At 38.8% G+C, this 72,089-nt stretch overlaps 1 protein-coding gene across 1 annotated transcript; it reads left to right on the top strand.

Moving 5' to 3' along the window:
• Positions 1-14,572: 14,572 nt before the first annotated feature.
• Positions 14,573-59,119, top strand: LOC128869860 (uncharacterized). The gene is made up of 3 exons (XM_054112464.1): positions 14,573-14,701; positions 14,824-15,022; positions 58,419-59,119. The coding sequence occupies exons 1-3, from the start codon at positions 14,573-14,575 to the stop codon at positions 59,117-59,119; spliced, it is 1,029 nt and encodes a 342-aa protein (XP_053968439.1).
• The last annotated feature ends 12,970 nt before the right edge of the window (positions 59,120-72,089 follow it).

The following is a 72,089-nucleotide window of genomic DNA, read 5'->3' as shown; positions in this document are numbered from 1 at the left end:
CCCTGTGAATCTGGTTTCTTATTCACAATCCAAATTGGGGAATAATACGGCGATCGTGATGGTCGTATTATTCCATCCTCACTTTTAAGCGAAGCTGGATATGGGTAAAATTTACTGTAAACAGGAGTGTCCGTAGTAGTTCGTATTTCTCCAGTGACTTTTGTCGTGTAAGTTAGTTTTTCGTCGGGTTCCGAAAAGAGATTCGGAAATTGCTTTACTAAAGTGTCTACAGTTTCCATTTGGTAATCAGTCAATTGCTCGTCTTGTAGTCCGATAGAGTTTATACTTTGGCTACTAAGTTGCTTAAGTTGAATTTTGATTCTGTCGCGGATAACCATGAGGTTTTTGTCGGTAAAAATGACTGCATTCAGGTCTCTCAAGCTGTCGTTTCCCAGTATTGCATGGAAAGATTTTAGGAAAGGCATGACGTAAAAGTTGAGCTTGTCGTCTAAATTGAATAAGTTAACATAAGTATGCGATTGAATTTTTATATCTCCTGCAACTGATTTTGGGGTGTCGTTAGGTATTTCTTTTCTTACCAACCTCGGTTGGACATAGTTTTTACTGGAGCCTGTGTCCACCAAAAATTTTAACACTTCTCCGCTCTTCGTTCTACATTCGAAGTATGGTAGCGAAGAGCTGGTTATCCTAAAAAATGTACGTCGCTTAATACCAATTCTTCGTCCCTGTTTTCCGATTCTATGGAATCGACGTATTCTGTCAATGTCTAGTCGTAATCGTCATTTCCTTCGTAAGTGTCTTCGCTGCCTGCGTCAATGTGAAATACGCGTTGGGTTTAGTTAGGCTGGATATTCCTTTGAGAGGATGGTTGGGGTGGTCTTTTTCCCAGGAATTGATTTGCCTGAGGTCTGTTCGCGTAATTTATTTGTTGGGAGCGGATGCTTCGGTCGATATCCATCGGCTCTGGCGGTGGTAGTGGTTTGGGTGCTATGGGTCTACGTGGGGGTTGTCTTGGCTGGTTGCTATTTGTTGGTACTTGCTCGTAATTAAAAAATCTTGGGTTATTTTGGAATCTAGGTACGTGAGCTAATTGGGGGTAAAAAGTCTGTCTTTGTCTTTGATTATTGGGGCCTCTCTGTGGCAAAGGTGGTGGTGAATAGTAAGACTGCTTCCTTAGTGGTAAGTCGTTTTGAATTTGAGCATAATGAGTTCGAAATTTCTGATTCTCTAGTTTGAGACACAAATGTAGAGCTTGCGGAAGGTTGAGGATGAGGGATAAATGAGAGTACACTGCCTGATAGAATTGTTGTACTGTAGAGTTGCCTTGAACGAGTCCTGTCATCTGATATTCCAATGTTGACACATCTCTCTTATCTGCGTAATGCAGTGTAAGGCATTTGGCGATGGCTGTCCAGTCCAACGGCGTATTGTAGGACTCTAACGCGATATCAGCGTTTCCTACGATTTTGTTCCTAATTATGTTTAGGATTCCATAGTACTTTGCTGTTCCGCGTAAGGACTCATAAATTCTGAGTATTCTTTCCACGCTCTTCCTCCAAGAGTTAAACTCCCCTGGTCTGCCTGAAAATTCCCTTAAGCATTTAACAACGTCGGGAATTTTTTCGAGGTCGCCTAAACTATCTAGATGTTGTGTTTCTATTGTTTCAAAATTCGCGTTGGGATTGAGTGCGGCCTGCACAATTGTTGGTGCTTGACTGCTAAGGACTTCTAAGGTTATCTGTGAAACTAGTTCTCTTAGATCTGAAAAATTTATTTGCCTTTGGGTTGGAGGATTGTTAGAGTCGAATGGGTCCTGAGGATTTGGATTGGCTGTGTTATTTGTGCTTAGCCTAGCTGGTCGTACCAGATTGCTTGGGTTTGATATTTTTCGAGTAATAAATTCCCGTGAAGCTTTATTTCAGTTTTAGTTTTGACAATAAATGTTTTTTCCTTTTTAATAATAAATTAAAGTCTGCGATTCTTACTTTCGCCCTTTCTTCGTTTTAAAATTTACAAAATTTGCTTTTCAATATTCACCAATTTATTTTTTGGTCAAATTTCTGTATTTATAATAAATTTCTTTGAAGCTTTGTTTCGGCTTTTTGTTTCTATTTCAATTATTTAAAAAAAAATTCTAAGCAATATCAATATGTCTAATCTCCTAATTTTATCCTTTCTTTCGTTTCAGGATTTATAAAATTTTTCTTTTAATATTCAATGATTTATTTTTCCACAATATTTCTTTATTTAATTCGTTATGACTTACGTTAGAATTTCGGCTATAAATTTCATCTTCTGTTGCTGGAGTTGGTTGCTTTTGATAATAATGCTGCCTTAGATGATGTACTCAGTTGGTTGTTTCTGGTAATGCCGCTACGTTGATTTTTATATTCCGTTGGTTGCTTTTGTTCAAAGTATAATTTGTTTAGCTTTTTCAATGGCGTCGCGCCTTGACTTTGATTCGCCTAAATCTTTTTTTTCGGTTGGTTGTTAGAGTAATTCTAGCTTTTCCCTCGCACGCACTGAACACACTAGTACCGTTTTCTTTATTAAAAATGTTTGTTCGCGGGCAAGGCGGCTTGCGTTCAAACGCGTCCTTCTTATCAAAAGAAAAGAAAAAAACTACTCGGGGACCTCTTTCCTCGCACTCGCGGTTCTTTTAACTTCAAGTTAGCAAAATACTTCGCTCGGGCGCCAGTTAGGTTTCCTTGCGCGGAAAACCTTAATGAAAATAAAAACACGTTAATTTACTAGGTGCGGTGCGTGCGCCTTTATTAACTGTCCGAATTAAACTCTAAAACTTTACAAAAATTACTTAACTCTACACCTACGAATAACTTAATTCTACAGGAAGGCGTTGCTCAAGCCAGACGCTACGTAAGCATTATTTACTTTCCCAAGTTTGAATTAGTAAGAATTTTATTGCAAAAGAATTGACAACGATATTGTGAAACAGTAAACGCTTCCGCTTTGAGGGTTTGCGCTACTGCTGAGTGAGTTTGCTACGTAAGCATTATTTATTTTCCCAAGTTTGAATTAGTAAGAATTTTATTGCAAAAAGAATTGACAACGATATTGTGAAACAGTAAACGCTTCCGCTTGAGGGTTTGCGCTACTTCTGAGTGAATTAATGGGGAAAAGGTGATTGTACGATTGTACGTTAGGCAAAATATATTGTGTGTTAACTTATATATTATATATTATACTAGCAAACCCGGCCCGCTTCGCTGGGCACACTAAAATAGAATAGATATGGTTTAGAACAGAAAAGATATGGTTTTCATATTATTTATTTCTTTATTCTTTATTCAAGCGCTTTGGCATAAACAATATTTTTTGTTTTTCTATTTGTTTTTGAGTAAATATAAAATATAAATTGAAAATCAGGAAAAAAGAAGATTGTTTTTAAATTTCAAATCAACGCAAATGAATAACTAAGAAACAATCGTCTTTTTTCCGGATCATCCATGAATTTTTCGTTTCAATTTATATGTTTTATTAAGCATTGGAGCTTTTTAAACCATTATCCATTTATATTTTTCAAAAAAAAAACGAAACAATTTTTTTTTTCCGCGAACACATAAATTCATTTGGATTTCACATTAAATTCTCAAATTTCGTAAGAAATTATTCACTCTTCCAAAATCCACTCCAAAAAAATTCACAAAAAATTTTTACACTTTGCCCTTACGTCTTCTCCTTATGGCATCCAAATCAGAAAGAAATATTGACCATTGTAACTCACACTGTCAATTTGACCGTTCAGCTCCGCTCCAAGCGTTAAAAAAGTAATCGACATTATGGCTGGTTCAAAAGAACGCTGTACGCATTGCCAGTGTTCCGAATTACAAGCAAACTTTACGAAACCCATTTTCAATACTTACTTAACAATGTATGTAAGTTTGGTTTAATTCGGTGCAAAGACACGGCGGGTCCACGTTTTGGCATATATTTCGAGGCCCTAGTCATCAATAGGTATGAAAATTACCCCGTATTAAAGCACTTATCAACAGCTTTCATTTGATACCCATATTGTACATACACAACCAAAGGTTACCCGGGTCCACGTTTTGACCTATATCTCCAGACCCCAGTCACGGAGCGGCATGAAAAATACTCTGTACTAAAGCATTCACCAACAGCTTCAATTTGATATCCATATTGTACAAACACATTCTATGGTCCACGTTTTGGTCTCTATCTCGAGACCCTAGTCACGGAGCGGCATGAAAAATACTCTGAACTAAAGCATTCACCAACAGCTTCCATTTGATACCCATATTGTACATACACATCCGAAGGTTACCCGGGTCCACGTTTTGACCTATATCTCGAACCCTATCCACCAATAGGTATCCAAACTATACGGAAACCATCTTCAATACCTGCTTAACAATGTGTGTGAGTTTGGTTTAATTCGGTGCAAAGACACGGCCGGTTAGCGAACACACACAAAAAGTTGACATTATTTTATATATAAGATTATTATTTATAATATTATATTTTTGAACACATCCCATCGTCGTCGCCAGTGTTACGTATTGAACTTATAGTCTTTATTAAGTGAAACTATATTACTTTTATATACATATGTATGTAATGTGTGTGTAAAATGTCGGAATCCGCGGGGCGCCCGAATTCGCCGAAAGGCCATGAGATTCGCACCAATACTCAATCTTATTAAGAGCTACCTGCATTTTATTGCATACAGCTTCAAGTGATCGTCCTGAGATTAATGCGCACATCGTATGCGTAGGCTTGGATGTGTCCAATTTAATGCAGATTATTAAGAAGAGAGTCCACAACAAAACACCACATATTCTCAAATAACCACAAACATAGCTCCCTTAACCAAAAATTCAATTATACAAACACTTAAAGAATCGATAGCAACACAAAATTCAATATCATCCCATTCTTCTACTTCTATAGTTTCTACTACCTCTTTCATTCCCTTAACACACCCTCTTCTAAAAACCAGATTCTCAGCTGACTCCATCGCAAAAACAAGTACAAAGAGCGATAATCCCCCTTTGTATTCATTTCCAAATTCTAACAATATAACAGTTTTCAGCATTGTTAATACTAAACCAATTTGTACTAACAACTATGATTCCGTTTCTCAGACACATACTTTTGTTTCCGGAGCGAAGAACAACGAAAAAAATAAAACACACGGTTTTAAAGTTTAATCAATAATAAGCAAACTTTCCTTATTTTAAACTTTCTTAAATACTACAATATTATTTTGCTTTCCGTGTTAAAGTTATTAAAATTATTTGGAATTAATGGTACATTTTGTTAATGGTTACATTCTCGTTAGCGGAAATGCACTTGGGCAATTGTATGATAATAAAAATAAAGTTATAAATATATATACACTATAACATTAGGGAGACACTATAACAACTCCACCGTTTGTTTGAGGCTCCGACGAAATTACATATATTATTTTTATTGGGTGGTTTACAGAGGTTTCATTTTTTAGCTGTAGATTTGGGATATATGTTGTTTGTCTGTTCTTAAAGAAGTATATAAAAGTAACTAAGATGCATATTGCTATGATAGTTAAGATATCTATACTATAACTAATCATTTTTTAATTTTTATCTGTATGTAGTACTTGTTGCAGTGTTTTTCGTATTCTATATTATTTGTTTTAGATATAAGGATTCAATTTTTATGCCTGCTAGTCTTGTATTACTAGTGTCTTTAGTTTTTGTTATAAGATTTATATATATAATTGGCGCGTACACCCTTTCTGGGTGTTTGGCCGATCTCCTCCTCCTATTTGTGGTGTGCGTCTTGATGTTGTTCCACAAATGGAGGGACCTACAGTTTTAAGCCGACTCCGAACGGCAGATATTTTTATGAGGAGCTTTTTCATGGCAGAAATATACTTACAGGTTTGCCATTGCCTGCCGAGGAGCGACCGCTATTAGAAAAATGATTTTCTTATTTTTGGTGTTTCACCGAGATTCGAACCGACGTTCTCTCTGTGAATTGCGAATGGTTGTCACGCACCAACCCATTCGGCTACGGCGGCCGAAGATTAGGTAAGATAATTTTATCGTACAATTTTATTTTAACATTGGTAAAAGTTTTATTCCATATGTTTATTTCACAATTTTCAAATTTGATTAAACAATTTCTTGTAATTTCCAATTTAGCTTTGTTGCAATTATGGGATATTGTATTGTTAAAGTGCTTAATAACTAATATTCCAGGAATTATTTCGATTATCTTTTGTGTATTTGATGTTTGCGTTTTACAATTAGCTTCTTCAAAGTTTAGTATATTATTTAAACAATTATCATTTTAGATTATCCTCAACATATGTACTATAAATAGTGTTTTCTAAATCTATGAGAACATCGGAATGGGTAAGCTTTATGGACTTATTGTTCTTGTCAGGAATGGGTACGAATGTCACCGTGGATAGTGGGTCTCGCGAATATTGTGGTATAGAGAGAATTATTATAATGTTACTTTCGTGAAGTGCTATGACTACTTTTATGTTGGTATAGCTGTCAAAGTTCGTGGTCAATTCTAGTTCGGTTTGGGTTAGAATATCTGTGGGGATGATTCCCAGTTTCCCGGAGAAAATAATCTGTCCGATGTCGTGTACATGGTGCTTTAAAAGTGAAATGTCGTTGTTAATCTGATATATGTGTTCTATAAATACTATCTCGTCTTCTATGGTTGAAATTTTGTTTCTTGATTTTAATTAAGTAATCTCCGATAGCTTTTTGCTGATAGTTTATATGATTAGTTATGTTCTGGATTTGGGAGTTCATGACATTGCTTATATAAGTTAGTTTGTTCATCTTTTTTGTTATGTTTTTATCACTTGCGGGTAATAATTTATGAGTTTTACATATTTGTTCCTCGTCGTCGCTGTCCATTGCACCTGCAATGATTTTAAGACCTTTACCTATAATGTTTAAGAGGGCCCGTTTCTTTCGGAAGTGAGGATTAAGATTTCCTATTTTTGCGCTTAATAGCATAAAGTTCTTGTTTACTGTAGTTATTAATTTTTTTGATTCACTACTGGATGTCTTTAGAGTGCCAACATGGGTTTGATTATTTCCATAGTTCGTTTGTATTCTGTGGTGTTTATTATATGCAGTACTTTTGTGTAGTGTTTGATAATTTTGGTTTCCCCTCTTTTTATTGGTATGTACCCGTTATTGTTCGATAGATCTTGAAAGTCGATAGTTTGAGCCTTGAATGTTGGAAAAATGTTAACCATTATTATGATCCATTTAATCATCTAAAACAAAAATATATTTATTTAGTTCTTGCCTTGATTTTGGGATTCGGTCTAACGGAGGTCTAACGTGAGTTTTATAGTATTTATGTCCAGCTTCTCTCGCCTGTATGTGGTCGTTGCCTATTTTTTCTGCATTCACTTTCCTATATTTTCTGTGGTTTTTTCCACCTATTATCTCTTTAATATAATTTGGTCCTCCTTCCAATTCAAAATCTTTCCGGTTTTCATTTAACTTCTGAGTATACTTTTCTTTTTTTGCGTTTATAAGATGAGGAATTTCTACATATCTACCCTCATGTACTTTGACATTTACAAAATCAATCGGCTTAATGCCGGTCGTGCTATGTATGGTATTGTTATAAAACCTATTATTCTCATCATTTTATCTTCAATACCTTCGTCCTTGTTTTCTCTATCGTGTCTTAGCTAGCGTATGTGTTCATTGATTGTGTTATGTAGTTTTTCAATATCGGCGTTGGACGTATGATTACTATTTGAGGTATAGTGAATATCTACGATATGTTCTCTTTTTTCAAAAATTCCTGCATCGGTATAGCCTTAAATCCTAATTCATTGTCCACGATAATTTTAGTTATTTTCCCGTATGATTATCAGCAATAGTTTTGTTTTGAATTCCGTCCAACTTTTACCGTTTATTTGAAATGCACAAGCGAATTTTGAGAATTTGTCAATTGCTGTCATAAAGGGTTTCTTATCTAAAGTATAAAATACGTCTATGTGAGAGGTTTATATGGGGTTTCCGTAATTTTGTAAGGGATTTTTGGAGGTTTCCTGTCATATTTTTCTAAGTTACAAATTTCACAATTATTTATGAACTGAATAACAAAGAATAAGTACTTAATTCCCCACAAAACCGCCTTGATTCCGCTATGGTTTTTGTTAAGGTGTTCATTTTTAATAATTTCGGTTAACCGGTTTTCATCTTCTATGTCTTCTGTCATCTAAGTACCTTAAAATTTGTGTTATTTGAAACTAGTTCTTTATAAACATTCTTAAACATTGTACAAAATTCATCTTGGATAAAAAAGGCGTTCAGTTGTGTTGGATTAAAATGATTCTTTAGTATTGTAATTGTTGTTTCCCTGTCCATTTCTTTCATAGAAATTATTTTTCTTTTATTCTTAAAAACAGATTTGTTTTTTATTCTTAATGATCCAGAGGTTGTTTTTATTATAACTACTTGGTTTTTAAACATATTAATTGATGAAATAGTACTTTTTATTTTAACATTATTATATTCTAGTGTATTTATGCTGGGTTCAGTCTCACTCTTTGACAAAGCATCGGCATTACTATTCTTTGTTCCTTTTTTAATAATCGCACTCAGATAATCTTAATCTCCACCTAACAACTTTTGAATAGGGTCCCTTTATAGAAAAAAGCCATGTTAGGGGTTTGTGGTCTGTTTCTATTATAAACTTGCGACCAAAGAGGTAGGGCCTAAAATATTTGGGGACCATATGATAGCCAATAATTCTTTCTCTATTATATAATACTATAATTTAATTCGTGTGTAATAAGGGTGCGACTTACATAGCATATTGGGTGATTATCTTGCGAAAGCACGGCTCCCAAAGCGTAATTACTCGCGTCTATTGTCAATGTGAATGTTTTAGAAAAGTCTGGATACGCTAATATTGGATCATGTGTTAGTAGAATCTTATGGGGGTTAAAACTTTTTTCGTATTCTGGGTCATATATAATATGTTTATCTTTGAATCCTTCTTTAAGTATTTAGCCACTGGCTTAGCGATAGATGAGTAGTCTTTTATGAACTTTCTGTAATAGCCTGTGAGCCCTAAGAATTGCTTGATCTGTTTTGTCGTTTTGGGTATTGGAAAGTTAATAACGCATTCTATCTTTTTAGGATTGGGCTTGACTCCTTCCGTTGTAATTATGTGCCCAAGGAACTCCGTTTCTTTTTTTTTGAAATTCTGATTTATCCAGTTGGACTTACAGGTGTGTCTCCTGTAATCTTGCGAATATAAGTTTGAGTGAGTTCATATGTTCTTGTGAGGATGTTGAAAATATGATTATGTCGTCCAGGTATACTAAGCAGATTTTATTGATGTAATCTTGAAGGATATTGTTCATCAATCTCTGGAATGTTGCAGGGGCTGTTTTTAGTACGAAAGTCCCTTCGACCCTAAAAGCGGTTTGTGGATGTCTTCTTCCACTATCTCGATTTGGTGAAAACCCTTCGCCAGATCGAGTGTAGTGAAAAACTGGCTTCTTCCCAGTTTTTCAAGTATCCCGTCTATGTTCGGGATCGGGAACTTGTCATCGATCGTTACTTCGTTCAGTTTACGATAGTCGATTACAAGTCTCCACTTTGGTTTTCCACTGACATCGACCTTTTCGGCACGTTCCAAATTGGGACTGAATAGGGAGATTGCTATTCCTAATTATCTTATTTTTCAACATCTCTTGGATTTTATCTACGTACTATATGACTTAGAGAATATGGTTATATTGTTTGTAGTCCTAATTCTACGTTTTATTGCGGAAGTAAATGAAAGTCTATCATATTCTTGATAAAAATATTATGTTATCTATTTATTATTTGTAATAGTTGTGATCTTTCTCCAGGGTTTAAGTGTCCTATTCTAATTTGGTCGTTCCATGGTTTAAATTCCTTATTTTCGATAATGCTAAAATTTTCGTGATCTACCTTCTGCGTAGTCACGCGATTAGTTTCAGATAGCAATTTTATCTCTACTTCTCCATTTTCTACATTTAAAATTCTTTCTCTTAATATATTCCCGCCGTTTTCTTCTTTATAATATACTAGGTCGGAGTTATCTGGTGCTATTATCCTTTTCTTATTTAAGTTTTCCCTTTCGAAGTGCATTGTAAGTTTCTTGTTACCGATGACTATTTCTTTCTTTCTATAAGCGTTACAGGCATTACCTATATCGCTAAATTCCTCGAAAATAGGTATTATGGCTTTTTCGTTAACGTAAATTTGGTGTTGAAGAGTTTTAATTAAAAGTGGGTTGGTTGAATGAATTCTTTTGGTCCCCGGATTTAGAATTAAGTTTGTTGCGCCTGTGTCTATTATAAGTTTTATAAAACCTATCTTCGTTTTAAATATTATAAATGGTAATTTATTGTGGGTGCGTGACTACCATTCGGAATTGACAGAGAGAACGTAGGTTCGAGTCTCGATGAAACACCAAAATTAAGAAAAAAATTGTTCCAATAGCGGTCGCTCCTCGGCAGGCAATGGCAAACCTCGAGTGTATTTCTGCCATGAAAAAGCTCCTCATAAAAATATCTGTCGTTCGGAATCGGCTTGAAACTGTAGGTCCCTCCATTTGTGGAACAACATCAAGACGCACACCACAAATAGTAGGAGGAGCTCGGCCAAACACCCAGAAAGGGTGTACGCGCCAATTATACATACAATTTATTCTTGAGGCTAATTCCTCAAAATTGTCAGCCACTTCTATTTTTCCTATGTCCATCGGTTCTGGTTGGTTTTTAAAATTTGGCCTGTGGAATGGTGGATTTTGAGCATTGGGGTTTTGTGGGTTTCTTTGTTGGTATATACGGAGTTGTTTCAATGGTTGTTGGTATTCTCTTCCATTATTTTGGGACGTTGAATGGAAACTCTTTCTGTGATTTTGGAATGGTTGTTGGGGTTCTCGTATTGTGCTCTATTCCTACTATCTTTTTTATTGTATTGTGTGTTGTTTCTATAGTTATTATTCCTATTACTTGAATGCGTTTTAAACTCTGGGCCGTTCCCATTATTGTTCCCAATACATTGTTCCCAATCCCATTATTGTTCCCAGCTTGAAACAGTATATCCATAGCCTGTTCTAGTTCCTCTGCGTTCCTACAGAATAGGATGGACTTCATTGGCTCAGGGATGCATAATAATTCTTAAGAAATTTAATATGTTAGCGGAAATGCACTTGGACAAATAAATATACATATTGTGGGAAAAGAAACCAATTAATAAAGTATTAAAATTATTTGGAATTAATGGGGCATTTTGTTAATAGTTGCATTTTCGTTAGCGGAAATGCACTTGGGCAATTGTATGATATCAAAAATAAAGTTATAAGTAGTTATATATACACTATAACATTAGGGAGACACTATAACAACACATATCACCTCAGGTTGTGATGACGAAATTTCTACTGTCTCAGTTCTCACTAAGACACATGACATTTAAACTCAGATTAACTTTCTCAGACGACTCTCTCAGCTCTGCCTCGCAGAACTTTGGTACGTAATCAAGTCTAGCTTAATCTCCCTCTCTACTTAGATCACTTTCTTTTCTTTCTATCTTTATGTTCTCAATTATACAATGGAATATCAATGGCTATTTCATCAACTATATTCACCTTGAAATCCTCATTAATTCCTACTCACCTGCAGTTATTCTCTTAAGCGAAACTCACCTTCCTCACAATTACGCAGTACATACACCAAGGAAATATATTGGTTACTTTCACAATTTGCCCAGTATTAATACAAATAAACAAGGTACGGCGATACTAATAAGGCGCAATATTCCACACAAACAAAGATCAATCGTATCAAATGTATATTCCATAGCGCTAGAAGTTGACTTGCCTAAAAAATTGGCATTGTCGGCCTATATATCCACCCTACACAACGAATTGTTTCGAGTGATGTCTTAAGCATCATAAAACAACTTCCTTCTGATTTAATTATGGGCGGGCATTTCAATGCTTGGAGTACAATTTGGGGTTCCGCATATACCAACTCAAGAGGCGAATGTAACGAAGATGTTTTAATGTCCTCAAACCTTATATGTCTAAATGACGGGTCTGTAACACACTTCTCCACCCGGAGTTCCTTCACTACTGTCGATCTCACTTTGTGTTCTGCTTCGATTGCACCACTATGCTCACCATCCAACTAAATGCTCAAACTCAATCCACAATTTAAGTCAAACGCTAAGTTTATTCGAGAATCAGCCGATTGGTCGAAATTTAGCACTAAATGTATTAATTTGTGTGAAACTTAACGTGTTTCCAGCAACGTCAACCAAGAGGCAGCCAATATTTCAAAAATTATTCGAACAGCAGCACATTACGCTAATCCAACAACTACACCAAAAAGTTGTAAGAAAAGAATTCCTTGGTGGAACTCTCAATTATAAAAACTTCGTGAAAACAAACAGAATAAATGGCAAGAATACAAACGCTTTCGCACTATTTCTAACTTGGTAAGCTACTTAAAGGCAAATGCTTTTTCTAAGCGCGCCAAAAATGCCCAGCGTAAGAAGTTCGAAGAGTTAACCGCTAGCATAAATCCTAATACCAAGCCCCGAAAAATATGGCATGATATTACAATGCTCACTGGTTCAGGTAAGCAAACTACTTTCGCCCACATTAACTCCACAAATGGCATTATCAGTTCTCCACTCGAAATAGCCAATTATTTTGCCTCCTTCTATGCTTCTAACTCAAACGACGCCAGCTTTTCAAGTAACTTTTGCTCGGCAAAATATTATACAACTGTCTAAACGACCAAACAAACATCACAAACAATTTATCGCCTGCTACCAGGACAATTGAATCGAAAATCACTAATAATGAATTGGAGTTTGCGTTCTCTACAGTGGAAAGTAAAACTCCTGGGTTTGATCGAATTTCTTATCCTATGATTCCGCATCTACCCAATTGCATGAAGTGCAGACTAATTAATTTGTATAACCCAATCCTTGACTACGGCTTTTACCCTCAAGTGTGGAAAACTTCCTACATCGTACCAATTTTGAGACCCAATAAACCTCCTACTTTGTTCGAAAGCTATATATGAAACTTTGGTAAAGCGTAGTTATCCTTGCCTGGCTTTCGGACAAATACAACTTTGACCAAACGTCACGACTGTGGAGCATAATCGTGCGCAAGACATGAAGTAAAGATTCTTTTCAGAACCTTCATTAGTTGTTCTCCACCCCGCTTGAGCATGATTGGGTAAATGTCATCGGATCCTGGGCACTTAAGGTTTTCGAATGATGAGAAGGCGAACCTTATCATATCCTCGTTAACTATCCTGGATACAATGAACCAATCAAGTCTGCTGGTAATTATATTGACATGATCAGATTGAGCGATTGAGCTTTGACCAACAACATTCCTGGAGGCAGGAAAATGGGTTGAAAAGATAACATCGAGAACATCGTACACTTCTAATTTTGAGTCCGTATAAGTACCATCAGGTTCGAGCAGTGAGTCTAGCCTAGCCATCCGGTCTCTTTGGAGGGCTTTGCATAACCTCGCTGAATTATTCCGTTCCTCCAGTTCGCTGCAGGAAGCTCTATAAAAGTCCAATTTAGATAATCTAATTTTCTTTTTATATTCCTTTTTCAGCTTACGGTAGGCAGTCCAATCTCCTCCAAGACTTGATGTCCTGGACTTGGTACTCCCTGTTTTCGCTAACGAGGCTCTGTCGACCGGTGACAAGGCGGTATAACCTTGTCAGCACTTTAAGCTATGGTGTTAGGGTACCTGTGCAGAGAGCTTCATGGCTGGTAGCGCCTAAATAACCAGTCTCTAACGGTCCCCTCCGATGCCCAGCCGAGGTCGGTTGTATTAAGTGTCTTACCACAGTATACCCCTTCCCTGTCTACTTGTGAAACCAAAAAGCGAATGGAATCGAAAACAAGGAAAGGGAAATGAAAACAATAAAACGAAGATGAGATCGACAAGGCAAGATGTCAAAAGGTGGTTGACGAATACTTGGCATTCGAAGCCGCCAACAAGACAGATGCCAAAAAACGAAACCGCTCGCATGACGAAACTGGGAAGGTAACAAAGGAGCACAAGATATCGGATCACGGTGCAGCTATCAAGCGATTTAGTGAGGTGGCACGGGACCATCTCCAAATGGCATTGGTAGACGAAACCTCAAACCGCGGGAAACCAGTGCTTGACAAACGGTCAGAGATTGAGGCACGGTTGTCCCGCATAGTCGTTGACCACGTCGTGGCGAACCCGGAGGGCCAAACAAAAGCTTTCGACGCAGTTACATGGAGTTTGAAGCCAATCAACTAATCCCCTACCTTCAGGCGCATAATCGCTCGGTGCCGATGACCGATTGGTCGATCATCAAAGCGGAGGCTCCGCATAGGCACATTATTACAGAAGAGAGTCTGGAACCACTGGAGAAAGTGGGAAACAAACTTCAGTTTGGGATCAGCAAGACTCATCTGCAGATATTCCGTTCTGCAAACCCGGAAGAGGAGCAGGATGAGGTCGATGGTGCCAACGAAGTGCTGACTGGCATGCAGCTAGATGACATCGAGTCCGAAAAAGGAAACCAATAAACATGGGTTTAAAGGTTGTCCAAATTAATCTGCAGCATTCACAGTGCGCAACGGACAACCTAACCGTTCTCCTGGCGGAGGAGGACGTGGATATCGCATTAATTCAGGAACCCTGGGTGCGGAGCACCGAGGTGAAAGGGTTCACTGGGAAAACCTACAATATCTACTATAAACGGATAGAAGGTAATCCCAGAACATGTATTGTAGCTAAAAACACTTAAACACATTTTTAATTCCTTTATATAGTTCACAGGATGTGACGGCTGTTGAGGTGGAAGCCACTGACGGAGTCACAATAGCGCTTGCCTCTATAAACATGGCACACGAAAGACCAACACCGCCGGAGGAGGCTCGTAAGCTTGTGCAGGAAAACCCAAACAAAACCCTGCTTCTCGGAAGCGATGCCAATGCAAGGCATGCTCCATGGGGAAGCCCCGAAACAAACGACCGAGGTTAGTCTCTTTATGATTTCAAAATTAACACTAACTTGTCGGTATGTAACAGGGGTAACACTCCCACTTTCACCTTTCCAAGTATGGGAGGGAGTGATCGATGTTACCCTAATGTCTGAAAACAGCTCAGTAAGGTTAGACAATTGGAAGGTCTCTGATAAAAGGTCTTTTTCGGATCACAGCTGGATCCTTAACGATCTAGATCTTAATGTTGATCCGCCCTTACCGTATAGGAATCCACTAAGAACCAACTGGAAAAGGTTCAGAAACATAGTCAATAAAAGGATAGGAGAGATTCCCATCCACAAAATCACTCTCACCGAAAACCTTGAGAGTAGGGTCATAACACTGGAGAAGGCATTTAGTAGGGCCTACAAAACGTCCTGCCCCATAAAATTTAGCAAAAAATCCCATCCTCCTTGGTGGAGCAGTGAGCTCTCAAAACTAAGGGAAAAATCTAGATCAACGTTTAACCTCAGCTACTCGACAGGAAATTGGCAATTGTACAAAGAGAGTCGGAGACAGTACAAGAAGGCAATTAGGGCCGCCAAGAAAGAGAGCTGGAGCGAATTTTGTTCGTCAATCGAGTCCACCAGGAATTCTGCCAGGCTTAGCCGTGTTCTGTCCAAAGATCATTCAATGGCTTCTTGGATCAAGAAGCCTGATGGTACTTGGACAGCTACGACAGAAAAATCGCTAGAACTTCTGCTAAACACGCATTTCCCGGGGTGCAGCGTCCACGAAAGTGGGAGGAGAAGTATCAGGCGGAGCCAATATAATTCACAGCATCTTGCAAAAGAAATAATTACAAAGAAGAAAGTTGCATGGGCAATTAAATCTTTTTCACCTTTTAAATCTCCGGGCCCAGATGAAATCATCCCAAACATGTTACAGGAAACCTTGGACTGTATCCTACCATGGCTAGAGGAAATTTTTAAAGCGTGTTTAAACCTAGGTCATATTCCAGATAGTTGGAAACTAGTCAAGGTCGTCTTCATTCCAAAAATAGGCAGGAGGGGACATGAATCAGCGAAGGACTATAGGCCAATCAGTCTTTCGTATTTCCTGTTAAAAACTTTACCTTAAAGGCAAATCTACGGCGACAGCGCTTCACGAGGTAATCCGGCTCTCTAGAGAACAAACATTATACCATGGCGGCATTCTTGGATATAGAAGGCGCCTCTAACAATGTTAGTACAGATGCCATACAACGGGCGTTGATAGACTTAGAGGTGGACAATTACATCAGTAATTGAGTCATCTCTATGTTAGAAACCAGGATCATCAAAGCTAATATGGGTAATATCAGTATAACCAAGAAGGTCCACAGAGGCACCCCACAGGGAGGAGTATTGTCTCCACTTCTCTGGTTATGCGTTGTTAGCAAAGTCTTAACAAAACTTAATAGAGTTGGGGTAAAAGCGGTGGCGTACGCTGATGATGTGGTGTTAATGGCGTCAGGACTGTGTCCTAATACGATCAGTGGGATCATCCAAAGGGCATTAGGCGAGCTTAACTCTTGGGCCACAGGCTGTGGCCTAGGTTTAAACCCACGTAAAACAGAGCTTATGCTTTTCACCACCAGATATAAGGTACCAACTTTTACCCTACCAAATATTAACGGACAAACTCTCTCACTATCACCCAGCGCAAAGTACTTAGAGGTAATTCTGGACTCCGAACTAAGCTGGAAATTAAATGTTGAAGAACGGGTAAGGAAGGCAGAAATTGCTTTATATGCCTGTAAACGTATGCTTGGAAGAAGATGGGGTCTTCAACCTAAGCATACATTATGGCTGTATAAAACGGTTATACGACCTATTTTATCGTATGGTTCGGTAGTTTGGTGGAAGGCTCTAGGGAGAGAGTACAATACAGAACTACTCGGCAGAATACAAAGATCAGCATGTGCAATAACGGTCGGTGCAATCAGATCATGTCCTAGAGAGGCTCTCAATGCACTGACACACGTTATTCCAATAGACCTACATATTAAGAAGACGGCAGCCATGAGTGCATTAGGGTTAAATGAAGCGGGTCGCTGGAGATGCTAGTCTATTATTTCGACAAACTCAGTTAATCTTGGTGAGATCTGACTACATCGTCCCGACGCTAACTTTCAATAGGAATTTTGCCACTCTCTTTCCAACTAAGGAAGAATGGAATAAGGGACTCTCTCTAAACAACTTCTACACTACGGTCTTTACGGATGGAAGTAAAATGGGCTGCGGGGTTGGAGCTGGTATATATTCTCACAGACTTAAAATTGAGAAATCTGTGCGTCTCCCTAATACCAGCAGTGTCTACCAGGCGGAAGTACTGGCAATTGGGGAAGCCTGAAGGCTACTAATCGCAGATTTCTCTTTTAGGGGCAATATCACTATTCTCTCGGATAGCCAAGCTGGAATCCAGGCACTGGGTTCGGCTACTACAACCTCTAAAGTAGTGGAACAAGGCAGGAATAGCCTCACCATCTTGAGTGAAAACCATAAAGTTACCTTAAGCTGGGTCCCGGGACATCGGAACATTGAAGGTAACGAAAAAGCAGATGTACTGGCAAGAGAGGGATCTGCCATGAATAACGCTCTTGCAGAATCGGTATTCACACCAATAGGTACAGTCAAGAGTACAATTTCCCAAAAGTACCTCCGAGTCACGGATTGTAGGTGGAAAGTCCAGACGAAATGCAAAATTAGCAGAACGTTATGGCCCACCTACAACCTCAAGCATTCGTCGGTATTAATAAGAATGAAACGACGGGACGCCTGGAGACTAACGGCAGTCATAACTGGCTTTTGGTCTATCGGAGAACAAGCAGCCAAAATGGATATCCCTCACAATCTTCCATTTCCTCTGTGAATGCCCTGCCCTATGGAAGGAGAGAATGTTAATCCTGGGCCAACCGCTGTTTGAGAATCTCGAACAACTATCTGGCTTAAACGTTAACAACCAAATAAGGTGCCTTAACCGCACAGACTGGATATAGTTATGCTGTAAATAACGGTTAAACCAGTTGGTAACGAGGATGTGGCAACAAAATGGTGCGGAAGCGCTAGTTGGATTCTGGAAGAATCACCACTTTAACCACTCAACCAAGCCGACCTCTGAAGACGTATTCAAGGCAGCCTCTGGGAAGGTTTCCAAAAGGTTACCAGACTGCCGAAGCGACCCCTGGCAATGATGCCCCGGTGGCCACTGTGAAGGTTACCAAGAAAATAAATAAAAAATCACCCGTCGCCCTGCTTAAGGCACGTTACCTGATGGCGAACAGGCCGGTAAAACGCCGAGGGGGACATCGAGGATTGTGCTTAGTGCGAGGCTTAACCAGCCACAACAATAACCACATCAGCAGCTTTAATCGGTGCGGAGCTCGTCTAAGCGTAACCGTTCACAGGATGTGCGAAGACAAAAAGAGCAAATACTCCTCAACCTAGGAGGTTGAGGACCCTTCAACCAGAGCGGCAGCCGCGGTCGCGAGGGTGGCTTGCAGGTGGCCAGAGATCATCTCCAAGTTGCCCTCGTAGACGCAAAGTTCATTGCCCGTTTGGAATGCTGTTGAGGTACAGCTATCAAGTATGATCGTCAGACACCTCATAGACAATGAAGAACCAGCACCTCTCTTCGACTTGAGTGAGATCTGTCGGAGTTGTCGGGTAATAAAATGTGCCAATCAGTTCTCGAAGAAGTTTCTGCAGAGGAGCCTTTCTACGGTTAGCAGCGTCTGGGAAGGGCTTTCGCTAAAGTTCATTTATTGCTTCAGTCTGTAACGAGCAATCGAAATTTTTTCCTCTTTCAAATCTCCTGGTATAAATGGTATCATGCCAGTGATGCGTCTTCTGAAACCCTTAGTGGTTCCCGTTCGTGATAAGATCTTTTTGGCGTGTACCTCGTTAAGCCACGTTCCTGCTAGCTGGAAGGAAACCAAGGTGGTCTTCTTTCTAAGGCAGGAGGGAGGGGGCCCCGTCTTGACCAAGGACCTCAGATCAATAAGCCTTTCCTCCTTTATTCTGAAGGTGTCCGAGAGAGTCATTCACTGTCACATCTGAGAGCACTTTGGAACCAGATTATCTCCAACTCAAGGGAAATCTACCGAGACAGCCTGATATTAGGTAGTGGGGACTGTAGAGAAATCTCTGGAGGGAAAACAATTCACGGGCGGCCTTTATAGACGTAGAGGGCGGCTTTACTAATGCTACGGCTGAGTTACTTGTTACTGCACTAAATAGGCTAGGGGTAGAAAGACCTATCTATCTCTGGATGTCGTCCTTGCTTGGTTGTAAGGAAATAAATGCTGTGGCAGGAGAAGCTAGAATCACTAGGTTCGTACATAGGGGTAGACCGCAGGGCGGCGTCTTCTCGCCTCTCCTTTGGCTAGTAGCTATTGATGAAGCTTTAACTCGTTTAAACAGGGGTGGGGTTAAGGTGGTAGCATATGCCGATGGCTTGGTCCTTATGGTTTCAGAACCCTTCGAATCAGTAATGGCTGAAGTTTTAGAAGGTGCATTGGCTATACTCAGTATATGGGCTGCCAGTTTCGGTCTCAGAGTCAACTCTGACAAAACAGAGTTGATGCTCTTCATCCAGAAATACAAGCCTACACCTGTTACGCTTCCAAGACTAAACAACCCGTGCATTACACTCTCATCTGAAGTCAAATATCTTGGTGTAATACTTGAGCCCAAGCTCCACTGGAAGTTGCACGTGGAAAATCGAGTTAAGCAGTTCAATATAGCCTTCTACGCCTGTAAATCTATGTTCGGCAAAAAATGGGGTCTCAAGCCACGTGTCGTACTCTGGATGTACAACTTAGTGGTTCTGCCAATTTTGACATATTGTTGCCTAGTTTGGTGGGTAGCTCTTCAAAGATGCTACAACATCACTAAACTAGAGTGAGTGTAGAGAACTGCACGTGTGGGCCTCACTCATGCATGTAGAACACGTCACACTGCTGCCCTCAGCGTCATTCTGCACTTCCCGTATTTCTTCAAGTTAAATCCATTGCTGTTGAGAGCGCTATTAGGTTGAGGCAACTTCCTGTAGGACGTAGTAGAATCTTGAGCAGATCTCCCCTTCTTTCTCTGGGCTTTGTACTGATCTCTCTATCCACAAACAGGGGTTTGAGGGTTGTGCTAGGGCTATCTTTTCCAGCGGGCAAGATTGGAAGGGTGGGATAGTCGGCACGGATATAGGTACCTCTGTTTTCACTGACGGATCCAAGATGGAATCTGGAGTGGGAACGGGAGTTTTCTCTAAATCAGCCAATATTTCAGTGTCCTTTAAACTGCCGGAAACGAGCAGCATTTTTAAAGCAGAGGTCTTCGTGATCCTGCAAGCATGCAACATGCTTAGGGATTGCTGTTGGAAGGGGGACATTAATATTTTTTCCGATAGTCAAGTTGCGATCAAGGCTCTGTCGTCGCCGTATCGCAGCTCTCTTCTGGTTAACTGCTGTAAGGAGGAACTCAAACGTCTCGTTCCTTCGGCAAAGTTTCTTATTTTGATCCCTAGAATATGATTTTTACAAAGCAATGAGCGATTTTTTTGCCTCCCCACAAATCGACCCAGCCTAACGTGTAAGCTACTTATTTTGAAGGAAATTGTAATAGCAGCTAATGAAAGATTGCGCAACGAACCCATCTGCAGGATCGGCCGATAATTGTGGTCGACTCTCAATGCTCAACTCACAGAATCTTTACTAAGCCAGAATAAGCTTAGACTTAGCACAATGATTTCCGTTATAAGGCACTGCCTAATAGGCAGGCACGCCCAGAGGATGGGCGTGCAGACACAGGAGTTCTGCAAAAGCTGTCTAAATTAGAAGAGGAAAAGACGATCTCTCTCTTTTTGCACCATTGCCCTGCTCTATCCCGACTCAGATTCACTATTTTAGGTAGACAATTTTGTAATGAGTTGGACGATATCAGTACTGTGGAAATTAGCGACCTGCTAAAGTTTCTAAACGGTTCAAATTGATTTTGGAGAGATAAGAGCAGGTTTCCCTTTTTTCATTTTTGTTAACAAAATCTTTATTTACATTTTTTCTTTATATGCACCTAATGCCCTTTCTAATGAATTGATTTTTTAAGAGCTATAGAAAAGTTTTTCAAAAAAACACAGGTAAAATTCAGAAAAACCCATGAAATTTTTATTTAAATCGATAGTACAATCCATATTATTTAATGTTTGAATATTATTTCATACAAATGTTGACCGCGACTGCGCTTCAAATGGTCCATCCGCTTAGTCCAATTTGGGCATACTCTTTCTAATGTTTTGGCCGGTATCTCACATATAAATGCTTTAATGTTGCCTACCAACGCGTTAATTGAAGTAGGCTTGTCTGAATAGATATGAGCTTTAACATAGCCCCACAAAAAATAATCTAAAGGCGTTATATCGCACGATCAGGGTGGCCAATTGACAGGTCCCGAACGTGAAATAAAATGTTCACCGAACTCGCCTCTCAACAAGTCCATTGTTACGCGTGCTGTATGGCATGTGGCACCGTCTTGCTGAAACCACATGTCATGCAAGTCAAGCTCTTGCATTTTGGGCAAAAAAAAGTTGGATATCATTTCACGGTAGCGCTCACCATTCACAGTTACGTTACGATTCGCAGCATCTTTGAAGAAGTACGGTCCAATGATACCTCCAGCCCATAAACCACACCAAACTGTGACCTTTTCTGGATACCTTGGTAGCTCTTGAAATTCTTCTGGCTGATCTTCACTCCAAAATCGACAATTCTGCTTATTTACGTACCCATTGATCCAAAAATGAGCTACGTCGCTGAACACAATTTTTCGACTTTAAACTTTCTTAACAGAACTCGCACTTTTATAATAAAATTCAATGATTTGCAAGCGTTGTTCGTTTGTAAGACGATTCATGGTTAAATTATAGACCCAACTAAAGATGTTTGACAGTGAAACAAAATACGAAACGTGCGTCAGCTGTTTAAACCAACTGTTTAAAAAGATAAAAGCTAAAAAATCTCCCGATATTAGTGAGTGTTAAAAGTAGGAATATGCAAAAAAATTAAGAAAATTGCTTCAAAAATACGAAAATCATACCCTTCTACAGACAGCTTCCAAAACTAGTAATTTAAAAAAAAAATAGTTTTAAACTTTTACCTCCTCAGCAAAATATTGCTTATATTACTACTTACATTTTTAGTAGTGCATTTTTGGCCAAACGTGTTGCAATTTAAATACTTTAAGTTCAATTAATTCCACCTACATCAGGATGCCGTTGCTTTCACAAAAGTTAATAAACCAAATCATTAGCGTACAATTAATGACAACCTAGTACCTATGCATTCCTGGCCTGGCATAGGAATCATTATATATTCAAGTAGTTTCCTATATTTCAATTTATCAATTTATACTCGACGCGTCCATCCTTTGTTGGCTCTTCGGCCGAGTTCCTCCTACAATTTGTGATGTGGACTTTGATGTTGTTCCACCAATGGAGAGACCTAATGTTTTACAGATAGCCTTATATAAAGTATTTCATGAAATAAATGTTTCGCAATAAAGTACTTTCATTTTATCTGAAACAAAAATTGTTTTACACCTTCATGTTTTCCTACAGGGCAGTGCAACCGGAAACATGCTTAGATATAGGAATATAGGTGTATGTTTATGTACGCTATCATCAATGCTTTGTACATCACTTGTGGCTGTAATTTTGCGCTTTAATCGGCAACGAACTCATAATTTTTTATTTACTTAAACTTATATGGAGCAAATATGAGTAGCTATTTAACTCTAACATTCTTCATATACATGTGTATGTACACACATATGCATACTCTTTGTGACATATATTCGAAATCGTGTAATAAAGCACTAGATATAAAAACTATCAAAATAGATACATGCATAATTCATTTTGAAATGCAATACAACTTAGCCAACAGTTAAGCCGGCACTCCACAATTGTTTACTTTGAACCCTGAACAACACTACTACACTACATTAATTTCTTTAACGATTTTTCTTGTATAACTTCGTAATATAAACTTCGGGAACCCGATTAAATTAAATTGAATTGTTTTTGTGAAATTCCTTTCTTAACGATGTTCGTGGCTCAAATTCATAATATATATATATATATATATATAATTGGCGCTTACCCCCTTTTTGCGTGTTTGGCCGAGCTCCTCCTCCTATTTGTGGTGCGCGTCTTGATGTTGTTCCATAAATGGAGGGACCTACAGTTTTAAGCCGACTCCGAACGGCAGATATTTTTATGAGGAGCTTTTTCATGGCAGAAATACACTCGGAGGTTTGCCATTGCCGGCCAAGGGGCGACCGCTATTAGAAAAATGTTTTTCTTAATTTTGGTGTTTCACCGAGATTCGAACCGACGATCTCTCTGTGAATAGCGAATAGTAGTCACGCATCAACCCATTCGGCTACGGCGGCATTGAATTGTGTTACTGTATTGCTTCACCGCTGTTAATTTATCCCTCTATGATATTTCCTCATGTACACCCCGTTATAAATTATAAAAACATCATTGCTTTTAATATAGCTTCTTAAGCTAACTAGCCAGAATTTTTAGAAAGTGCAAGTTGAAATTTAGAAGTTGCAAAGTAATTACAAGTTTCAAGTGATTACAGTATACCGCTGATTTTTGACTGTTTTTTTTTTTGTTGATGGTTCTAGCATTTTTCTTCAAGTGATGCAAGTGATAAAATGTCTTTTTGCGCCGTTTGGCTAACTGGGATATGCGAACGAAGGATGACTTTATATAAGTGTAAGGAGTGTAATTAGCATATCAAAAAGTCATGCACTGTTCCGAGTTCTTGCGCATCAGTGAGATGAATAGGGTTATTCAAATAGAATCATATGAATGTACCTATGTATAATGATATGAAATCAAGAAATTATCCTATACCCTGCAAGAAAAATATTAACCTTTGAAAATTTTTTTTTTTCTCTAATACGAATCATTCAGTTAATGACCAGATTTTCTTTAACTAATATAATATTCAACCGAAAAATAGTGCCATCAAACTCAAAAAGTTTATAAACACGTTTCAATAAATATTAATTATCTGTTTACTAATGTCTATGCACGAAGTATGGCAACCCAATTACATTTGTATTTCCCACTATTCCTTGTATCCTATATTCACTGTTTAAGAAAATCCTTCTTAGCGTTAAATGTGTGTTTTTGCCTTATGTCCTATATATATAGGTAACATAACCTTATAATAGTTATGGACCCATATCACGTGGGCAAGTTAATTTTGTTTTTCGATGAAGCGTTGATACGGAATAAATGAACGTGATCGCAAACATCGAAAAACGTTTCTCGGACAATTACGCAACGGAGTCGATACAGGTAAACATTTTGTTGGCGAAAGTAGGATGAAAAAATTGCAAACGCTCTCGGGATGAAAAGTGATCAGAAATCATTAGAATAGTTTAAGTTGTGTGTGAAACCTAGTGAATTAATTCAAATAAAAAGTTGTGTAAGGAACCGCCAACCTAAACTCCATTTATTGCACGGATAGTGCCAGACGTTAAGTTGCTTATTTAAGGGGTTACATGGGTTTCGTGGGTTCAAAAAATCGTTCTTTGGCTTATTAATTTTTACAACATCTCAAGAATATTATCCTAAATTTTCAAGTCGATCCGAATCAAAGTTTCGAAGATACAGACTTTGGAAGGTGTGCGGCTCCAAGCCACTTTTATTGTTACTCAAAACTTTAAACGCGTTTTCTCGGAACTGTGGTTTCAAAGTCGGTTGTCAAATGCTCTCGAAAACTACTCAACCGATCGATGTTGATGAAATTTTACACAGGTGTTCGAGATACAATTCACTCGTGCTTGAACGAAGGATTTTGTTTTTTTTTTTTTTCAATTACAACTATTTAAAAGAAAACAAAATGTCAAGCAAATTTTCATTGTTTTGGAAAAATGTCTGCCAAAATTCAAACTTTTACTTCTTCTTTCTTTCCTTCGTTCAAGCACGAGTTTATGATCTTAACTAAAACACTTTTTTTTGTTTTTTCATTTTTGATGATCCTGTCAGGAGTTATGCTGACAACGCGGACGCACCTTTTTTTCGAGGGGTCACCGGAAACGTTTTCAGAAATTATTCTTTAAATATGTATCTATAAGACAGAAAACAGTTTGAATTAAATAAATAATTTTTTGCATAGAAAAAAAAATTGAAAATAGGCCTTTTTTTACCCGACGAAACTCATGTAACCCCTTAAACAGTTAGTACATTTCAAAATTTCAATGCAGGGAAAATTCGCGGCGCGAAAGAATGAGTTTCAATCGTTGATGACCTGAGAGAAATAGGAATTGTGGTTCCAGACTGTTTCACCCTCCATTTTCTTTATCTGTAGTCTCCGCGATGCCATGGAAAGTTCCATAGTGACTATTAAAATCTGAGACACTTTACTGAAACTCGATGCGTTGGTGTCAAAGATTTTGAAAAGTGAATTTCGCCAAAATGAAACATTTTTAGCTAGTGATGAGAAGGTGTTTCTGGCCAACAGTGGCGGCGCTAGACCAAATTTGTACGTCGGCGACATCAACTTCACGAGGCCTCTTTACTTCGCAGTGAAAGAAAACGAAAAATTAAGTGAACCAAATTATAAAATAATTTATGAGTATACGGAGTTTTATTGTTAATAAAATGATGACAAAAAATTATTACACACAGAAATTAAAATAGTCGAAGTTTTCGTCTTTCAGACTCACTTAATTTTTTCAGGATTGTGTCGTAGTTAAGTCTAGCCGCTATTTCAGCTTCGATTGACAGAACTGATAACGCGGGTAGTCTGTCTTGGCTCATTGTGCTTCTCAAATGGGTTTTTATCAATTTCAACTTTGAGAAGCTTCTCTCAGCGGAAGCTGTGCTGACCGAAACTGTGAGCATGATTCTAATTGTAATATAAACATTTGGATATATCTCTTCTAAATTATTTTCTAAAATGTATTGGATGAGTTGTTTCGCGTCGTTGATAGAGTCTGGTGAATTAGTTTTAAAAAGCTAAAGTTCTTCATATAGTTCGAAAGGCTGTATGTCACTGTTTTCGCCTTCCCGAAGTCTTGTACCTAAATCAGTACAATGTTTGAGAAGATCCTCTTTTGGCATAGATTTCAAATAATTGATATCATAAATAAAACTAAATTGCTCAAAATATTCATTGAGCGCTGTAAATCGACATTCAGTATCGACTATTATAGCATCTACCATTGTGTTAAAATAATTAACTCTGAACTGCATTTCAGCAGATTCAACTGGTTCATCAGTATGTTCGTAACTAAGCATTCGTTTTTTCCTGGCTATTCTTTTTTCCTTAAATTGAGACTGAATTTCATAAGTACTTTTCTCCACAAATAATCTAGCTTCTGTTACGCTTTTTTCAAATCCTGTATTTTGAAATTCGTGAATCCAGCTACAAAATGAGCGGAAAGTATCAATAGCGACTAGCAAGTTGACTTGAACCGATTGCCATAGTTTACTTATAATATATTGTTTACACGTAGCAAAACCTCATACCACACGTGTAATGCAACAATAAACTCAAAAGTTAGCATTTCCTTTAAGACTGCTTCACTGTCGCTTAGAGTTTTGGAATCATCAGTTTTATTTTTCAGTTCATTCACATATTCGATGACATCATCAAGTTGTAAAAATATTGCTTTTACTGCTCCGATTCTACTCTCCCGTCTCGTTTCAGACAGAGTTTGTAAAGTCAATTTTAATTTATTTTTTACTATCTCCCAACGCTTGCTTGACTTTGAAAACAGCACATAGATTTTATTGATACGAGTAAAGCCGAAAAATGTTTTGGCTGTCGTTGAAGAGTTTGCTGCATCTATCAAAAGTAAATTCCAACTGTGGCATCCGCATGGTGTAAAGAATGTTCTTGGATTTATATTGAGTATTCTTGTTCTGATACCTTTGTTAATTCCGACCATATTGGCGCCATTATCATATCCCTATCCTCGACAGTTTTGGATATCTAGATCATTTCTTTCCAGTTCTTGTAATATTGATTTTGTTAAATACTCTCCTGTTGTTTCTGCGACGTCAATAAACCCAATGAAATGTTCTTCTACAGCTCCAGTTGACAAATTGCAAAATCTTAATATAATTGAGATTTGTTCAACACGGCTTACGTCCCTGGTAGAATCGAGCAAGATGGCGTAGTATTTTGCTTGTTTAACCCTGTGTATAATTTCGTTAATAACAAATTTAGACATTAAAGTAATTAATTCGTTTTAGATGTCGTGGCTCAGATAATGTTGATTAAGTTGTTTTTCATTAATACTTTGCATATGCTCCCGTAATGTCGGATCATATTTAGATAACAACTTAACTAAGTATAGAATATGATATTGTTACTATTACGTAATATTGAAGTTACTTATATTAATGATACCATTTTGCTTAAAATAATAATAATGTTATTTTATTAACAGTTTTCTTTTTCGGAGTTATTGATATGCGCCCCGACCAGTAAATACCCCGGCTACGCCTCGGCGCCGCCCCCTCCCTTTGACTTTAAAGTCGTTAAAAAGTTGAAGTTAAAAGTTGGCTTACCTGAACATTAGGTATGAAATTAATAACAAATAACGTAAAACTTTTATCCACTAGAACTGTGCACTAGAACGTCGGGGTTATAACTTTACAATACAATAAAAAGAAACTTTGCGTTTGCGAGTCTGCAAGTTGCCGTATGAAAAAAATTACTCGCACAGACAAATGAAATATAGATAAATAAATTAAACAACACTGGGATTCCCCGTCCAGAGTCTCGTGCGCCGTGCGCGAAATCGAGCGTTTTCGCACTACCCGATAATACGATATTGGTATCGGACGCTCATAATGAAGAGCACACACACACATTATGTTTCTATATATGCTAAATTAAGATCTTTTGCACATAAAACTGATTTATTTATTGCATTCATAGATTAACCTACACCCATGAATTCAATAAATAAATAAATGATAAATGCCACACACATTACTTACAAACATTTTCACCCAATACAGACATCGTGTCGGGCAGTGTGTGTGAGAACGCTCATTAGGGCGAAGCCAGGATGATTGGCGAAACGAAAATAAATAGGTAACTCGCTTTTCTGCGAGGCCCCCTCAGGCGCGAGGCCGTCGGCGGTGGCCGACGTCGCCGATGCCTAGCGCCGCCACTGCTGGCCAAGTCCGAAAGGTTCGGTTCAAAGAAAAACACAGAAGGTAGTCGATCAAAAATAGTGTGTTTAAATGCGGCAAAAAAGGATATATAATACATATACGTATCCAGTGTAAAGTTTTCAAGCTTAAAGAAAAAGAAATGAAAAGGCATGTTTTATGTTTGAAGAACGGAAAAGTGATCGCGACACATGAATTTTAGATAGTGGTGCTAGTTCACTCATGTGAATGGTGCAAAGTTTTTCAATGCAATTGAGCCCAGATGGCAAGAAATAGTGATTGCAACGGGAAAAACGATTTATGCGGAAGGAATAAGTTCAGTGAGTTTAATGTGTAATATGTTCCATAACGACTTCAATTTTTTTCAATTGTTAAAGCCATATGGTTATTCAATAAAATTTTCGGAGAATGGCGCAATGAGAGAGACAAAAAGGGGTAAAGCATGTTAGAAGCACAGCTAGTGTATTTGTTGCTAAAATAAGAATAAGAAAAACTGTTGAAAGCATAAATGCGTTAATGGAAAATAAAATGGCATACAAGATTCGGACATGTGAACATAAACGATTTGCGAAGTCTGTCGAATAAAAATCTGGTCAGAGGTATTAATATAAGTGGCATTCATAATAATCAGTGTGTAATGTCTGCTCTTTGCAAAATTCGCAGCTTGCCTTATAACGCATACGGTAGCGTACTTTCCAAAAACGTGCTGGACTTGTTCCAGTGGGTCGATTAAACTGACCATAAAATGGAAGAAGCGCGCGATAAACTTTCTTAACAGAACACGCATTTTTATAATAAAATTCAATGTTTTGCAAGAGTTTTTCGTTTGTAAGACGATTCATGGTTAAATTATAGACCAAACTGAAGATATTTGACAGTGAAACAAAATACGAAACGTGCGTCAGCTGTTTAAACCAACCGTTTTAAAAGATAATAGCTAAAAAATTACCCGTTACATGCTTGCGATCGGCAATGAATGATTCGTCCCCACGACATAACGCTTTGCTATGCTGCAGGTTTATTTTAGAGAATATAATTCTAATTATGAATCTTAGTATATTTACACCTTGTCCTTCGCCTTATCCTGGACTCGACAATAAATTCGCTGGTGAAGACGACACCCGTACTTTAACTTCAGGACCTTAGGTGACCCAAGATCGAACCTTCCTCCGAAGTGGCAGTGGATTTCTGCCTAGTACGTCTTTCGAGTCAGCAAAGATTGCTGCCAAAATAGTATTGTTGCCTTTTGGACAATAGACCGTCTTGTTTGTCGGTATGTATCTCTACCATCATGGCCTTAGCTGCCACTCTGGCGAATGTATGACGTTTACACAATAGTGCCATTTTACATTTGTGGAGACTTATCCTCTTTCCTCCTCAGGTAAAATTTTACCTGCCTCGGGTCGATGATGCAGGATTTCAGTCTCCTGACTTTCCTTTTCTTTGCCTTTCCACTCTGCAACGCTTTCCCGTTACCTTTACAGGTGTCGAAGTTTACGGATCTTGAGTACTTGCCTTAGTTAATGCTTCGGCTTTCTTCGCTTTCTGTCTTCACCGTTTGATCTCTCTTTCGGATACACTGGCACCTTCTTTCGAACTCTCAGTAACTTCAGCCTTTTAACGCGTACTTTCGTGACTCGCTCCAGGCTTAACCGTTGTTAGAGACTTATTGAGAGATTGTTCGCCATTGTTGTTTCGGATGGTTTCGACATCGGAATGTCCCCCACTCGGATCTCCATTGACATAGTCAATGTGTAATTTTTCACCGCTAGTCGTGTGCTTTTCTCCGGAATTTGGCAGTCAATTTCGGTCGTAAGAGAATGTGGGGTTCGGGCTCGCACTTCCGATGCGCGACCCTACGATTGTTCGAAGGGAGGATTTCACAAAGGTGGGTTACCCCGTGTAGAAGTATCCATGCTTGGCCTCCTATGTTTTTTCTTCACTGTACAGCTGTATACAAAAATGAAAAGCCCCTGATAAGAACTAATTTTCCACCCTTTATCAGAAATTGAATAGCAGAAAAACGGAACCTACGAAAACGCTGGCAGCAAACCAGAAATTCAAATGAAATTGAACTTAAAAAATAAACCACTACACTCAGCGATCAATACACAGTTTTACATTTTCCAATGTAATAATTCAACACAGCGCTCCTGTTAAACTTGACGGGACGAACTTGGAACAGATCTTTGTGGTCCGATGCGGGTTAAATTCTTTGACGTAGCGTCCTATTTCGTAACGTTAACGGACGATTTCTCCCGTTATATGGCAGTGTATTTTTTGAAAAATAAATCCGGTACTTTTGATGCAATTACACAACCAGGCCAGATATCACCCATATTCCATATCACAATTTAATAATAATCCAATTGAAGAAAATTTTAAAGCCACAAAGCACTCTTACGCTATGTGAAACAGAGTTCAGCAGCGAAAATAACTCTGTGAATCTGTTGCATAGTTGAATGTTGTTTTCGGAAACCGAACTGGTGTGAGGGGATAGCGTCTTTTTGTTTTAGAATCGGGTCAATTCTGTCAAGCAGTATTTTCTCAAACAATTTAGAGAGGATGGGTAGCAAGCTAATTGGTCTGTACGAGCTAGCAACAGTGGCGTTCTTGTTTGGCTTGGGGATCGCTATAACTTGTGCAACTTTCCATGCTTTTGGGAAGTATTGTAACCTACTTATTCCGTGGAAGAGGTCTCGTATGTATTTTATTATAGTATCGGGTAGCTCCTTTAGTATTTTTCCATTTATTTGGTCATATCCCGGTGTCTTTTTGTCTTTAAGTTTCTTTATATAATATTTGATTTCTTCTTTTGTCGTGTTTTGTATTGTGTGGTCTGCATTCTCAATTGTGTTCGGCAGCTCAATGTCTTTATTATCCATGCTATTATAAATATTTTTTTAAAATGGTCAGGTAATGTTTCAGTCTTTTCTTTGCTTGTTCTAGCCCATGTGTTGGAATTTGTTTTCATTGGAGGCTTGTGTATGGTTGTTTTAGTGAGTTTTTTAGTTGCTTTCCATAGGGAATAGTTGGAAGCTGTAGTTGTTTCGAGGCTCCTAAGGTACTTCTTCAGTTGATTGTCATTATGTTCTTGGAGAATATTTTTGAGTTCATTTGATGATTTTTTAGTTTAGTTTTATCGACTGGGCGTTTGGAGCGTTGCCAGTCTTTCCTGAGTTTGCGTTTTTGTTTGATTTTGTCTAAAATAAAAGCAGGGATTTTCTTTGTTATTTAGGTGGCTAATATTGGTGTCGATTGTGTTACTGCTTTTATTATGTTATCGTTTAAGTATACGATTGCATTGTCCAGTTCGGAGGAGGATTTCAAAGAGACTCGAGTTTCCATGTTTTCTTTTATGATATCACGAAATACATTCCAGTTCGCCTTATGGTTATATAGCGAGGTGATGGTTTTTCTAACAGGTCTATCCTGGAGCGTTATTATTAATGGTGAGTGGTCTGATGATAAGTCAAGGCATGATTTTATTGCAATGTTTTCATGAGTCAGGTTTTTCGTAATACAGAAGACGATTAAGTCAGGAAGTTTTTTAGTGTCAGTTGGCCAATACGTCAGTTCTCCTGTGCTTAATATGCTGTTGTTATCTGCCTTAATGGTGTCTTCCTTTCGTGGTGGTTATCCTAGATCCCCATGTTACGTGCTTAGCATTGTAATCTCCCCCTGCTAGGTATCGATTTCCAACTGATTTAAGATAATCAAGGTATTGGTGTGTTGTATTATTATACTTGGGTGGACAATAAACTGCTGATATATTTATTGGGCCAGTCAAAGTGTTGATGCAGACTGTAGTCGCCAGTATGTGTTCTGCTTTATAGCCATCCATTTCTACGCATTTTATTGCTCTTTTTATTATGAATTTTTATTATGATAGCTGTGCCTCCATGAGCTTTGTTGTCAGGGTGATTTGTATAGTAAATATCGAAGTTTGGTATGTTTATATAGGTCTTCTCAGTGGCCTGGGTTTCGGAAATGAGCATGATATCAATTGCATTGTCGGTTAAAAATATTTTCAATTCTAGTAAGGGGCGGTATAGTTCGTTAGCATTCCAGATAGCGATTATTAATTTATTGTTTATCAAGTTTAGTTACAAGCAATGTTATGATATTCATCATGTTGGTCATTTGAGCAACTAGGTGTTTCATCATATGTTTCAATTCTTGTAAGTCTTCTTGTTGTTGCGTCGGGTAAGTGTTAGTTGTGGGAGAATGCTGTTTATGGCTCGTTGATGAAGGCATATTTTTGGTAAGTGCTTCTGCATACGATATTCCAGAGGTTATTTGTTTATTTCTGCCAGAGTTCTGATACTGATCTGTGGGTGGCGTTGGCGTTGCTGGTAGTTCTTTTTTACGGACGGAGGGGAATTTTTGAATTTGCAGGGCTTTGTAGACCATGCATCCTTTATAATTTGCGGTGTGATTTTCGCCCCATAGGGCACATTTAATTTCAGTTTTGCTGGAGGAGTGATGGATTTTGCAGTTAAGGGTGTTATGTTTACCAGCACATTTTACACATACGGGATCTTTTGGGCAATAATTCTTCGTGTGGCCATATTTTTGGCAGTTTGTGCATTGGGGGATTGTCCGCTTTTGGTGAGGTGGCTCAAACGTGACTCTGCATTGTAGAAGGGCTACTATTTTGTAGATTTCTTTGTTATTGTCTTGCTGTTTTAGTTCTATAGCGAAGAGCGGGAGAAGTTGTTTTGTGTTACCGCGTTGAATGTTGTGTATGTTTAGCACTTCATGACCAAGTTCTGCTAGTTCCATTATGATTTCGTTTTTATCTGTTGCAGGATGAACGTTGCGAAGTATTACTTTGAATCCTCGTTGGTCTTAAGGTCTAAATGTGTAGAATTTTGTTTCTTTATCTTTTAATAGATTTAGAATGTTTGTGTAGTGAATGCTTTCTTGTGGTTGGATTTTAACTTCATTTGTTGAGAGTTCGTATTTTGTATCAGTTAGTGATTTAAGGGCTGTTGTTAATGCATGTATATTTTTAACGTTTTGCACATAGATGGGTGGTGGTTTAAGTTTGCATTGTTCTGTTTGGATTTGTGGTTTTGTTTTCGGTTCTGTCCCACTGTCAGTATGTAGTTCATTCGCTTCAGCTTCTTATGCTAGCAACTCAAACGGTTGCTTGAATTAGGCTTGTCCAGCCAGTACTCTTTGAGTGTCTTTTGTACAGTGTTTTGAGTTTTGTTTTTATGTTTTTTATTACTGTTCATCTGTTCCTTTGAGTTGTTTGGGGACTGTCCGTCACGGTGTCGTTTTAGGTTTTCTTGCTTAATTGGTTCTTTGGGGCTTGTAAATATTTTATACTTGCGATGTTGTGGAAGTTTTTGAAGTTACTGCCGAAGAGCAAATCAGATGTGTCAGGAAACATACTGATGTTGTAGCTTCTGTGTTTGCTGCTGTTGTTGTGTTGGTTGTTGCTGTCATTGTGAGAGGAAGAGTGGAGAGAGCGACCTGGTGGCTTGGTATTGTTAACAAAGTGGAGGAGGTTGTGCCGGTTGATGTTTTTGATATGTGCGGGAGAATTGGAGTTGATGGTCACGCGCACTGGGCTCTCCAGAGAGTATTGATATTGATATCTCTATCAGGCGCGTTAAGGCAACTGTTACCTTGGGTGTGGCTTGGTGCGTGTGAATATGTAAAATATACATTATTCACTTTTGTTTTTGTTTGAGGCTCTCGCCTTAGAGTTTGAGCGTTATTCAAGTTCATTTTTTTTTTTTGTTTAAGGAATGCAGTTGGCGACACTGAGTAAATTTAGGTTATGCAGAGGCACAAACAGCTTGCATATTTTTAGGCCGAGCTTATTGCAGCCGGCTGGGTTCGATTTTTGTTTTATTGTTTTGACGCCTTTGTTTGATGTTTTTCTTATTGTTTTATTTTTCACTTTGCTCAAGCTCTGAGCGCCAATTTTTAATAAGGAAAATGTACGTTTATTGCACACTACTTGTATGTTATTTTATACACCACCGATTAAGAAAATTTTCTTTAATCGGGTTTGCACAAATTTATATTTTTTTACCACTTTATACTCAGGTAATTTTTAACATAAAAAATTCACTGATGGATTCACTTTTGTCATGGCAATTATCGACATTTTCGTATATACATAAATATGTTTTCTAAATAGCGCGACAGAATGGCGACAGTCGTAGGGAACGATGATTGTTTTAGTTGCTGTGCCCCAAGTGCGCGCAGAAGCATACACTAATGATGTAAAAAAAAGGCCGGCGTTAGTTTAAAACAAGGGTACGTCTTCGACATTTCGTACTTCTAAAAATTTAAAATCCATTCCTTTTTGTTCTCTAATAGAAGATAAATACTTAATTACGATATATTACACGTATGGGATTGTCCAATTAATAAAATATGTACGAAATAAGAAATAGAGCTATAGAGCTAGGAATTTATTTTGAAATAAGATTGGTGCTTTTTTTTTTGCTGTAGTGTATCTATAGCTAGATATATTGATTTATAACAATGAATTAGAGCATTTTTAGCAAACCGCTTGCTACCGGCTGAGTCGCACTGTGTCTTCTCAACGGGCATGAATATAAAATTTTCTTGTCCGAAATATAGATGCATTTTGAATGAGTGTGGTAGATTGAAATACTTAAAAAAAATTAATTTCATTGAAAATATAAAAGCTATGAAAAACCAAAAAACAAACCCGATTATGAAGGATTCAGCGTGGTCTAGCCCACTAAGGAACAAATTTGTGTCAAAATTCATCCATTTTTACCCATTGTTTATATTGAGCGTTTACTCTTTGTGAATACGAGCTAAGCGATCATTGGTCGCCTTTATTACTCGACACAATGATTTGCTTATCTTTATGTTAAAAGGAGATGAAAAGTCTATTTGAGTGGAAAAGGGGTCCCAGTACTGGCCCCATACAAAATAGTTTTTGTTCGAGATTGTGACTCTATGTTATTACTTACTCAAAAGATGTTTTTTCTCTTTGAGCGTTGTTGCCTGAAATGGGGTATGATGGATACGTAGATGAACCTACAAACATGTTTTGCGATAATCAAAGTGCAAATTTGCTGAAGAACCAAATAGTTCGGAAGCATATTAACACCATGATAAACACAATATTTATGTTGCGAACAATTGTATACATTTTGAGTGATCATATGTCTATATTATCTGGTATGTTTGTTTTACGGCATTGTAAGTATACCTTATTTCACCAAACCGCCGCAAAATGAGGATATTTTGATGTTAGGAGAAGATATTCGATGTTAAGAAACTTCAAAAATCCCACAGGAGGCAATTATTGACCGATTTTAAACATTTTTTCCCAAAATCCTCGTAAATGATTTTGGAAGAGATTGCCTAGACCCGAAGTAAATTTTTTTTTATATCAAAACGCAACCTTGAATGAAGGGGGGAGCCTGACAGCGCAACGGAGAAACATTAAGGGTTGCCTTGTAAAATACTCTTACGCATTCGATTTTTAAAAGATGTAAAACGAAGAAAATGAGCATTTTATTCCAGATTTTAACTGCTTAGAAGGAGTTTCACTCTAATTCAGAGGTGTTTTCCCCGACCTCAAGGCTATGGATTACCTTGGAGCTAGGATTTACCTAGCAAACACAAATGGACAACGAATTCGAATTCAGTAATCCTAAAAACATACGTATCAATTTTTTGAAAATTTTCCGCTGAATATCGTAAAAACTTGGTTGAAAAATACTAACAAATTAATATTAATACAGTTCAGATTATGTTCTCGGCGAAAGCTTGTTGTTTTGGCGACATCACAATGTCTCGAAAAGGGTAAGAGAGAACTCGATGTAGTCTATTCCCCTGATGACTTCAATCTATACCAAGATCGCCTGTGAGCCACCATCGTCAAAGAGAGACGCTGAAGATCGATGGTAATCAACTTCTTTTTGCCCAAACTGAACGATAAAGGCATGAACTTCATGTGGTTTAAACTGGTCAAACTCCAAGAGTATTGGTTTACTTGCCGAAGTATGAGGCACTGCCGTAGTCGTACGCCCCCTTCCTCTTACCTTTACTTCTGGGCCCCGAAAGATCTCATCTAAGTAGGTGGCCAGTGATACAGCTCGAACCCATAAAAACATATAAGAAAAAGTGCCGTCGCTGAACACTGCGAAAAACACAGACCCACCTCCTCGAGAACCGATCTGACAGTTTATTATTATAATAATTGTACAAACCAGAGTCTTCTGTCTTTTGGTCATACAGGTAGCAAAGCTAAGCCCTTTAAGGGAAAGCCGTTGCCTGGCAAAATCACGAGGATTAATCCTTTTGAAGAGAAGTCAAACCCAACTGAAGAAGCGGAGAAGGTCTGTCTCTGCAGACCCAGCTCTAACGCTATAAATAAGAATGCCGTGAATTCATAACGGACAAAGGCAGCCACCGATATGCACAAGCATTGATTTTGTCCAAGTTACACTACGTGAAGACCTCAGACCCGCGTTGCTGCTAAACGTTGAAGAGGTACATTTCCCGTAGAAAGCGGTAGCGACGAGAGGCTGAGCGCGATCCCGGAAGACGAGGAGGCGCCTATTAAAAGAGGATCTTTCAATTAGGCCAAGAAATTTCTCATCGCGAATAAGGAAAAGCGACAAAGAACACATTGCCCACCCTCTCGATGCAAGAAACTTCGACCTTCTGCCCGCCCACAACCAGTCAGAGCCCTTAAAAACCTTTAGCTAGGTGACGACGAAGTATATGACGCTAGCAATTCCCTATCCCGGCTTCGGTTATCCGCGATGCCAGCTGCTTTACAAAGAAGCCATTTATTGTGTGTGGCAGCTATTGTATAGGAAAGACCTTGTCGCTGTTCAAAGGAACTGTACACGAAACTGTGCTCCCAGCTTTCCCGGACTGTGGTGGAGTAGTAAGATACGGCCTCTACTCTAGTACAATGAAGGTCCTCAGGAAAAATGAGCCATCACAAGTTCAGCCAGGCAATGTCGCGAGCGGACCTTCCTTCTTGAAAGTTTATCCTCAAGAGAGATCCTCGAGGTTATGAAGGTTGACCACCCTGCTTCTGAGAAGTTTTACAGATAACCTTGCTTCATAGTAAGATCAGTATCCGCTGCTCTTATTCTGCGCCTCTGCAACACTACAAAGGAGCCCACATTTATTCAAGAACCCTGGGTCGTAAGGATTAGAGTTCGCGGATTAAACTCCGATGCCTACAAATTGCAACGCAATCGGGCTTTATGCATCCTACCTTGAATATATTTCAGATTTGTGTACTCGAAAATTCTCGGAATTCTTTCCGGATACTTAGAAAGCTAGATTATACTGCTTCTCAATTCTGTTTTGAAAATAATTTTTTTACACGAATCCTGGAACAATGTGCATGGAATAACTTTAACGACCTTGACCTAGAGTCAGTGGCTATTTTCACCCACGGTTCTAGATCTACTAATCTAGGGGCAATAAAGGTAGAGAGTTGAAGCTGTGTTGTGGGTCATGAGCTCGTCTGTTGCAGCACAACCGATCACTATGTAATCTGAAAGTCAAACTGGCATAAAATCTACTAGTAATGGAATGTGGAGCTATTCTTAATTAGTTGGCTAAGCGTTGCACCACGCACGTTTTCTTTTTTCCTAGACGCAAAGACATACCTGAAAATTGCATCGCGGACTAGCTAGCTTGCAGGGGAACTATAATTAAATCAATCAATTCGGCCCAATATGTGGACTTTACTTTATTCTCAAACAAGCTCTGAATAAGATCGGTTTGCATAGCGCAAGCCAATAGTAGATGAACCACAGATCCCACTGGTGACATAATTAGAAAGGTTTGGCCTAACCACGCTTGGATACTGCCTAATGGGAATATATGGGGAATGTATGGAGTTTTCCTGGAATGACTTTTGTCATAACAGCAGGCACGAGGAGTCGAAGAGCGTTAAACTTCTCTTCTCCCACTGTCCCTGTCTTGCTTTTTGGATGTCTGGAATCGGTAGCCATCTACAGTGTTGTATCGTTTATTTGAGAGACGAAGTGGCTTCACAATATTGGGAGTTAAAAAGGGGTATTGAATCCAAACTAATTGTTTTTCAATGGGCCTCATGACTAAGTGAGCCCCCCCTACATCATTATGGAGAGTGATTATCATCTTAACCTAACTATCGCAGAGCTAACCTTAAATAGCCAGATTGTGCAATGTGACCCTACTGCGACAATAAGTCGCATTTGACGCACAAAGCCAACAGAACACAGACAATTGCTCAAATTTGGACAGACTTAAGAAGTAGTGTCATAAAAGATTGGAGCTCTCGGGGCGAGTATTTGAATATAATCATATTCCATACACTTATATACTCGCGTTGGCATGTATAATTCTCTGAAATAAAAAACTGCATTACTAACTTACACACAGCTTGTTCTAATTTGTTTTTGTTACTTTAGCTGTTGTTTCTCCAAAGAATTTGAAGTTTTTTTATTAATAATGCAAGGGTGCAATTTTTGAAGTCGAAAACTTTTAAATTTATTTCTATGTCAAAATTAATTTTTGACATACTCTGTATGTTGAATTCGTCGCTCAGTTTGAGGCTTCGCAAGTTTCACTCCAGTATCTGCTACTAACTCCATTCTCAGATCTCGTTCCACGTCGTGGGTGCGGATATACCATGGCGCGTAAACAGCAATCCTTCAGTTGTATGCCGTATGTCCATACGGGTTTAAAAACTTGTTTATAGAGCTTTTTGAAAGTTGATAAGCGAATTGCCTGCCTAAGAGCCAACGCATATCTCGAAGTTTTATTTCCAGTTGCTCTTTTTTTCTTTTTCACGTGTTCAGTCCATTTAAGCTTTGTATCTAGTGTCGTCCCTAAGTATTTGGCAGTGTTTGAGCAAGGTACTTATATTCCATTAATGCATAAGGAAGAAAGCGGCGTATCCCATTGTATACATCGTTAATTGCTTGCTGCAGTTGTGCCGTAGACTCAAATATTGTTTTCCCAACTGATACGAGGGCTATGTCATCTGTGAATGTTACGGGGGTGCAATTTTCATTGGTGTAAAGGGCATAAGTGAATAGTAGATAGAGAAGAAAACCTAGCACGCTGCCCTGTGGGACTCCGGCTTTTATCACGTTTTAATTAATGGTAAGGTATATTGGGGAATAATCAGAGTTCATATCAAGTCCATTTTCGATGCTAAAGTATCTTGTTGAAACCTTTTTGATAATCAAAAGGTCGATTAGATCTGGTATTTTATTTGGATCTGGCGTGCGTGTTCATACAGTAAACAGCCAGTAGACTGAGCCCAGCGTGTATGCTTTGCATTAAAGTCACCTCAAAATTTGGAATATCTATAGTTTTGTGACTATTCATAAGTACAACCATTGAGTAAGTAATAACACAGAACAAAAATTATTTTGTATGGGCGGTGCTAGTACTGGTAAGTAAGTAAGTAAGACATGTAAATTTGATGTGTCTCCTTGCCGCGGAGATGAGGCTTAAGTGGTGATTTAATCCCATGTTATGGAGATTATCTTACCACGAGCTAAGAGGGCAGCTCCATCCGTGGAACGTCGGAATTGGTGGCCACCCAAGTACTATGTGGAGAGTACCGTACCGACAACCCGGCAGTAGGTATAAAAAGCTTTTTTTTCTACAATGTGGAGGTTAACGATGGATCTCTCTGCACGAGGTAACCCACTTTCGGGAAATCCTCCCGTCGAGAATTCGACGGCTCGGGCATCGGACCCACACCACCTTATGACCGGAACTGACACCCAGGGTTCCGGAAGAAGCGCACTACTAGTGGTGAAACATGGCGCATTGGCTATGCCAATGGAGAGCCGAGTGACTGTGAGCGATACACCGTCGTTCAAACGATCCGAAGCAACTGAACAAGTTGTGGAGGATGTGGAGATGGCGAACAATCTCTCAGTAGACTCAGATGGATCTCTGGTAGCAAACAAGTCTTTGACAACGGTCAAACCTGGTGCGAATCAGGTAAGCACCGGTAAAAAGACTGAAGTTATTGGAGATTCGAACGCAGGTGTTGGTCTATCCGCAAGGCAGATCAAACGAAGAAAACAGAAGGCGAAGAAAGCCGAAGCATGAGCTAAGGTAAGTACTAAAGCTCCGTCAACTTCGACACCTGTAATTGAAACGGGAAAGCGTGGCAGAACAGAGGATTCCTCTGTAACGTTGCACTTTTCCGGAAACGAAACGGGGTCTGAAAAGGAAAGTCGAGAGACGGAATTCGGAAATGCTTGCATCCTCGATCCAATCGAAGGCAGACAAACCTTTGCCGGACAAAGCAAAGACGAAAGGAACTTCAAAAGTCGAATGACCCTCTGTCGTCAAATTCTGGCGAATCATTCGCGAGAATGGCAGCAAAGGCAATGACAGTAGAGATACATACCTACAAACAATATGATCTACGGTCCAAAGAGCAACAAGACTATCTTGACAGCTATCTTTGGAAAGCTATCGGTGAGTCGAAAGACGCGCCGACTTTCGAGGGTAAAAGCGTGATGGACGGCATCGTAAAGGTGCACTGTTCCAATGCTTCTCCCCAGAATGGCAGGAAAAAGAGATAGCAAAAATTCCAGCCTGCGAAAACTGCAAGTTCATTCTTGTTGAGAGTAGCAAAGAAAGGCTGGTACGAGCGAGTGTTTGGATTCCGGGTCGACCCTGTAGTTCAGCAGAACTCTTCACACACATCCGTGTTCAGAACAAAGATCTTGACACTACTCTCTGGAGAGTATACTCGTGGCCCAGGCAGAAATCAATTACCACTTCCGAGGCGGGTTCCCACCTTGTACTGGGTATCGGTCTTAGGTCCCTCAAGGTGCTGAAGTTAAAGTACGGGTGCCGTCCTCACCTACATCTGTGGCGCATCCATTTCCCTGTCCAGGATAAGGTGGAGGACAAAGCGTAAATATACTCAGTCTCATGACTGAAGTTTACACAGATAAATATGCAGCACAGCAAAGCGTTTAACAAACCCACACATAATCCTAATACAAGAACCATGGATGTGTCACAAGCATATCTGTGGTCTAGGTGCTATGTCGTGGGGACAAATACTTCATTGTGAAGGGAATGTGAGACCGCGAGCATGTATTATCATGCCGAGGTTGATCGAACACGATGTTAAAAGAGCTATGCTCCGGAGATATCGTTATTGCAAAAATAAAATAAAGGAAGAGTGGGAAAACTGTCGAAGCTATCATAGTTTCGGCCTACCTACCTTACGACTCTTTACAGCCACCTCCTTCGAGGGAGCTAAGAGAAGTAGTCAAGTATACAGATTTCAATAATCTGGGGCTAATAGTGGGCTGTGGTGCAAATTCACAGAACATGGTTTGGGAAGCAGCAAATGCAACCCCAGAGGTCTCAAGATACTGGATTTTATCCTGTCATCCTATTTGGTCCTTCAAAACACTGGTAACGAGCCAACTTTTGTGACCAGAAGGAGACAAGAGGTGATTGATTTAACACTTACCAATAGATGAGTTGGAAATCAAATCAACCGATGGCGAGTTTTGGAAGAGGACTCTCTTTCTGATCATGGTCTTATCGAATTCCGACTGGGAATTGATACAGTATCAATACCTTCCGGTAGCAATTCTCGAAATGTGGACTGGGACCGGTGTGCTGAGCTTGCAACAGAGTGATTACCAAACCTGAAAAAACTCAAATCAGTAGAAATGATTGAAGCAGCTACTAGGAAATTAGAAGGTCCTTGAATCAAATGCTTTGAGGAACTGTGACCACTCCGGCAAAGTAGACAGGGGAAAGGGGCTCCTTGGTGGAACCCTGAACTGTGGAAGCTTTGTGTACGGTCCAGAAACTTCTTAATAAGTCCTTCAAGACTCAAATGAAGAGGGCCGGGCTAGTCATCAACTTACACAGAGAGAATATAAGAAAAAAGTACGGAAAGCCAAACTTGAATCCTAAGAAATTTCTGCAGTAACATCGAAGAAATGAGGGAAACGGCAAGACTTTGTAAGGTCCTTTATCTAGACCGCTCAGTAAGGCTGTACTCCATTCGAAAACCTGATGGTTCATACACCATTTCCAAATCGGAAACGTTTAATGTTCTACTGGAAACCCATTTTCCGGGTAGTAGAACTCTCTCTGAAGTAGAGAGTGGCATGAACAATAACGGTAGCAATGGTGGAACCTTTAGGTACAGCTGGTATATTGCTAGTCGTATAGTGTCAAAAGAATCGATAAGGTTTTCCTTGTATCCTTTGAGAACTTTAGGTCCCCTGGACCTGACAAAAAATATCCAGCAATGCTTCAAAAAGGAGGAGACAGGCTGATTGAGGCCCTGAAAATAATCTTCACAGCCTGTCTTGCATTTGGTTATATACCATCCCAATGGCGACGCGTAAGAGTAGTATTTATTCCGAAACCAGGAAAAGACGACTATTCCCGAGCAAAAAGTTTAAGAGCAATCAGGTTGGCATCGTTCGTGCTGAAAAGTCTAGAACGAGGGGTGGAGAAACATATTCGAGTGGGGGTATTGCCGAGAAGTCCACTTAGTAGAAATCAACACGCTTACCAGAGTAGAAAATCATGTGAATGAGCCTTACACGATCTTGTTATCAAAACTGAAGCCGGGCTGGAGGCTGACGAATACACAATGGGCGTGTTCGTGCACATTGAGGGGCTTTTGATAATGTCACTTTCGGCTCAATATATTCTTCTGTCGAACGACACGGAGTTAACCAAACCATAGTAAAATGGATATATTCCCTGTTCTCTGAGAGGCTGTTAACCTCTGGTGAGAACAGTGATGAACTAATCACCGTCAGGGCGAAGTAATGATGTCCCCAAGGGGATCTAGGAGTAATCTTGGATAAGAAGCTGACTTGGGAAACGAACGTTTCTCTCAAAGTGAATCGCGCATTGAGGATTTTTCAGCAATGCCGCAGAGCATTTGGTAAAACCTGGGGTCTGAAACCTGCTGTGGTCCTATGGATATACACAGCACTTATCAGAGCAATCATCACTTACGCTTCTGTGGCCTGGTAGCGACGGAGTATGGTTAAGTAAACAATCCGGGGACTGTGCAGGCTGCAAAGAAGTGTATGTTTATGCATCACGGGTGCCATGAGTACAACCTCTGATGATGCCCTAAATGCTATGCTTGATTTGCTCCCCCTGGATCTTAAGATACAACAGGAAGCAATAAATGCAATGTGTAGACTCCATAAATATGGTTGCTGGCACGAAGACGGTCCTTCGGGGCACAGAGAAATCTTTAGGTTGCTGTCTGAGCAGTTTTCTCTGTTTTTAACACCTAACGACGACATTATACCCACAGTTTCATTTGGAAGAAAATTTGATGTCAGATTTCCATTGCGTGAACAATGGAGCAATCCAGAATGGATGCAGGGATGTTTGACGGATATTTTCTTCACCGATGGGTCCAAGAGTGAAATAGGGTCTCGACCCGGACGGTGCCCCACAGGGGCCAGAGCCAATAATCGGAACCAGTTCCACAGGGATCATGAATTAGATCAGCGATTATGAAGGCAATCTTCATAAATAGCAACGGTCCGGTCTAGAACGCTGCAGATCTGCAAAGTGTTTTGTGACAAGTGCGAACAGAAAACTGTCAAACTTTCTACTAAAACTTAGAAGGAAAGACATTCGGACAGGACACAACCCATGGGGGTTGACCACCATTGTCGTGCTTGGAGGGGGCGAATAGCACTAAGCACTTTCCCTATGACTGTCCTGCCTTTGCTAGAGCACGGCTTCGAGTTTTGGGTTCCCATGTCATGCGAATGAGTAATATTCATCCTCTGAAACTGGAGGATAATTACAGATTCGCCAAAGAATCTGGAAAACTCTCACAGGACTAATTACCTCTATCTCTGTCTCTATTCTTTCCTACCTCTCTCTACCTACCTTTCTCTGATACTTTTCTCCTTCCCTCCAATGGGCTTTTTAGCCTGAGCGGTTTAGGAGCCACCAAATCTTCTGGTGCTCCTTGGCTCGACCTTTTCAAATTTCAATTTCGGGCTTTGCACGCAAGTGCAGAGGACTCTGAACAAAATCAATGACGGGTGGATGAGACATGTTAATCGTTAATCCGAACAAAACAATCATAGTCTTGTTTACCAGAAAACGGAAATTGGATGGTCTCAGTCTTCCAACACTCAAAGGTGTGACACTTGGTCTTGCCGATGAAGTTAAATATCTAGGAGTAATCTTGGATAAGAAGCTGACTTTTTTCTTGACAGACGTTTTCTTGAAGGTGAATCGCGCATGAAGGATTTTTCAGCAATGCCGCAGAGCATTTGGTAAAACCTGGGGTCCGAAACCTGCTGTGGTCCTGTGGATATACACAGCACTTATCAGACCATTCCTCACTTACGCCTCTGTGGCCTGGTGGCGACGGAGTATGGTTAAGTCAACAATTCGGGAACTATACAGGCTGCAAAGAAGTGTATGTTTACGCATCACGTGGGCCGTGAGTACAACCTCTGGTGATGCCCTAAATGCTATGCTTGAAAGGTGTGACACTTGGTCTTCCGATGAAGTTAAATATCTAGGAGTAATCTTGGATAAGAAGCTGGCTTGGGAGACAGACGTTTCCTTGAAGGTGAATCGCGCATGAAGGATTTTTCAGCAATGCCGCAGAGCATTTGGTAAAACATGGGGTCCGAAACCTGCTGTGGTCCTATGGATATATACAGCAGCACTTATCAGACCATTCATCACTTACGCCTCTGTGGTCTCGTGGCGACGGAGTATGGTTAAGTCCACAATCCGGGAACTATACAGGCTGCAAAGAAGCGTATGCTTACGCATCACGGGGGCCATGAGTACAACATCTGCTGTTGCCCTAAATGCTATGCTTGATTTACTCCTTTTGGAACTTGCGATACAACAGGAAGCAATAAAAGCAATGCGTAGAATCAATAAATATGGATTCTGGCATGAAGACGGAACTTTGGGACACAGGAAAATCTTTAAGTTGCTATATGAGCAGTATCCACTGTTTTTGGCACCTCAAGACGACCTAATACCCACAGTTTCATTTGGAAGGAAATTTGATGTCAGATTTCCATTGCGTGAACAATGAGCAATCCAGAAAGCATGTATGGAAGTTTGACGGATATTTTCAATATGCTATGGTGGAAATGGTAACTGTTTTCCAAACGGAAGTTTTTGCCGTCTTGAAAGTAGCCGAACCGATAATCGAGAGGAGATGGAGCGGGAAACAGATCGTAGTTTTCAGTGACAGTCAGGTTGCACTGAAGGCCCTTGAGAACGCGAAGCAAACCTTAAAGAATCTTCAAGAATGTAAGAAGAAGCTTAATTTTGTTACAAGAACAAACAGGCTTGTACTTGTATGGGTTCCAGGACACTCCGGTGTTCAAGGAAACGAAATTGCCGATGAATTCGCCAACCGTGGATCAGCGGTTCCCCAACAAGGGCCAATAATCGGAATCAGTTTCACAGGAATCATGAATTGGATCAGCGATTATGGAGGCAATCTACAGAAAGAGGGACTGTCCGGTCTAGAACGCTGCAGAGGTGCAAAGTGTTCTGTGACAAGTCCGAACACAAAACTGACAAAACTCGAGGTAATTTCAAAAGATGATATCCCCAGTTAAGCGAGAGATAGGGCCTGGTTACCAGCGAAGCCATCAGACCCTCCAAGGATCCTTGAAATGCTTCGGGTATGTAATCCGGATCTTCCTACATCGTCGTGGAAGGTCACAAAGCTGGACGATCGCAACGGTGAGTACCGAAGCGCTACATTCGTAATCTGCAAGGACTCGGTGCAGTAAGCTATGGGTGTTCGTCCACAACATTGAGGGTCTATAATAAGGACATGACGTCTTATTTAAAGGAGCCGGTTGGAGCTGAGATAGGCCCCACGGCGGAACTTGGTTCCGGTCCTAACACTGCTACGGCGGTATCTCTTCCTTGATAGATAGAGTACTTGATACTACTCTCACTGATGAGGAGGAGCTATTGGCGTCAGACTCAGATGATCATAACAAAACGGTGGTGAAGAGGAAGCCCAGTAACCATGATGTTACGGGTTCTTCAAATTAACCTTCATCACTCAAAGGCTGCGCCCGCCAACCTCATAAGGATGGACATCAACCTGGCCAAAAGGAGGACATCATATTGTCCTGATTCAAGAACTATGAGTATCATATGGACTTGCGTGCGGACTAAGGACTAAAAAATATAAACTGATGTATGATGTAATCCTAGAGCGTGCGCACTAATAAGAAAAGGGATAAATGCTTTCAGGCTCTCTAATTTCAGCGACGCCGATCAATTGACCATTGCCTGGAGTCGGAAAATGAACGGATGTGGCTATCTGAGTGTTAGACGCTACTTTTGCTTTTGACTCCTACTCCGCCTGTCCCATAAGAAGACTGAGGGTTAAACCCAAGCCTAAGTGGTGGACGGTTGAACTAAGCAAGCTTCAAAAAACAAGCTGAGACGCTTTTAATGTAACAAAGAAAACACATCTCGCAGAAGATTGGAAAAGCTATAAAGATGCTCTGAGAATCTATAAAAAGGAAATCAGAAATGCCCATAGGCAATATTAGAAATCCTTTTGTGAAGAAGTTGAGGGGGCAACTGAGACCTCCAGACTTCATAAGATTTTAGCGGGAAGTCCTCAAAATTGGAAACTGCTACAGAAAAGTGATGGTACTTTCACTACAACTAGTAAAGAGTCTTTAGAACTTTTACTCGACAATCATTTTCCAGGCTGCTCAGACATTACTGGGCATGACATGGAGGATACAGTACACTGTCGTGAAATCAGAATAGATGCTATATCTGAGGATCGGCTCTTATGGGCGATTGAATGTTTCAAACCTTTTAAATCACCGGGTCCAGATGGTATTTACCCAGTGGAACTGCAACAGGCCGGCGGATATCTAGCACACTAGCTACTAGCAATCTTCAAACGTAGCTTCTTTTACAGTCAAATACCTCTTAAGTGGAGACAAGTCAAAATGGTTTTCATTCTAAAAGCTGGTAGAAACTCACACACCCATCCAAAAGACTTAAGACCGGTATATCTTTACATATATTCTTTCCTATTGATAACTTTGGAGAGGTTGATAGGATTTCACTTAAGCCTAACTATAGATAGAAATCTTATCTCTACGTCACAACATGCCTACACGAAAGGGAAAGCGGTAGGGACAGCTCTAAATAACGTTATTTACACGGCAGAGAGCTCACTACGCAAACAGGAATTTACTTTAGCTCCTTTCTTTGATATTGAGGGGGCCTTTACCATTGTTGAATTACTGCAGCACTCACTGATCTCGGGGTAGAACCTGACTTGGTAGACTTCATTGGAAAAAGGCTAAATAGCAGAATCATTGAAGCGAAACTAGCAGAATCGGTGCTCAGGAGATTGGTAAGTAGAGGTACACTGCAAGGTGGAGTCCTCTCACCGTTTTTATGGAACGCAGTTGTAAATAAACTTGTGTTAATACTGGAATCAGTGGGCTGTAAAGTGATAGCTTACGCCGATGATGCTGTTATTGCTGTCTCTGGTAAATTTGTATCTACATGAAGAGACCTAGTGTGGTCTAGAAGTCAACCCGAGAAAACACAACTCATATTATTCACTAGGAAACACAGAATCCCTCAGCTAGGTCCAACTATTCTCAAGGGGGAAGCTCTTGCGAGTTCGGAAGAAACCAATTACTTGGGACTAAACATAGATAGGAAACTGACTTGGAAGTCAAACATCTTGTAAAAAGTTAGAAAAGCAAAACCCAGCCCTGGTGGTGTGCTATCCAGAAAAAAACCTATTCTAATTTATTGAATAAGGTGCAGAGATCAGCGGAATTAGCAATATGTGGCGTCATGAAAACCACGCCATCCATGGCTTTGGACATCATGCTACATCTGCAACTTCTAGATCTCTTCTGCAAGTACTCAGCGGCTTGCACCGCTTTAAGGCTCAAAGCGAGCTCACAATGGAGGACTGTTACACATGGACATTCAACCATCTTAGACTCCTACACGGATATACCCAGTGACTGTGATTATCACCCTCTCATTCTTTGCTTTGAAAGGAATTTCCTAATGAAAATCCCTTCTAGGCTGGAATGGCTTGAAGAAGATCCAACACTCAATACACCCGTTAAGATCTACAGGGACGGATCTAAAATGGACACCGGTGTAGGACCAGGGTTATTTTGTGAAAAACTTTCTATTGGTGAATCCTTTAAGCTATTGGGTTCCAGGCCACAGAGATGTACCAAAGAACTGTAGGGCATACCAACTTGCAAGAGAAGGTACTTGTATGCCAGACATAAATAATTTCATGGAGATACTTCTCGCAACTTGTAAGCTTCTCATTAAGGACGCACTAATCCGTTCTGCAAATCTAAGATGGATTAGCATTAACACCTGTGAAATCGTTAGGCAATCATGGCGAAGGTTAAATTTACGTCTGTCCAAGAGCATTATAAAACTGAGTAGACTTCAAATCAGAACCTTAGTAAGGGCCCTCACAGGACATTGTCTCTTTGGAAATCATGCAAGGAGATTAGGCGTTTACACGCATGATTTCTGTCGTAGTTGCAGAAATGAAGAGGAGTTGGAATTAAAAAGTCCTTCTTCTTAACGAATATAGATAACACTGAGCAACAAAAAAAAACTTTCGGAAAATATCTTGGAAACCAACACTTGTTTTAAGACAAGTAAGACATGCTGATTACAAATATAGAAACCGTTTGTCTCTATCACCCACCGTTGTTGAGATATTTGGCATTGACCATTTATATATGTTTAATATTGTATCAAAGCAAACAACTCGCAGGCAAGTCACAGTAGAGCATATATCGCTGAATAGAGTACTACTTAACATAAATACACATAGTTTAAAATATAATACACTTGTAAAATACATAGGTATAACGTAAAGTTCCTTAAATTGAAAGTTAGTTTGGTTTGAATTTCTTGGCTGTAGACTTGCGTTTGTGCTGACAATTTGGCATGTTGCGCTGAAGCATCCAGCAATAGTCGGCTAACATTGCTGCACTCCATCGACTTTGATAGCGTGACTCCATCACCGAGTTGTCCTGAAGGAAACGTTCACCATGTTCATCACTAACAGAACCTAGGTTTTCTGGAAAGAAGTCGAGATGTGAGTCGAGGAGATGAATCTTGAGGGACATGTTAATATCTTAAAAACCTGACGTGATAGAGAAAAACGGTTTTCAGATTTGTAATCAGCATGAAAAACTGCTTTAGAAAATGTAATCATCAAACAAGATATTTTTAGGTTGTTATTCAGTGTAATTCTTATATACACTTTAGGTATCAACAACCTTTTACGCTTTGTCAAAAGCTCGGGATAGTTCAGTATGGAGAGGGAAATGTAGCCCAGCCCGCGCGGCTCACAACGGACCCATTTCGTGGTATAAGTGGCATCGTTGTCTCTATGTGCGATGCAGCTGTCAAACCTAACCTAGTGTATGCTTTTTTGTATGTGCGTTTGTTTTTCTACGTTCCCATAAGAATGATGATATTTTCTATTATCTACCTATCTATTTATAAAGATAGAAATGGTGGAAATTATGAAATTTGTTTAAATCTGAGCCAGAAGAACTTGGAATTAAGAGACTGTGTGTTTCAACGTGCTTTATCTACAGCTGGCTAGTTCACTGGTAGGTGTTGAGAACAAGGGATTCAATTATTAAACTTTTTCGTCCTATTGCTTCTGCGAATGCACTGCTCCTGGTTCGACTCCGTGGTAATATCATAATATTACTTAGGCACAAAAATGCGCAAATCATCGTGTCAAGTAATTAAGGCGATCAATGATGGCTGTGCTCGTAAACACAAAACGCTCAATATCAACAGGTGGCAAAAATGAATGAATTTGGTAAAAAATGTTTCCTTAGTGAGCTATACTACGTCAAATCCTTGATATTCGGGATTGGTTTTTGGTTTTTCATAGCTTTTATATAATATTTTCGATGAAATTAAATCCAAAATGAGGTTTAAAAATATTTTTTTCTGAAGCATTTCAACAATACAAATACGTCTGTATTTCGGACAATAAAATATTTTATTTGTGCCCGCGAAGAAGACACTTTACGACGCAGTCAAGCAAGTTCTGCGCCGGGCGCACAGACGAATGTATACGTAAACATACTATAGATACACTACAGCAAAAAAAACAGCACGGTTATATTACTTATTTCGTACAGTTTTTGTTAATTGGGTATTCCCACACATGAAGATATATCTTAATTAAGTATTTATCTTCTATAAGAGAGGAGGAATGGATTTTAAGTTTTCCGTAGTACGTAGTAGGCCCCTATTATGAGTTGGATTGGATCTTCGATATTCGCTGGTTGTCGAAGATCGAAAATCGAATGTCAATTTAGTATTATGAGCTGTGCAACCCTGTCGAAATTTTCGTTGCGTACCGAGTTTAGAGCCGAATGCAATTTTGCTTTCGATTGTGTAGCGCATTGTGGGAAAATGTGTTAAAACGGCAGTTGTTTGTGATCATTAATTGTTTTATAGGAACCAAATAATAAACATATACTGATTTTGTTAATTTTATGCAGGTCGAAAGTCGTGAGTACCAAACAGCAGTTAGAAAGGATTGTTGCATTAATGGAAGAGAATCCACAATTCGCAGAAGGGATTTGCACCAAAGTTCAAGCAGCAAAAAAATGGGAGGAGTTTACAACGGAGCTGAATTGCTTGGGACCACCAGTTAGAACGGCAGCAAAATGAGTTAAGGTTAATAGTGGTTTTTTTGTGATGTTTGTTGAAATACCTTTTTACTTTCCCTTGGCAGGTATGGGCTTAGCGGTCGCCGTTGCCGAATGGGTTGGTGCGTGATTACCATTCGGAATTCACAGAGAGAACGTTGGTTCGAATTACAGTGAAACCAAAATTAATAAGAACATTTTTCTAATAGCGATCGCCCCTTGGCAGGCAATGGCAAACCTCCGAGTCTATTTCTGCCATGAAAAGGTCCTCATAAAAATATCTGCCGTTCGGAGTCGGCTTGAAATTGTAGGTCCCTCCATTTGTGGAACAACATTAAGACGCACACCGCAAATAGGAGGAGGAGCTCGGCCAAATACCCAAAAAGGGTGTACGCGCCAATTATATATATACATATATATAGGTATGGGCTGACATGAAGTCAAAAGCGAAGAAAAAAAAAATGTCGCAAAACAAAGCTGAACTCCGAGCAATAGACGGGGGCCCTAACAAACTTCATGGATTTCAAAATACCGAAGAAAGTATAATCGGTTTACTGCAACTTGATGCCTGCATAAATCCCCCTGGGGTGGAATTTGGCCTGGATGCAACTGCCAGTGACCAGTTCACAGTTTTGTCCCCGTCAAATCCCAGCCCAGAACTTCTTTTCCAAAACTCTGAGGAAAGTGAAGCGGAAAAAAATTTAATGGTTAACGAGGAACCAGCAGGAAAAACGAGGACAAATAAAAAGTCTCAAAAGCAGAGAGATTGAGGCTACTGGAGTTGCAGACTGATGGCCAAAAACGATTCAATGAAGAAATAATTTCTATCTTGAACGAAATAAAGCATTGTGCTGCAGATACAGCGGAATATACAAAAAAAAGTTACGAATTAAAAAAAATTGCAACCCATGAACTCTTTGCCACAGAAACGAAAGAAATTGCGCGTATATAATGCGTATATAATTTTTATATTTAGTTTTAAGCTATGTGCCATAAATGTGTTATATTAGTATTATTAAAAAAGACTGTATATATTTAAAATAGGTTATTTATAGGTAATTTTTATATTTACATAGTTTTAACCTATGCCTTAAAGAAACTGAAATGATATTTTCTGTTTTATATTAGTATTAGGAAAAGACTGTATATATTTAAAGTAGGTTGAACAAATGAATTAATGTTTTTTATTAAAAAAATGGGATTGGTTTTGAACTAAATAGCAAATTAAAATTCGTAGAGGAACTGAAATTCATATTTAATTTTCGAATGTCGAATATTTGAATAAAGACCATTTTTAAAAAGATTAAAAAAGAAACTATGGCGTAAAGCTTTTTATTTAATACTTCTTAATATTTTCTTTAATATTCTAAGACATTCATTTCTTATGTTTTCTGCTTCTCCGTTACTTGACTTCACTTCAATATCTACAGCATCATCGTTGAGGGACTCATCGGATAACTCTTCATCCAGAAATTTAACATTGTAAAACAGACAAATGTTGTGCAAAGCTGCACACACATTCATAATTAGTTTTGCTTTTTTTTTTGGAGAATAGTGGAGAGCTCTTGCCTACAACAAACATCTAAATCCGTTTTTCAAGACTCCAATTGTTCTCTCAATGATATTTCTCGCTTTGGCATGTTGTTTGTTGTATGTCCATTGTGGAGACTCTTCCTCAGAGTTTCTGAACGGCGTCATTAAATATGGTTTTAGAGCGTATCCAGCATCACCTGAGACAGGCAAACATTATTAAAAACGGAATTTCAATTGGGGTTTATTACATACCGAGGAACTAAGTATTGCGACGGCCATTGAGATGTTGCTCCTTTTAAATGCGCTTTCAATGGCGACATGTTGAAAGCCATAGAATCATGAGTAGCTGCTTGATTTTTCGCATTTATATTTAGTTATAATTGTATGATCACAAACTTAAAATTTTCATTATTCGCATTTAGAATTTATGACTCATATTTACATATATGCAAATGTCTACTTACAATCATAGCATTAATGCTGTAGGATTCCTTGCTGTTTTAATACAAATGCTGAACTTGTACTTAAAATTTTCATTATTCGCATTTAGAATTTATGACTCATATTTACATATATGCAAATGTCTACTTACAATCATAGCATTAATGCTGTAGGATTCCTTGCTGTTTTAATACAAATGCTGAACTTGGGAGCGACAATTTTAATATGCGTGCCATCAACACAGCCAATCATTCCTGGAATCCGGTATTTTCTATAAAAATGCGCTTTCGTTTGATGCATATCAGCTTCTGTACTACTAAATTGTATCCATCTTTGGCAAATATAATTTTCCAGGAAATATATTACTTCCGATAGCACAACAGACACTGTGGGTGGAGCAAGTCCTAGCATACCTTCATTACCAATGCTCAATTGGTACGATCTCTGAGCACAAAATCGTAGAACTGCTAGCTTTAAAATATTTGGAATGGATTTGCCTCGGCTGCACTGATGCAGCTGGTTTTCTGTACTGGACAGTTGGTTCATAAACGCCTCTTTAGATAATCTAAAGTTCCTTAAAAATCTGTGAGGAAATTTCTGTAATACTTAGTACGTCAACACATTTTGAAATTTCTAAACTTACTCAGTGGAAACCATTTTTAGGGGGTTGGATGCGTCCCTCAACCGTTTTCTACTTCTAGCTTGTTCCACAAATCTTTCATCGTCTGATGAATCGTCGAACCACAACTCCGTTGTACTTTTTTCACAAAAAATCCTTTTTTTTACTTTTAAAAATGTTGTTAGCAAAGAATTTCAATACAATCGCTTTTTCTTATATATTGATTTGTTGTATCAGCTGAGAAAAAATTATCTATTGTAAATGCATCGAGCGATCGAAATTCCCAATAGTCCTATTCTTCAGCGAATTAGCACCATAATACCAAATGAAAATTCGTTCGATCAGCACTTTCGACTACAGTCGAAGATCGAATGTTGCTCATAATAATTGCCATAAACTTGTTTGAAGCTAACGGTGGCTGTTGTTTACATCACTAGTGAATGCTTCTGGGCGCACTTGACACACAGCATCTAAAACAATCCCCACTCGCTACAATTGTCGTCTTACTGCCGCCCATTTAGAAGACATATTTACATACATATGGATATGCATTAAATAAATGAATTAAATAAATATATACGAATATGTTGGCACTTGCCACGACAAAAATTGACGGTTCGCCTCCGGCGGGTGAGGGAAGATGTGGTGGGCCCGTTTTATGAATGATCGAGCCTTGCTTTGGGAAATATAGTATGCCCTTGCGTTTATGAATCAAATAGTTTTTGTTGTATTCAAGAACATTTTAGAATGTTGTTTCTGGGCCTATGAGGGTATTTTGTTTTTGTAAGTACAATATTTGGAATATCAGTTTATTAATTTCTTCTTGTTTTGTAAGTTTCTATGGAATTCTTGAGAGCAGATTTCCTTCTTAAAATGCCCCATTCGCGTTGTTGTTGCTTTTAATATTATATATCTGAAAATGTAGCCCTTTTTTCAACAGTACTTTGCAATTTTACAATGGGTTCGCGTGCAACTTTAACTTCATTTGCATTACGTTTTTCTTGAGGTTGTTCAGCTGTTTGTTAATCGCACTGCTCCTATGTTTTTTTTTGTCCCGTGTCTTCTCTATAGATACCAGGAGGCGATTCGCCGCATTTGCAATATTTTGGTTGTTGTTGTTCGGGTTTTGTGCATTGAATAGTTTTGTGTTTACCCGTTCACTTAGTACAGATGCCATCCAACGGGCGTTGATAAACTTAAGAGTGGACAATTGCATTAGTAATTGGTAATCATTATGCTCAAAAAAAAGGATCATCAAAGCTAATATGGGTAGCCCAAGAAAAGGACCTGATGATGTGGGGCTAATGGCTTCAGGACTGTGTCCTAATACGACCAGTGGGATCGTCCAAAGGGCGTTAGGCAAGCTTAACTCTAGGGTCACAGGCTGTGGTCCAAGTTTAAACCCGCGTAAAACAGAACTTATGCTTTTTACCCTTCCAAATATTAACGGACAAACTCTCTCACTTTAACCCTGTGCAAAGTACTTAGGGGTAATTCTGGACTCCAAACTAAGCTGAAAATTAAACGTCGAAGAACGGGCAAGGAAAGCAGAAATTGCTTTACATGCCTGTAAACGTACACTTGGAAGAAGATTGCGACTGACTACATCGTCAGGACGGTAGCATTTAATAGGAATTTTTCCACTCTCTTTTCATGTAAAGAGGAATGGAATAAGGAAGTCTCGCTAAACAACTTCGACACTACAGTCTGTGCAGATGACAGTAAAATGGATTCTGGTGTTGGAGCTGGTATATATTCGCTAGACTTAAAATTTAAAATTCTGTGGGTCTCCCCAATACCAGCAGTGTCTTCCAGGCGGAAGTACTGGCAATTGAGGAAGCTTAAAGGCTACTAATTGCAGATTTCTCTTTTAGGGTAATATCGCTGTTCTTTCGTATAGCCAGGCCAGGCACTGGATTCGGCTACTACAACCTTTAAAGTGGGGGAACAAAGTAGGAATAGCCTTACCACTTTGAGTGAAAACCCTATAGTTACCTTAATCTGAGTCCTGGGTCACCGGAACGTTTTAGGTAACGAAAAAGCAGATGAATTGGCAGGTGGGGGATCTGTCAAGAATAACGCTCTTGCAGAATCGGAATTCACACCATTAGGTGCAGTCAAGAATACAATTTGCCATAATTAGCAGAATAATATGGTTCTGTTTGGTTTCCTGTAAGAACAAAGACGGCGAACTGGTGTCTGATGTACAGAGCAATATTAAATTATGGAGGGAACACTTCTCGAACTTATTAAACAGTGACAGCTGCGCATGTCCCCGAGAAAGTGAAGATCCCGATACCCCAATCGTTGACGACGGAATTGTCGTTCCGCTACCCGATCATGACGAGGTGAGAATAGCGATAACGCGGCTAAAGAACAACAAAGCCGCGGGCGCCGACGGACTGCCGGGTGAGCTATTCAAACATGGCGGCGAGGAGCTGGTAAGGTGCATGCATCAGCTTCTATGCAAAATATGGTCGGATGAAAGCATGCCTGCCGATTGGAATTTAAGTGTGCTCTGCCCAATCCATAAGAAGGGCGATCCTGCAATTTGTGCCAATTACCGCGGGATTAGTCTTCTAAATATCGCCTATAAGGTTCTAGCGAGCGTATTGTGTGAAAGGCTGAAGCCCACCGTCAACCAACTGATTGGACCTTATCAGTGTGGATTCAGACCTGGAAAGTCTACCATCGACCAAATATTCTCAATACGCCAAATCTTGGAAAAGACCCATGAAAGGAGAATCGACACACACCATCTTTTCGTCGACTTCAAAGCTGCATTCGACAGTACGGAAAGGAGTTACCTGTATGCCGCGATGTCTGAATTTGGTATCCCCGCAAAACTAATACGGCTATGTAAGATGACGTTGCTCAACACCAGCAGCGCCGTCAGAATTGGGAAGGACCTCTCCGAGCCGTTTGATACCAAACGAGGTTTCAGACAGGGTGACTCGCTGTCGTGTGACTTCTTTAACCTGATGTTGGAGAGCATCGTACGAGCCGCAGAACTTAATCGCTCAGGCACAATTTTTTATAAGAGCGTACAATTGCTGGCGTATGCCGATGATATTGACATCATCGGCCTTAACAACCGCGCTGTTAGTTCTGCCTTCTCCAAACTGGGCAAAGAGGCAAAGTGAATAGGTCTGGTGGTGAACGAGGACAAAACGAAGTACCTCCTGTCTTCAAACAAACAGTCGGCGCACTCGCGTATCGGCACCCACGTCACTGTAGACAGTTATAATTTCGAGGTTGTAAAAGACTTCGTCTATTTAGGAACTAGCATTAACACCGATAACAATGTCAGCCTTGAAATCCAACGTAGAATCTCTCTTGCCAACAAGTGCTACTTTGGACTAAGTAGTCAACTGAGCAGTAAAGTCCTCTCTCGACGAACAAAACTAACACTCTACAAGACTCTCATCATGCCCGTCCTAACGTATGGCGCAGAAGCGTGGACGATGACAACTTCCGATGAAGCGACGCTTGGAGTGTTCGAGAGAAAGATTCTGCGTAAGATTTTTGGACCTTTGCACGTTGGCAATGGCGAATATCGCAGACGATGGAACGATGAGCTTTACGACGACATAGACATAGCGCAGCGAATAAAGATCCAGCGGCTACGTTGGCTGGGTCATGTCGTCCGAATGGATACAAACGCTCCAGCTTTGAAAGTATTCGATGCGGTACCAGCTGGTGGTAGCAGAGGAAGAGAGGTGGAGAAGGACTTGGCTTCACTTGGTGTGTCCAACTGGCGCCGGTTAGCACGAGAAAGAAACGACTGGCGCGCTTTGCTAAACTCGGCCAAAATCGCGTAAGCGGTTATAGCGCCAATTAAGAAGAAGAATATGGTTCTCGCTCTGAGCAGACGTATTTGCACACTCTCGATTTTCTGTTGTGACTTTTCTTTCGGTGTGTCAAACGCGCACGTGTTCCTCTTCAAATCGCTTTACGGATTAACTTAACTTTTATCAAAGTATAAGGTTTTTCAGTAAGAGCGCTTCAACTTTTGAACTTTTTTGAATAAAACACAAACGGTTTGACTTTTTTAACTAATTTTTTTTTTATTATCGAGTTTGAACATATACATTTAAGTATGAAATTCGATTTCTTTGGCATGACCACCGCGTGCACGTTTTACGAAGTCCAATCGTTGAACCCAATTTTCGACCACTCTTTTGCATAAATCGGCCGAAATTCCAGCAATTTCGCGTTCAATATTGGCTCTGAGCTCACAAATCGTCGCCGGCTTGTTAGTGTAGACCAATGACTTCACATAACCCCAAAACGGGACGGCTTGTTAAATGGACCGTAAAATGGCCGTAATGCTCTTAAAGTAGCAGCAACAGAACGATTATTTTCATAAAAAATTTGCACGATTTGCAATCGTTGCTCAAGTGTGTAGCGTTCCATGGTGAAATGTATACTAATGAAGTTTACAAATGACAAGCGAAAAATAAAAGATATTGCGTCGTTCGCCCTCCCTATCGGAAAAAAGTTGAAGCGCACCTATTGAACAACCCTATATATCAATACAAATGTTATTGTGTAGTAACATTAAGAATGGCCCCCGGGCCACCAAATCTCGGGGACAACAGGTTTGCGTTGCTTGCCTCGGGTCCCCAGTCAAAAAGAAAAAAACCGCAGTTGAAAAAAGAAAACCCTAAATTTCTCACAATTCGTGCTGCTGATGTAAACAAACCAATTTCCAAATACTCGTGTTTTGCTGTGCATAAAGCGCTAGAATCCATACGTAAGGAAATAATCTCAATATCTGAGCTACGTGACGGTAACCTATTGCTTTTGGTTAAAAACTCCCAAATAGCATAAAAATTCATTTCCGCTAAAAAACTAATTGGTGTATGTGATATTGCAGTGAACTACCATGAAAATCTGAACAATTCAAAAGGTACAATTTTCGCACCTTGCTTAAACAATGTGGACGAAAAAGGGATTATTGAAAATATGAGCGCACAAAGTGTCACAGACGTTTATAAATTTTCAAAACTGGAAAATTGTGTATCACAATATACAGGAACCGTACTTCTCACATTCAACCTCTTCAAGCTCCCAGAAAAAGTCGAAGTATCGTGGCATATTGCAAAAGTCAAACCTTACTACCCAAATCCCATGAGGTGTAAAACCTGTCAGCTTTTAGGGCACACAGCTAAACGCTGCAACAATGCACCCTGTCAATCATGCAATTTCCCCCCACACCCACCACCATGTTCACGTATCTACTGTGCAAATTGTGCAGGCGATCATCCATCCTCTTCTAAATCATGCCCAAAATATATGCAATCTAAAGAAATATTGAAAATCAAATGTCAAAACAAATGCTCAATGTGCGAAGCACTTAAACTCTACAAGGAACAGACACCGACCACACTCAGCGCCTCATTTGCTGCTGTTGTAAGCGAGTCCCAAAATCTGAGCAAGATCGAACAAAGCAAAACTAAACCCCCTGCCACTTTAGCACCTAGCCCATCATGCAAATCACCGAGCACAGCTTCGCTCAATGCTCACTCCGACACCTTAATACAACCGAACTCAACTTCATCCAACACCACAACATAAAATAACAAGAACCCGCAAATAAACAACTCTCAATCGTCTATTGATTCACTCAGTATTCCTTCTGGTACTTCATTCCAAATAAACTCAGATTTAAGCAATCTTGTCTCATAAAACAATAACGTCCACTTAAGCAAAACAATGCCGTCGTTTGTACCAAATGAACTCAATTTCAACTCCCACCCTCAATTTTCACCACATACACCACTTCTCTTAGACTCCACTCTCTCCCATATTCTCACACAAGCTCAAAGTATACAAACTGCATACGTTCCACAATCACACACATCACAGCCATCCAACTCTTCAGCAATCAATCAAATACTAAGCCAAACTCAATTCGACGCTAATAACATCCACGATCAGACGATGTCAGACAACGGTCAGATAATGTCACACAGCGATCCTCAATATATAATACAGTACAATCGTAATAGTCCGACATTTCTTATTCCGACACGTTCAGTAATCCGACAACCTCATAACGTCTATGGATGCAATTGGCATTATTTTATTTTGATCAGTCGTAGCAGAGCAGCAGAGGGGGATTGTGTTTTGTTTCCCGGTCACAATGTATTTGTCATTAAATTTGAACGAGGTCAGTTCTCTCGCGATTTCTGACGGTGTTGATGGGATTTTTTTCTGTCTTTTCGTGTCATTAAATGGAACCTTCGGTAGTCCGGAATATTTGATAATCCGACAACGAGTCGGTCCCGTATGTGTCGGACTATCACGATTGGACTGTATAATCAATTTAACTACAAAGTATTCTCACTGTTTAAGGTTTTACAGTGGAATCTGAAAGGTTTTTACAATAACTACACTGAACTAGAGCTTCTGATAAAAGAGCTTTTATGAAAGAAAAGCACACGTGGATGGATTTACAACGAAAGACTTAAACTTTACTTCCAGGTTTTGACTAGTACATGAAAGGTTGCCAGATTTGATAATTACATCAATAGTTCTAATACAAATATTAAGTACTGGATGATGTTAGAATTTACATTTTGATATACATTCTCAACACCCCCACTATATCAAACTTCCAAACAATACAAATACTGTCAAAAAGAAATCAATATGGAACAATACTGAGAATTTGCATAAATTTATAGTGTTTTATTTCTGACAATCCCTTAGTTAATAAGTCTGCAGGCATGTTAGCAGTTGGCAAATATTTAGTTTCAACTAGACCGCTATTAATTACATCTCTGATAAAATTATACCTTACATCAATATGTTTTGATCGTTTATGAGATTGGTGGTTATTTGCCAGTTTTAATGCACTTTGGCTGTCATTATACAATATTATCATGTTGAAACAACCTGTTAATTCATATTCTAAATTTCTTAAATAAATCGCCTCTCGACAAGCCTCTGACAAAGCCATATACTCTGCTTCACAGCTACTGAGAGCAACAGTCCTTTGCTTTTTGCTCTCCCAAGAGATGGCAGATCCAGATTTAGTAAAACAGATGCCAGTACAGGAACGTCTATCAATGCTATCACTAGCCCAGTCTGCATCTGCATACCCCTCTAGTTCTGTTCTCTCTTTAGAATATCTTAAACAATAATGCTTTGTTTTTAACAAATATTTTAAAATTCTCTTAGCATAATTCCAGTGAACATGTGAATAACAATTATTAAATTGACTGAGGTAACTGACTGAATAGGCAATGTCTGGTCGTGTCAAAACTGCCAGATACATCAAACTACCTATAAGTTTTTGATATGGCAAATGATCTTCACAAATATCAGATTTCTCAATATTTAATTTAGTCTCTATCGGAGTACTAACTGTACTACATTCAGACATGTTAAACTTTTTAATCAATTGCTCAATATATTGCTCCTGATCCACTGTAATTACATTTGCATGTTTATCAATATTAATCCTCATACCTAAATATTGCTTTACCTGACCTAAATTTTTAATCTCAAATTTTTGTTCCAAGGCTTCAATTAAAATATCAGTTTCTGACTTATCATTTGAAAATATTATGAAATCATCAACATAAATTCCAACAAAAGTTTTCTTACCATTACTATGATTTTTTATAAACACACAAGGTTCTAATTTACTTTTGCTAAATTCTAAATTATACAATGTTTCTTCGACTCTCTGATACCAGGCCAGTGCAGATTGTTTTAAACCATACACAGCCTTTTTTAATTTTAACACTTTACTGGAATCTTTAACAGGAAAACCGTCAGGTAAATGCATATACATACTTTCTTTTAAATATCCATTAAGAAAAGCTGTTGTAACGTCTAAGTGAGTAATGTCCATATTGAACTGAACGCTTAATGCAAATAATAAGCGCAAGGTTGAATGTCTAATGACCGGCGAGAATGTCTCTTGGTAGTCCACACCAGCTTTCTGCGTATAACCTTTGGCCACTAACCTTGCCCGATACCTTACATTACCATCGCAATCATATTTTGTTTTTAGGACCCACTTACACTGCACTACACTAGCATTTTCTGGAGCATCAACAATCTTCCATACTTGGTTGTCTCCGAACGACTCCAACTCCTCTGCCATCGCCTGCAGCCACTGCTGCTTCTCTGGACCACTGATAGCATCTTCATATGTCGGCTCGTCCTCCCCTGTGGATCTAGTACAAATATTAGCAACACCGTACCTTGAAGGCTATTTCCTCTGTCTTTTCTCTTTTATTTCATCAGCTAGTTGAGGGGCTTGTTGTGTATTATTGGATTGCGAATCGTTTGTTTTTTCAGGTGTATTATTGATTTTTTGCAAGTCATTATTATATTCTACACTCTCTGCATCCCGGAATTCTAAGTCACTAGAGCTTGATTCACTGTGATAATCTAATTTCACCACAGATTCAACCATATAATCCCCCACTAAATCTGTGTTCTCTATAGAAACTGTAACTATTTCTTCTTTCTTTGGTTTTTCCTTAATCACAACATCTCTACTGGTTGTAATCTGTCTTTTGATTGGATCATAAATTCTATATCCTTTTACATTCTCACTGAAACCAACTAGAATATGTTTCTTTGATTTTTTATCCCATTTGGTTCTTTTTTCTCTTGGTATGTGAGCCATCACAGTGCTTCCAAATATACGAATATGTTCTAAGTTTGGTTTAATTCCAGACCACGCTTCATATGGTGTCTTTCCAATGCCTGAAGCTACAGACCGGTTTTTTAAATAGACAGCTGTGTTCGCAGCTTCTGCCCAAAATGTTTTGTCCAAACCAGCTTCGAAGAGAAGACATCTTGCTCTCTCTACAATGGTTCTATTTGATCTCTCACTTAGCCCATTCTGTTCGGGCGTGTAAGGACTTGTTTTTTTATGTATAATGCCTTCTGATTTCAAATAATTCTCAAAATCATTACTGCAATACTCCCAACCATTATCCGTTCTCAAGATTTTTATATTTTTATTATGAAAATTCTCCACCACGCACTTAAACTCTGTGAAATAGTGTAATACTTCATTTTTTGTTTTCAGAAAATAAATTAAGGTCATTCTGGTATAGTCATCAATTAATAATAGAAAGTATCTATCTCGACTTGGTCTCCATTGGCCCACAAATATCAGAATGAACAATTTCTAGTACATCTGTTGCTCGGGATCCAGTACTGAATGGCAATCTTGACTGTTTGCCTTCACAACATATCTCACAATCTAATTTGCTTATTGTGAACGTGTCAGGATAATCCAGCCCATTCACTAATCCGCAACGCTTCATTTTGTTCATATCATTGCTATTTATATGACCAAGACGCCTGTGCCACGTTTCCCCATTCACTATGGTAGATGACGATGATAATAAGCAATTCTGTGTTTTTAGATTCAATTTGTAAACACCATTAGTTAAGTTCGCTTCAGCAACCAATTCGCCTTTATTATTTTTAATTAAGCATTTATTCGTTTCAAAGACGACATTTATTAACTCACTGACTGATAACAGATTTGTTGTAAGACTTGGCACACACAACACATTCTTTACTGTTATATCAAAATCGTAATTTGTTGTTATTTCTACGTCACCGGAACATAAAACAGGCACCTTCATCTTATTTGCAATTATAATTTCATGAAATGAAGATGAATACTGGGGATTTATCAACCAACTTTCATTCGCGGTCATGTGCGCACTCGCACCTGAATCAATGTAAAAATCAGTTCTACTGAATTCGCCGCTCAAAAATACAACACTAAAGGCATTACTTTGACTTTTGTTTTTGTCCGACCCTTTGGCCCATTTATCCTTTAATAATGGACACTGATTCCTGTAATGACCAGTATTTTTACAATGGTAACAAGTAACTGTTTTTGTGTTCCTTGTTTTATTTACATTTGAGGTTAAAGTATTGTTGCTATTTTTACATTTCTTCTGCCAGCCTTTGACGACAAATGCGGAATTGCGCTCTGCTTCACTCACATCAACTGATTCCATATCAAGTAATTTAGTTTTGATGTTGTCGGTAGTTATTTGAATGCCCGAATGTTCTACGGCCATAATCATAGGCATAAATCGCTCAGGTAAACCGGCTAGCAACAAAGAACCGATCCATTCGTCACTAATAGCGAATCCTGTTCCTCTTAAACGTTGAGACGTTTCCACTATTTGTGTCACATAATTCGTCATATTTTCATTGTTTTCTAACCTTATGGATATAAGATGACGAAGCAAACTAATTCTTCTTGAAAAACCTGAATCGTCGAACAAAGCACGCAGCTTTTCCCACAACTCTTTCGTAGTCTTAGTTTCCTTTATGTGCACATATAAAGATGAATCAATCGTCAAAATCGTCGCACATTCTCAACAAGAGCACTCTCCAAGCGTTATCGCTCTCCAAGAGACTCATTTAGCTGTCGACAAAACAGCATCCGTTCCGAAGCAATTTCAAAGCTATTTCCTAAATCTCCCCCATAACACTCAAAGTAAGCAAGGCATTGCCGTGTTGATTAAGAAAAATATCCCACATAAATACGTCCACATACAGTCTAATATCGCTGTTCTTGCAGTAGAAATAACACTCAGTTTTAAGTTCACAATCGTAAATTTATATTTACCACCTCAACAGAACTTCACTCTTAGAGATTTAAACAATATAGTCCGATCTATACGAACTCCAGTAATAATTGTTGGTGACTTTAATGCTTGGAGTCCTATTTGGGGCTCCCAAATTTGTAATAAGAGAGGTGAAATCGCAGAAGATTGGATTTTGCCCGAAAATTTTACAATACTAAATTATAATTAACTTACACACTTCTCTACGCATTCCTCATTTAGCAGCATAGATCTAACAATATGCTCTACAAATATAGCACCTAAGCTCTGCACCAATACCTTAGATGAGCTATACGGTAGCGATCACTACCCCATTGCAACAACTGTGCATGCAAGGACTATTCAAAACATTACCGCATGCCCCAAATTCTTGATAGACAAAGCGGACTGGGGAAATTTTAGATGTAAGGCTACCCAACTTTCCAATGAATTAGATACCTCCAATAACATTAACCGTGAGGCATCATTAAACACGAAAATTATTCTCAACGCAGGAAAATGCATAAAAACTGTGTGCCTTATTGGAACAATGAACTCTCCAAGCTAAGGAATGTAAAACAATTTCTCTGGGCCGAATTTAAAAAAAATAGGTCAAACGATAACCTAGTCACGTACAAAAAAGCCAATGCTATGTTTAGGAAGAAATCAAAGCAAGCGAAAAGAGAATGTTTAAATAAATTTTCCGAGAAAATTAATCACAAAACAAATACAAAAAAGGCCTGGGCTGATATAAAAATGATCTCAGGCTCTTATAAACAAACAACTATAACCCTGATGAACGGTCCGAATGGTCCTATACTTAACCCTAAAGAAATAGCTGATCATTTTTCCATGGTTTGGTCTAAATACTCGCAAGACTCGAATTTCCACTCAACTTTCATTTCTACAAAAAAAAATATTTAGCGAAGTCTAACGGCATTCATACCTCCTCCACTACCGTTTTTGGAAATGAAATTGACCTCATTGAGTTTGAATCAGCCCTTGCGTCGATGTCAGGTAAAACCCCAGGTGCAGACAGAATCTCATATCCCATGCTGCAAAAACTGCCTTCTATTTTAAAACTCAGAATAATAAGGTTATACAATAATATCTTGATGCAGGGTGTATATCCACAATGTTGGAAAAATGCTATTGTTCTACCTATACCAAAATCGAATAGTATATCACCGGAAGTACTGGGTTACAGACCGATTTCACTGCTTTGTTGTCTAGGGAAACTTCTCGAGAAAATTGTTTCTAAACGTATATCTTGGTATGCGCTGAAACATAATTTAATAAATCCACAGCAAGTCGCATATAAACAAGGTCAAGATACCATGGACGCTTTGCTCGTCTTTGATAATTATATATCCTCCGCACTATCAAACAGAAGACATGTTTCAACCTTAAGCCTGGACTTCGAAAAAGCCTTTGACCGTGTTGGTATACACGTGGTTCTACGTCAAATTGAAAAATGGAATATAGGTTGCAACGTATACAACTTTGTAAAAAGTTTTTTATCAAACCGCAAATTTAAAACTAAAGTAAATTCAACCTTTTCTAACATTTACGATCTGTACAACGGTATACCACAAGGTTCTCCGCTCTCAGTAATTTTGTTTGTCATAGCATTTAACGAAATAAGCAACATAATATCCAATTATAAAAATGTCTCCCATATTTGTTACGCCGACGATGTTCTCATTTTCACTAAAGTAAATGATTTAAACGTTGTTAAAAAAGACTTCCTTGATGTACTTTCTGCCATTTCGAGTTGGTCTAATTGCTCTGGCGCTAACATAAACACAGTAAAATGCAAATTGCTTCCCATCTTTCGTAAACACAAATGTGGTGGTATTGTAAATACAAATAGTCTTAAGTTTTTGGGTATTATCTTTGATAAAAGATTAACTTTTAAGGAACACTGTTTGTATGTTAGAAATCAATTGGCTGCCAGGCTTAATGTTATTAAATATTTAAGCTCAAGAAACTGTTTAATTAACATCTCAACCTTAGTTAATGTAACGAAATCGTTTATATTGTCAAAGATAGATTATGGATATATTGTCAAAGATAGATCATATCGTGTATCCGTGACAAATTAATTGCAACCCATAACAAAATTAAAATAATGTGGGTACCAGGGCATAAAGGAAACGCAGGAAATGAACAAGCAGATCTGCGTGCCAAGCTCTCCGGAAAAGAACCTTTAATCTCTTTTCAGTTCCTTGACAAGAGGGACTTGCATAATTTAATTTCTTCGCAACAGCGTATAAAACAAATGATTGAATGGAAATCCATCCGACACCACTACACGCAAATTAATGGTGATAGAAATGCACCTAAGTACCCATCATCATGCCGATGCAACGATATCAAAGCTTTCGTCCGACTACGCTTAGGCCATACCATAGCCACACATTCGTATAGGCAATCTGGTACCAGCCCCCATCATGTCAGTATTGTCCTGCGTCAACACTCTCCATCACACACCTGCTCAACGAATGTCCACAGTTCACGTCAATCAGAAGCAACATATTCAATTGCGACAACGCCATTGATCTCTTAAAAACCACTACACCCGAAAACATTGAGAAAATTGCCAAATATCTAACCCTAACTGATCTTCGTAAAGTAATTTAACTCCCTGTAGCTATAGCTCTAAGTAACGTATTGTGTTATTAGCAATTTAACTGCTATCTCAACTCAGTAATTTCCTATACTTTTTTATATAATGTTTCATATTCACACATACTTTTTTCATACCGGTGAGCCAAAGGCCCTGGCAGCCAGTGCTCCTTTTTTTGCTGTGCAATAACAATTGTATTGTTGTTTCTCATTTTTATAAATAAATAAATAAATATGGCCCACCTGCAATCTCAAATAATCATCGACATTGAAAAACATGAATTGACGGAACGCCTGGAGGCTAACGGCAGTTATAACTGGCTCTGTCGGAGAACGAGCAGCCAAAATGGACATCCCTCGGAACACATACTGCCATAATTGTAAACAACCGGAGAAAAAGAAAACAATATTCCGTTTCCTCTGTGAATGTTCTGCCCCATGGAAGAATGGGCAAGCCGGCGTTTGAGAATCTCAAACAACTGTCTGGCTTAGATGTCAACAACCTAATAAGGTTCATAAACTCCACAGACTGGATATAGTCATGCTGAAAATAACTGGCAAACAAGTTGGTAACGAGAATGTGGAAACAAAATGGTGCGAAAGCGCTAGTAGCGTGCACTTTGCGCATCAAGGTTGCTTACTATAGTATTGTAAAAGGTGATTTTTTAAGAGCTATACGAAAGTTTTTCACAAAAACACAGGTAAAATTCAAAAAAATCATGAAATTTTTATTAAAATCGATTGTACACCCAATATAATTTAATGTTTGAAGATTATTTCAGGCAAATGTTGACCGCGACTGCGCTTCAAATGGTCCATCCGCTTAGTCCAATTTTGGCATACTTTTTCCAATGTTTCGGCCGGTATCTCACATATAAGTGCTTTAAGGTTGTCTTCCAATGCGTTAATTGAAGCAGGCTTGTCTGAATAGACATGAGCTTTAACATAGCCCCACAAAAAATAATCTAAGGGCGTTATATCGCACGATCTAGGTGGCCAATTGACAGGTCCCGAAAGTGAAATAAAATGTTCACCGAGTTCGCCTCTCAACAAGTCGCGTGCTGTGTGGCATGTTGCACCGTCTTGCTGAAACCAAATGTCATGCACGGCAAACTCTTGCATTTTGGGCAAAAAAAAGTTGGATATCACCATTCACAGTTACGTTATGATTCACAGCATTTTTGAAGAGTACGGTCCAATGATACCTCCAGCCCATAAACCACACCAAACTGTGACCTTTTCTGGATACATTGGTAGCTCTTGCAATTCTTCTGGTTGATCTTCACTCCAAAATCGACAATTCTGCTTATTTACGCACGCATTGATCCAAAAATGAGCTTCGTCGCTGAACACAATCTTTCGATAAAAAAGTGGATCTTTGGCCAACTTTCCAAGAGCCCATTCACCAAAAATTCTGCTTTGCGGTATGTCGTTCGGCATCAATTCTTGCACCAGCTGTATTTTGAAAGGCCTTAAACCTAAATCCTTTCGCAAAATTTTCCACGCTGTTGAGTAACAGAGGCCCAATTGCTGCGAACGGCGCCGAATCGATAATTGATGGTCATCATTAACACTGACCGATACAGCTGCGATATTTTCTTATGTTCGTACTCTAAATAAGCGTGTTGGTGGTTTCATCCAATAATGTAAATTTGGTTGTAAATTTAGTCACAATAGCTCGAATAGCCGCTTGAGTTGGTCGATTAAACTGACCATAAAATGGAAGAAGCGCGCGATAAACAGAACACGCATTTTTATAATAAAATTCAATGATTTGCAAGCGTTTATTTTTTTAACGTGATAACGTCTTATAATTCGATTTAGCCGGCTGCACGCACGAAAAAATGTGTCGTTACCTTGCTCATTTGCCGTTACTTTGCTCATCTGTCGTTACCTTGCTTATTTGTCGTTACCTTGCTCATTGTCGTTACCTTGAATGAACTGCAAGCGAAAGCGCGGAACGAACGACAAAGCAAACGAACGGTAACGTTCGACATCTTGCTCTCTCCTACTTAAGTGAGCGTATATATGTATGCATATGCGCATATGTACATATATAAATTCACATACTTGTATTTGCATATGCCTTCTTCCTGTGTGCATGGTAATGAACCAATTCTCTGTTGAGAATAAACGATGACAGGAAAAATAGGAAATGAAAGGGAGTGTTTCAAGTGTAATGTGTCTTGAGAAAGTCAAATCGATGATGATGCCTCTTAGTGTTGTTGACTTATTAACGTCTGATGCACAATCGAAATTGAAGATATCTTTCATGAATTTGATAAATGTTTCATCATTTTTCACGTTTGTGTAAATGTAACTTGACCTATTCCATTGCAATTCCTTTTACCTCCTCCTCTATGTCCATACAAAATATCTATCAAACAAATAAAATTAAAATTTTGTTTTGAAAATTGCAACCATTCCATCAACATTTTCTTATGACGTTGTCACGTTAAACTATCGTCAGTAAACCGACTTTCCAGACAACCTCTTTTTTTACAGCATTTATGATGTTTAAGCCGATATGAAATCATAATATTTATACCAATTTAATTAATTTAATTATAAATCGCCATCATATGTGACTTTTTACAATTACTTTAATCGGTCTTGTTTGTTTATTTTTACAGGCAAATGAAATACTATACCTCAATCATATAATATATTCGGTACTTCCTGTAATAACTTATTTCTAGGGTGTTTATAATGTATAATTTACTATTTATTAGTTTTATGGAAAAATATTTACTTGATTTTGGTTTTGCCACATTATAGAGTTGCTGGTATTCACAATCTCCCGTGACCATGAGGTGGTTGGCGTGGACTTTCTTTTCTTCATTTAATGTGTTTTGTGAGCTATCAGTATTAAATCAGGCCGATTTTTTTCTATCTGGGGAAAATTCTGCATTTCTTTTTCCAGTTCGTTTCGCGAGCGAACTCCTCTTCAACCGTCTCGTATACTACGGTAGATGGAATTTTAATTTTGCTGTACATTTTCATCGGGATGTTTGCTTGTTGACCTAAGTTTTGTACGAGTTCTGTTAGAAATGTATCCGACTTTGTTTTTTTTTTTCTAACACCTGACAAATTTGAATTACGTGCGCTTGCATAAGTTGTAGTGTCATCGTATATTGTGCTTTTAGTTCTGTTATTTCTTTATTTAATTTGGAGCATATTCTTTCCATATTTACTATTTTTTTGATAGCGGAACACTATCCCAGTATTTGTGTGACAGAGCCAGCTGATCCTTACGTGGTGTTATTTGTTGTTATTTACTTACTTACAACATGGAATAGTTTCAAGTAAATAATAAACAATATGTAATTAGTTTTTTGCAAGTTGTGATGAATCTGTTGCAGAACAACAGCAGCAATTTACATAGCAATTAGCGCCACTCTCTCAAACGCCACGGACTCCACTACCCAATCCTTAGAAACGCTGAATTTACTACTTGTTGCAGTTTAACTCGGAGCACCCATGTAACACGTCCGCACTCGGCAAGTATTTATATAAACTCGCCTCAAGCTATCACTGTGAAGTGCGATAAGTAGTACCAACTTGTTACCCTTAATGTCATTTTGGTCTTAGTTTTAGCATACTATCTCACTTCTGTTAAACATAAACAGCGCAAGCAGCTATGTTGAATGGTGTAACAAAACTTGAAGGTTGTTGTATAACACTGTGGAACAAATTCAGGCTAGCAAAAATTAGGTCCATTCTGAGAGTGGTGGGTGAAAATAGAGGCGAAATTAGAAGACCCGTATTTCGCCGTTTGTTTATGTTAGTTCGAATTTTTTTTTAATCGGCCTTCGAAGTTTGCAGTCAAATGGCGATTTTCAGTATATTGTTTATATGGTTTTTTGGCTATAACTCGTCGACTAATTGATATTTTTTCAATCTGTAAAAGCCAAATTATTGCTAGAGACCTGTGCAACAATTATTGTACAATTTTTGAAAAAATTGATTTCGAAAATTTTTGTGGTACTTATGAAGCAAAATGATGGAAAAATTATTTTTTTTTTATGTTTTTTGAAAATATTTTCAACAAAACTAAGTCTTTTTTGCATTTTGTGTGGTCTATAATATGCTTCTCAGTTTCTTAAATAAATGTAATTTGAAAAGAAAATTACGGGATTAAATACTTTGGCAGCTACTTAGACGAAAGTCACAAAATGTTCGAAAAATTAACGTTTTCCTTATTATTTCTTAATATCTGGCAAGCAACTCATTGTTTTTCGCTTTTTTTCTTATCTAAAATATAGTTTTCAATCCATCATATAAATATCATGGAAAAAAATATAGTATCAGTCGAAAATTTGTGCGATATACACACATTCATTACATAAAACTAATGTAAAAAAAACCCAAAATAAAACTTATGTAGCAGTGTCAAGTGTCCAATTACCATTACCGCACTCAGAATTCGTTCCAGTACCAACATACCGAAGTACTGATCTTCAAACAGGTATCAGTACTACAACCACCGCTGCTGCACCCATGGATTTCTCCTCAGAATTCAACCCTGGTGAAGGTACATCCTATAAAACATCAAAGGACCCAATCCTAATAACACAAAACCAATTGGATGGAATTGTTGCAAATTTGTGTTTGACTCAGAAAAAATCAGAACGACTGGCTTCATTTTTGAAAGGAAATAATTTGCTGACGAAAGGTACAAAAGTAACAGCATATCGAAAACGCCAAAAAGAGTTACAAAAGTTCTTCAATGTCAATGATGCAAAAAATTTCGCTTATAGCAACGATATTGAAAAGTTAATGGAGGCGATAGGGTTAACCTATAAAAAAGATGATTGGCGTCTCTTTATCGATAGTTCACTAATCAGCTTAAAAGTTGTGCTTTTGCACAAGACAAATAGAATGCCTTCTGTTCCGATTGCGTATAGCACTGACACTAGTGAAACTTTCGATAAATTGAAAGACATTCTGGAAGTAGTCAAATATAACGAACACCAATGGCGCATTTGCTGCGACCTCAAAGTAGTTTCCTTGATTACAGGCTTAACAGCATCTGGCCGTCCAAAATATCCGTGTTTTTTGTGCGATTGGGATTCACGATACGGAGAAGGTATTAAAGGAAGAAACCAGTACAAACAACATAACTGGAGTAGTCGAATTGGGCGAAAATGGCCTAATGACAATAGGCTACACGAAAGTCTTGTTCCTGAAATGAAAATTTTGTTGCCGTTGCTCCACATTTAACTTGGCATTGCTAAAAATTTTTTGAAATGTATCGCAAAAAGACCAGCAGTATTCAACCGCTTGAAAGACATTTTCCCAAGATTAAGTAA

Source organism: Anastrepha ludens, chromosome X (genome assembly GCF_028408465.1).
Source record: "Anastrepha ludens isolate Willacy chromosome X, idAnaLude1.1, whole genome shotgun sequence".
Lineage (NCBI taxonomy): Eukaryota > Metazoa > Arthropoda > Insecta > Diptera > Tephritidae > Anastrepha > Anastrepha ludens.
This window is presented reverse-complemented; position numbering and strand designations above follow the sequence as displayed.

What these genes read in the sequence shown, in the direction of transcription:
- LOC128869860 (XM_054112464.1), top strand. Translation starts at nt 14,573, where the DNA reads ATGGGTTTAAAGGTTGTCCAAATTAATCTGCAGCATTCACAGTGCGCA. An exon ending in CCTGGGTGCGGAGCACCGAG is followed by an intron (nt 14,702 to 14,823) that starts GTGAAAGGGTTC and finishes TATAGTTCACAG; the next exon opens with GATGTGACGGCTGTTGAGGT. An exon ending in CCCCGAAACAAACGACCGAG is followed by an intron (nt 15,023 to 58,418) that starts GTTAGTCTCTTT and finishes GTGATATTGCAG; the next exon opens with TGAACTACCATGAAAATCTG.